The sequence below is a fragment of the Phoca vitulina genome, unplaced genomic scaffold (genome assembly GCF_004348235.1).
Source record: "Phoca vitulina isolate PV1807 unplaced genomic scaffold, GSC_HSeal_1.0 scaffold22, whole genome shotgun sequence".
NCBI lineage: Eukaryota > Metazoa > Chordata > Mammalia > Carnivora > Phocidae > Phoca > Phoca vitulina.
Window position 1 is genome coordinate 12596203 of NW_022589725.1, and position 72089 is coordinate 12668291.

General features: G+C 44.6%; 1 protein-coding gene across 4 annotated transcripts; it reads right to left on the reverse strand.

The window, feature by feature from the left end:
* Positions 1 to 236: 236 nt before the first annotated feature.
* On the reverse strand, positions 237 to 43880 carry PSMF1 (proteasome inhibitor subunit 1). Of its 4 annotated transcripts, none has more exons than XM_032419431.1 (9): positions 43818 to 43880; positions 43570 to 43713; positions 36972 to 37124; positions 34439 to 34521; positions 22843 to 23028; positions 3927 to 3980; positions 3091 to 3249; positions 1511 to 2564; positions 237 to 1407 (listed from the first exon to the last, which is right to left on the reverse strand). In XM_032419431.1, the coding sequence occupies exons 2-8, from the start codon at positions 43696 to 43698 to the stop codon at positions 2513 to 2515; spliced, it is 816 nt and encodes a 271-aa protein (XP_032275322.1). In that variant the 5' UTR covers positions 43699 to 43713; positions 43818 to 43880; the 3' UTR covers positions 237 to 1407; positions 1511 to 2512. The 4 variants fall into 4 exon arrangements, with proteins under 4 accessions (XP_032275322.1, XP_032275323.1, XP_032275324.1 ...); XM_032419432.1 differs by having other exon boundaries at positions 238 to 511; positions 1274 to 1407; positions 43570 to 43839; XM_032419433.1 differs by lacking the exon at positions 1511 to 2564 and having other exon boundaries at positions 238 to 1407; positions 43570 to 43839.
* Between the last annotated feature and the right edge of the window lie 28209 nt (positions 43881 to 72089).

The window sequence follows — 72089 nt, forward strand, 5'->3', positions numbered from 1 at the left end:
TATATATCCACACAATGGAATATTCTTCAGCCGTCAAAAGGAATGTATAGTACTTAACACCGGCTACAGCGTGGACATGAATCTTGAAAACGTGAAGTGGAAGAAGCCAGACACAAAAGGCCACATATTGTGTGATTCTACTTAGAAGAACCGTCCAGAACAGGCAAATCCTTAGAGAGAAAACAGACTAGTGGTTGCCTGGGGCTGGAGCGGGGCTGGGGCGGGGCTGACTGTTAATAGGTTACGGGGGTTTCTTTTTGAGGTGGTAAAAAATGTTCAGGAATTCAATGTGGTGATGGACGACTACACTGTGAATACGCTAAAAACCACAGAATCGCACACTTTAAAAGGGTAAACTTTATGGGTATGTGAAGTATATCTCAATAAAGCTGTTATTAAAAAAAAAGTAACAGGTTATTGAGTGCTGATTTTATTGTTAGGCTTCCACCTTTCGAGTTCCACAAGACATACCTGCAACCATTCCCGCTGGCTGCCTGGGGACTGCTCATGGCTGGAAGGAGGGAAGTGGCAGCATGATGTGGAAGCTGCTGAAGGCCCCGTTCACCTCCCCCCACACAACTAAGACATTGTCTGTGTCCTTGATACAAGGAGACCCACGCAAAAAATGGCTGATTCTGCAGATGAAAGTCATGAAGTTTCTGTTCTCAGAAAACAGAATTATGTCTAAGACCATCCTTTTGACCTTTGCTACTAGAAAACCTAAGAGGCAAATCTATTGTTCCAATCATCTTTTCCTCGAATCATGGTTCTACAAGTGATCTTTCCCTGCTTGTCTGATGGTTTCTAGTGTGATGTTTCTTTAAATGCTTCCTTTCATAATAAAGGATGCTTGTGTGACCAAAGTGCCCCAAGTCCTTTCCGTAGCAGGTATGAACCAATTCCAAAACAAAAACATTCCACCCATTTGCAGGCCCCTGAGGAAGAAGACTATGGTGATTCCATTTGTAGCTCTGCCCAATCTCTGAGTCTCTCTGCAGAGCAGAAATGTTCTCAAGGCTGTGAGGTGGTCTTTTACCAAATCAGTGCTTGAGATGGGGTCTGCCAGAAATGCCCAAGCCTGCTCATGCTAGCCTCCCCACCCAGGCCCCAGTTTAGTGTACCCCTAACCCACACACAGACAGGCAGTCCCAGGCTAGAGCATATTAGCACACACCTCAGGAAGGCTCTGGTAGCCTACCCTCTGCCCATAGATAAATAGTATGCCCTAATATCAGGGAAAGAACCCAAGGAGCTGAGAAGTAAAAGGACCCACCCATGGATGAAATGCTAGTTGTGGAGGGAAAGTGACTAGTGCCTTGATCTCTTGCCTCTGAGCCTGGTGCTCTATGGTGCTCTTTCCACTCCAGCACAGGGGTTCATCACTGACCACGTCTGTCAGGCCTCGGGCTGAAAAGGATCCGGAGAATACCAGAGGTCAGGCGAGCCTGGACAAAGGCCACAGGCTTCTAGAGGCTGGGCTCCCTGCTCCTGCCAGAGTTCAATACCATACCCAGATGGAGCCCATGCTCCTCGGCTCCTCTTGTCTGGGCCCCGAGGGGCACCGAGTTACTGTAGGTAAGTACCGGACAGAGCCTTGAAACTTCATTCCTTCCTTTGCCCCCGTTTCTACAGGTGGCCACACACAGCAGCAGACACCAGAATGTTTTAGAGTAGGAAGGGCCCCTCAGATTTCATAGGCAACAAGAAAGCCCTGGGAGGGGAAAGCCCTTTGGGTCAGCTCAGTAAGTCAGTGGCAGAAATGAGATCAGCCTTCAGGTCTGTTTATTCTTCTGCTTAGAGGCTGCCATCGTCCAGGCACAAACGGACTGGAGGATGTGTGCAGACAGGTGGGACTGGAGGATGCTGCCCTTCTCAGAATGACGCAGGCTTTCTGCAGTGTGCCTGCCCTTGTGAAAGTCATCCTTGTGGCCCTATGGGGTTTCCAGCCCCTCATTTTCGGCCTTGCAACCACACTGGGACCCACCTTAGTGATGTCAGGAGCAAGAAAGCAATTTATGACGGGAAGGGGCCTAAGAAGCAAGAACAGGCCGTGGGTAGAAGAGTCATTTAGCCCCACAAAGATTAAACTCTCGAGTCTCAGAAATGGAAGGAGCTGGGCAGTAAAGAACAGTGGGAGACTGGCAACATGATTTTTGTATTGACATTTGGTTCTTATAATAACATCCAAAATGCGTTCTGTTCTTATGGCGCTGCAGCTGGGACAGCATCGGGCCGAGGGGAGATGTTGCCGGAGTCTCCCTTGAGAAGTGTGGGGGAGCTGGTGGTGAGAGAGACACACTGATTTCTCTTTGGGACCTATATGCAGCCAGGTGGAGAGCTGCAGCAGGTGCTTTGGCTCTGATAGGGGGTGGGGAGGCGATCCCAGCCGGCCCGCAAACACATGGGCAGAGTCCCTTGCCCCCAGCCCGCAAGAACACGGTTGCTGATGGGGCCAGCGGTGGCAGCTCCAGGACAGTGGAGGGAAGGCTGGGATGTTACATTCTTGAGGCCTTCACAGGTACATGTCATCGAAGCCCGGCGGGGGGAGATGGTCTGGGTTAGGTCTGGAATGGAAAGAGGGGCTGGTGAGTTGGGAGTGATGGAGGGGCCGGGGCACACAGGCAGATGGGCCCTGAGGGCAGAGGGAGCCTGTCCTCCAGAACGATGCGGTACTTTGTGGGGCTGAAGAGCATGTGCTCTACAGCCAGGGCTTGAATCCTGATTCTCCCACCTGGGAGAAGTTAATTCATCTTTCAGGGCCTTGATTTCTATAGGATGTGAAGGGTAATATGCACCCAGGAGTGTTGCTATTAGGATCCAGCGAGTCCCCGACACAGACTAAACTTCAGTAAGTGTGAGAAGCTCTTCCTCCTCTGAGTGCTCCCTGAAGGGGGCTGGGGGAAGGGGGCACCGAGGAATGGGGAGCTCCAGGGAGCCGTCAGGCAGGGGCCCGGAGGTGGCCCCACTCCCTTGGCAGTGGCGGAGGCGGCCGCAGCACCTCTGCACCTGCAGTCACACCCCTCGTTCCTGCAACGCTGGGCGGAGCTGCCATCAGGCCCCACTTCCCAGCATGCCTGAGTGAGTACCTACCCAGATGGGCTGGTCCCAATGGGTCCAAAGGGGTCAAAGCGTGCTCCTGGGGGCACAGCTCCTGGAGGAAGACGGTTTGGGAGGCCCGAGGATGGGTCAATGAGTGCTCTTGGGAAGCCAGACCTCAGGGGATCCACAATCATGCCACCTCTCCGACACCTGAAGCAAGAAGAAAAGATGGGTGAGCAGGTGTGGCAAGGAGCTGCTGGAGAAGAGGCGAAGGAGGGGAGAGTGGACTAAGAATGCCTGGGCCAGCTACTGTGGGCAGCTCAAGCAGACACAGGTGGATGGTTACCTGAGCGCCAGCAGAAATGGGCAAGAACAAGAACAACAAGAGCACGCGGCCTGTCCTTGTAGCTCTCCAGGCTCCCTGAACCCACAAAACAGAGATTCCTGCCATGTCCTACACCCAAGGGGGACAATTTGATCAAGAACAGGTGCCAGAATGCCAAGGTCCATGAAGAACCATCACAAGGCTCCGCAGGGCACTACTTTAGGTCTACGGACTAGTAGTAGCATTGAGACAATTCATGATGCTGGCTTTCTTGCGGTTTTCTTAGAGGGCCTCAGGGTGATCTGTGACCCCCCACTGGGGCCAGCAGGTGACAGAGGAGCTGCCTGCTTGGCTTGCTCGGCCCTCCCCCACAGCAGAGCTCGCCGCAGGGCTCCAGGCACGGCAGAGTAGAACAGTGGGGGGACTTAGCAGCCGCTCAGCCACGGCGGCCTCCTTCACCCCAAAGGAAGACTGACGGAAAGCTCTAAGGTTAGAAGATGAGCAGGGGCTGAAAAGTCACAGGAGTAGGCTGTGTTGCTGACCCCTCCCCAGCAGTACTCACCCAAAGGGGTCCAGGTCCTCTCCCCCGACAGCAAACGGGCCCAGGGGATCACACCTGAAACAAACAAGGGGCAATTACCACAAGTCCCAGAGCAGTCGGGCGCCTGGGTTCCCAGGGGCTTGAACCCGACGCCCGTGGGGTCACAACTCCACTCCCAGGCAGGGGAGAGCCCTGCCTGAGACCATAACACAAGGGATACTTCAAAGTGGTCTTCGGCACAGACTAACGCTGATAATGTTACAGGGGCAATACTGAAAAGAGCTGACCACAAAGCAAACACAAGGAGGATCCCAATACTGTCAAAAATACAAATATTAACCATGGTATCCTCCAGATAAAATTTTATTTATTTACATTTTTCTCAAGTTCCTAAACTTTGTGTAAAGAACCAAGAACTTTTAGATCAGAAAATATCCGAACACTAAAACCAGAACGCCAAGACCAAGATTTAAAAGCTTCCAGGATGGAGTGAGATGGGTGCCCACACACAGCTAGAACAGGGTTCCGCAGCCTTTTTCCATGATGGCCTCTGCAGAGGCCACTTCATTCCCACAGACACTGCGTAGCTGTTTACGCACTGCAGCCCACCGGAAGGCCACAAACCACTGTCACCTCGAAGAGTTTTCCACCCCAACACCAAGAGCCCATTTTTACTCTCACTGGGAATGCGCAAGCCAGAAGCATTACGAGGGTGTGCTTTCTGGAGAGCAATTCCATACTGTCTGACATACATACCATAACAGGCGTCTTTCAGAAATCTTAGACTCTTTGACCCAATAGTTTCATATCTAAGTATCCATCTTAAAGAATACATCATTCAAATTAAAATAGCACCACAGAGACTTTAATCAAGGGAACTGGAGTTGGCCTAAATAGGGACCAGTTAGGCACGTTATGGTATATCCCTAAATGCAATTATGGAGACAATGTTCTTAGAGAGTTTCAAAGTGAGATGAAAAGATGCTTATGCTCCAGTGTTAACTGTGGGGGAAAAGGACAGCCTAGGAATAGCCTAGGAAATCAACGGTGAGAAATGTGTGTGTGGGTGTGTATGTATAAATAAAACTAGAAAGAAGCACACTGAAAATATAAACAGTGGTAACTTACTCCTGAAATGATTTTCTTTATACTTTCCTGCTTTTTTCTATTAAGGATATGGATATAATAAAACAAAAAATATTTAGAATTTGCAAAAGCGTGCTTTAGAGTCTGCCTGGAGTCCTAGCGAGCGATACGAACCTGGCAGTTGTGAGGTTGGGGGTGGGGTGGGGTGTTCCTGCCAGACCTCTGGAGCTAAACAGCAGCTAAAATATGCTTATAGGTAAGGAGCCATTAAGTAAAGAACTGGGAAAAAAATCCAGAAGAAGGTGTTTCTTCAGCCAGTTCTACCTAATATGCTGGAAAGGATACTGTGATTTAGGTGGATGTGGCTAGGTTTCCAAGGGAAGGAATTTTTCCTGACCTAGATGACTGTTCCCAAGTCATGGTTCATGGAGCTGGTGGTGGAAGTTTCTGGTGACCTCTGTTATCATCCTGCCACCCTGGATACACCAGGTGTGCCGGAGAGTTGCGAACACCTTACTTACTATCCCTATGACCTGCCCTGCTACAGATCAGCAAACAGAAGGGGCTTCTAATGGCTATAAGAACACCTGGGAGAACAGAGCCGTATTGTTCCTGAAACACGCAGCCTTCTCTCTTTCTCTCTCCCGGGCCACAGAGCGTGGGGCAGGGAGAACAATGGAGGCTGGAAAGGCAGCTGCCGGGCCCGCCCTGACCACTGGGTACTTGAAATTGTCACAGCATATCCTTTGACTCAACACTTAACACACCCTCACTGTAACACATGCACACTTCTGTGAACTCGTTAAGTGCACGCTCAGAAGCCACATTAAAATAGTCTCAGTCCAGAACGTGTTGAATGAGGCAGGCTACAGGGATTAAAAGAAAGGTAATTTTTGTATATGGTCTCTGGAATCAAGCCCCTACTACTTCATCTGGTAATCAACTGAAGGAGAGTGTTACACACTAACGCTACAGGCGAAAGAGCCTGGCTGGGCCCATGGGACCGTATGTCCCAGCCGCAATGGGGCCCCTCTAGGGAACGTGAGGGTGGTCCTGACCACACACAATTTCTTCCTTCTGTGCTCCCCTCTCCTCTTAGATAAAAACAACACTCACTCCTCATTTCAGGTCAGGTTTTGCTACCGAACAAGGTTTGGCACCAGTCTTATGGAAAAAAACCCCTTGGTTTCCAGAGCTCTTTTGATATCAGAATTGCACATAAAAGATTATGAGCCCAGAAAAGTAAAAATTCTCCTTCTCACCTCTGTTCCCCAGCCTCCTAGGTCTTCTATAGATGACTAAGATATCAGTTTCTCATATGTCCTTCCAAAGATACTCTACATATAGAGTGAGCAAATATGCATCTCTCCTACTTTTTTAACAGATGGATGTGCTGAGCTCCTTATATACATTATCTCCTTTTGTCTTTGCAGCAGCCCTCTGAATACATGATTTTTATTCTTATTTTACAGATGAGGAAACTGATGCTCAGAGAAGCAAGGCTTCTTATACAAGGCCACAAACGTAGTAAGTGGCCAATACAATAGTCATCCCAGGTCTGCCCAACTTCAAAACCCATGCTCTTTTAACTGATGTATTGAGATCATTTACATTTAATGTGATTTTATGTGAGATGTTTAGATTTATATCTATCATTTATTATTTGTTTTCCAACTGTTCCCTCTGTTTTTCATTCCTCTGTTTCTTTTTTTTTTTAATTAATTTTAGGGTCTCTGACTAGATCTCTTTGTAGAGTTTTTTCCCAAGTGGTTGCTCCAAGGATTGAATATACATACTTAACTTCTTCAGTCTACTTAGAAACAGTATTTTACCGTTTCAAGTAGAAGGCCAAGACTGTACCAGCATAGACAGGTCCACTTATTCTTCTCCCTTTATGCTAGAGTTGATCCGCATTACACCAACATACACCGAGATGCTGTGATTTTTGCTTTCAACTTTAACATATTTTGGAGAATTCAAGAGGAGAGCAGTCAATTATATTTACCCAGACATTTACCTTTTCTATTGCTCTTCTTTCATTCCTGATGTTCCAAGTCTCCATCTGGTATCATTTGCCTTCTGTCTGAAGAACTTCCTTTAGCAATTCCTTTTGAGAAGAGCTGTTGACAAAGAATTCTCTTAGTTTCCTTTCGCTAAGAATATCTTAATATCCTTCGGAAATAAAGCAAAATATTTGCTGGATACAGAATTCTGGGTTAACAATTCTTTTTTTCTCCACACTTTAAGAATATGGATCTACTTCTTCCTGGTGTCCATGATTTCTGATGAGAAATCGACATTCAAGTTCTTATTCTTCTGTAAGCAAGTCATTGTTTTTCCCTAGCTGCTTTCATGATTTTTTTCTTGATCTTTAGTTTTAAGCAGTTTGATTACATGTCCACACATGGACTTCCTTGGGTTTATCCTATTTAGGGTTTGCTGAGTTTTTTGAATTTGTGGGTTTATGTCTTTTGCCCGATCTGGGAAGTTTTCAGGCATTATTTTCTTCAAATAATTCTTCTGTACTGTACTCTTTCTCTTCTGAGACTCTGATCACCCCAATGTTAGACCTTTTATAATTTGCCCACAAATCCCTGAAACCTCATTTTTAAATCTTTTTTTCCCTCTGTCTTGAGACAGGATAATTTCTAGTGTTCTATCTTCAAGTTCACTCTTTCTTCTGTTATTTAACCATTCTGATGATACTCATTCATCCAGTGAGGTTATTTTGATTATTTTATTTTTCAATTCTAAAGTTTCCATTTGGTTCTTCTTGATGGCTTCTTATTTCTTTGCTGAGACCTATTATTCCCCTCATTTCAAGACTGTTTGCCCTCACTTCTTGGAGCATTTTTATAATAGCTGCTTTATATCTTTGCCAGATAATTCCAACATCTGTGTCATCTCGGTGCTGGCATCTGTTGTCTTTTTGTGAGTTGACATTTTCTTGGTTCTCTGCATGCCCAGTAATTTAGGATTGTATCCTGCAAAGTCTGAACATTTGTTATGAAGCTCTGGAGGAATCCTGCTATTTTTGTTTTAGAAGGCAATCAACATAGCTGGGTTCAGGATCCAAATTCTGGTTTCAATGTCAGTTCTGTTTTCAAAGCCTTTTGCAGTGCTCTTCAGTTCTGTACCACATATGTGCTGCACTGTCCGAACCACCTCGGCAGTTCTACTCAAACTGTTATGTGCAGATGAATCAATGCAGGATCTTGCTAAAGTACAGATTTTAATACAGAAGATCAAGAATGGGACTTGAGATTCTGCATTTTTCACAAGTTCTCAAGTGACCTGATTTTGCTAGTCTGGGGAACACAAATGGCTTGGCCTGTCAGAGTACAAGTTCAGGTGGGAAATTTTGGTGGTCTGGGATTATCTACTTTGTTCTGCTAAGTGTGGAAACCTAGGACTGAGGACATGGGGATGCTGAGAAGTGTACATGAAAGTGTGTATACATGGTCATGTGGAGCACCAGTTACAGTGCTCTGAGTAAGTGGGACACTAACCCTTTCCTTTTCCCCACCCTGAGGATATCCTGTGAGTTCAAGGGTGAACTGGGAACTGAGAATGGCTGGGAAGTATTGCATTTAGGCTAGGTGAACAAAGATTTTTAAAAGAAAAAAAAGAAAAAGATATGCATAAATTATACTAACAAATTGTAAGAAAAATGTCACCATAAACACGATTCTTTTTGCTATTCTTTTCTAGTCTTCTTTCATAAACATGCTTTTATAAAATTATAATATTATAATTTTAGATCCCGCTGCTTTCCTCCACTTATGTCCTGTATTTCCCAAGTTGTCTGTCTTTGCTATTGACATTTTTAATGACCAAGTAATACTCATTCAAGTGAAGCAAATTTTTAACATTTCATCTTCGACTGTAGGTACTGATATTGCTTCTGGTCTGTGTAACTATAAATAATGGTGCAATTAATAATTTTTGTGCACATGTTTTTTTCCTGTCAGAAATCAGTAACTGTTATCCTCTGCTTGTCCCACCACTGTATGATGGAGGCAAATCTGTTTCTCTGGTTAAAAGATAGGAGTTGTGTTCAGGAGCTTCAATTGCATCTGACTTAGACAATCTAGAAGGTGAGATTGGGTCCTGCTAGCTGAGGAGATTCAGGTAAGATTTGACACTGAGCTGATACAGTAATGGGTAAGACTCTTAAGAACCTTAGGGGAGGGAAGATGTATTTTGCATTTGGGAGGCCAGAGGGTAGACTGTGGTAGGTAACATTTCTTGAAATGGCCCTGCTCCGAATTCCATGCTGTCTAATCCCCAGAACCTGTGTATGTGATGAGAAATCACTCTTGTGATTGTTTTATGTAATATGGCACAGCTGACTTCACAAAGGGGCGATGATCTGAATAGGCTAATCTACTCATACAAGACCTTAAAAAAGTAGAAAACTTTCTCTAGTTGGCAGCAGAAGAGAAGGTGGAAGGGGAGAGTCAAAGCATGAGAAGGGCTTGACAAACTATTGCTGGCTTTGAAGATGGAGGAGGCCACATGAGAAGAGGTGTCGCAAGTCTTCAGAAGCTGAGAGAGAGGCCCTAAGCCAACAGCCAATGAGGAAAGGGGACCTCAAGTCATACAAAAACAAAGAACTGAATTTGGGTTCAATTAGTTTACAAATGTTATGGGGATGATGCTTTTCTAAATAATTTGAAAGGAAATGGAGACTAATTCCAGCAATATGGCAAGGATAGGGAAACATCAAAATATAGTGGGAATGCCCAGTAGTACAACTGTTCAGGAGGACAACTGGGCAACATCAAAATCTTAAAAACAGGCTTAGTCCTTAATGGAGTAATTCTACTTTCAGCAATGTATGCTAAGGAAATATTCAGAGATGTGCTCTAAGTTTGAAAGTATGTTCACTGAGGTGTTAGCTGTGGTAGCACCAAATTAGAAATGACTTTGGCTAAAAAACCTCATGTGCATCATCCTTGATTTGTCTCTCCTTTGTTAAGCTAACCCATCAGCAAGTCCTGTCAGGTATACTTCCAAATATACCCAAGATCATCTGCTTTGTCTACCATTTACTACCTACCACCACTGTTTCTTGCCTGGGTGCCTGTGTCAGTTCTTGACCTGGTCTTCCTGTTTCTACTCTTGTCCCTTTATGATCCATTCTCTACAAAGGAACCAGAGAGATTCAAAAATAAAATGTAAACAGTATGAAGTCCCTCCTTTGTTAAACACACCCAGGGGTTCCTACTGCTTCTGATCTTGCCCCCAAGGCTCTGCATGCCCTGGCCCATGCTTACCCCTACAGTGTCATCACCCACCTCTCTACCCCACCAGTTTACTGAGCTCCATCACGCTACTTTCTCTTTGTTCTCGGAACAATCTAAGTCAAGATTGTTTCTTTCAAAATGATTGCTGACATGTGTGTTACAAGGAGGAAATACTAAGGGCTGAATCCTGCTCCAGTGTTTATGAGCTGTGTTGGTTTGGGTAAGTTAATTAACCTCTCTGTGCCTCAGTTTTCTTTTCTCTAAAATGGAGATAACAATAGCACCTATCTCATTCTCGTTATGAGGAATAAGAGAGATTACAATTTACACTTAATGTAACTGCTTGGCACACAGTAAGGGCTTACTAAATATTAATAGCTGTCAGAACCTAACTGGGATTCCTCAAAAGAAAAGTCAGTGGTTCAAGGGGTCCCAACCAGACTGCTTTCTACCCCAAATGTTCTGATGGGTCCCATTACCCAGGATCAAATCTAGCTCCTTAGCACACAGCGCCCCTCATGATGTGCTCCTTACATTCCCCTACTCCTTCCGTATGCCAGTACAGGCGAAATATGATGCCCCCGTTCCCTCCCTTGTCCCCCCAACACACACACACACACACACGAGATGATTTCACAGCCTCATTTATACCCACTGTCCCCTCAGCCATACATGCCAATTACTCCCAATATCACACAATTTTTATTAGTCCTTAAAACTTCGCCCATCAGGTATTATCTCTGTGAGGCCTTTCCTTCTACCTTGTCCCACTCAATCCTTCAGAATAATCACCCTTCTCTCTGTGCTTCAGTAGACCTCAGAAATACATCATTGTTTTTAAAAGACTTATGATCTGGAATGAACAGGGCCATCAGCCTGGATCGACTGTGAACTCCTTGAAGGCTGGGTCCATACCTCGTCATGTATTCCCAGTGCCCAGTACAGTGCTTGACATACAAGCAACACTTGGACCTACTTGGGAATAACAGATTGTGAGAAGGTCAAAGGAAAGGTTTTAGAGTTAGACCCAAGTTCAAATTCTGGCTTCACCACCTAACAGCTGTGTGATTTAGGGCAGGCCCTGAAATCCCTAAGCCCTAGCTTTCTCTCCCGTGAAATGTGACAACACTATCTATTTCTCAAGATTGTTTTAAGTCTCAAATGAGAATGTTTACAAAAGTGTAACACCTCGTACATAACGAAGAGTTCAATAAGTGGTATCCAATATTCTATTATTATATCACAATTTCCGCTTTATACTGGTTGTGATCAAGTTACTTATTATAGATGAACCTCAGTTTCCTTACTTGTAATGGGGATAGCCCTTATCAAACTCATGGGGTTGAGAGGATTAAATAAGAACATATGGATGAAGGCCTAGCTTGTTGCTTGGAATAGCTGACACTCAACAAGCAGAGGCTGTATAATTATTATTTATTATTATTTTTTTTAAGATTTTATTTATTTATTCATGAGAGACAGAGAGAGAGAGAAGCAGAGGGAGAAGCAGGCTCCCAAGGAGCAGGGAGCCCGTTGCGGGACTCGATCCCAGGACCCTGGGATCATGACCTGAGCCGAAGGCAGACGCTTAACCGTCTGAGCCACCCAGGCGCCCAGAGGCTGTATAATTATTATTGAACTAACTTGGCCATCCATGGAAAAAACCGAAGAGATCAAGTTTATTTGGCTCCAAGAGGAAAAGCAATGAGGGCAAATTTTAAGAACAGGGAATAATAGCTTCATGATTAATAATTTAATGAAATTAAATGAAAATTTAATTATTAAGGTGACATAGGTAGAGGATAATTCTTTTCAAAATACGGTGCTGGATATCAATATAGTAAAATATCAACCTATCTTGTACCACACATAAAAATTAATTTCAAATGGATTACAGATCTAAATATAAAAGGTAAAACAACAAAGCTTCTAGAAGAAAATATATGAGAAATTCTCCATGACCTTAGGGTAGGGCAAAGATTTCTCAACAGATCAAAAAAACACCAAACATAAAGAGAAAGCATCGATAAACTAAATTACATACAAATTAAGAACATTTAAATTAAAAAAAACACCACCAACAGAGTGAAAAGGCAAACTATAGAGGGAAAATATTTGTAATACATTTATCTGACAAAGGACCTAAATCCAGAATATATAAACAATGCCTACAAATCATAAAAAGACAAGACAACGAAAGAGAAAAATGGGCAAGAGATTTGAAAGACTCTTCAACAAAAGGGGATATCTAAAAGGGCTTGTAAACATTTTTTAAAACGAAAAAGAAAGGATGCAAAATGTCCTCCATAGAATCCTGGGGGTCCCCTGAAACTCGTTTCAGGAGGTCCATGAGATCAAAGCTATTTCATCTTAGAAGCTATGTGCTTTTTTTCACTGTGCTGAATTTGCACTGATGGTACAAAAGCAGTGGTGAGCAAAACCACCGAAGCCTTAGCACGAATCCAAGCAGCGGCCCTGAACTAGCTGTCAGTGTGCCCTCCCTCACCCGCCACGCACTACACACATCTAGTGTCACTTGAGAATGTCCTTGATAAAGTAGCAAAAAATTACCAAGTGTTCTAAAACTGCCATCTTTGAACACACCTCTTTTTTACTGTTCTATGTGATGAACTGGGAAACAGGCATAAAGCGCTTCTGCCGCATACAGAAGTACAATGGTACTTATCAATACTTTTGCAGTTAAGTTGCTAGCTGAACTGGCCATTTTTTCATGGAAAACCATTTTTACTTAATGAATGACTTGACAGACAAACCACGGCTATTCAGACTTGGGCTACATAGTAGACTCAAAACAATGTGAGCCTGTTACTACAAGGAAAGCAACTGACATTGTTGCCAATGATAAAACTGAAGATTTCAAGTGAAAATTAGCAAGTTTTCCAAATTTCCAAAATTTGGAAGTTTGTATTCAAATTTGATGGCTTCCCAGTACTGATGGTGATGAGATTGGTAATATTAATAAATGTGATTTGATATTGGATAATCAAATGAGTCAGCATTTAGCAAATCTGCATAACTCAGTGAACCACTATTTCCCAAATGATCAATACACCTTCTTCCAATACCATACCTGGGTAAAAGATCCACTCAAAGGACATGACAGACCAGTGGATTTAATTTAATTTTTATTTTTTAAGATTTTATTTATTTACTTACTTACTTACAGCGTGGGTGAGCAGGGGGAGGGGCAGAGGGAGAAAGAGCGAGAATCTCAAGCAGACTCTGCACTGAGCACAGAGCCTGACGTGGGGCTCGATCCCATGATCCTGAGATCATGACCTGAGCCGAAATCCAGAGTCAGACGCCCAACCAACTGAGCCACCCAGGCGCCCCTCAAAACATTATTAAACTACTCTTCTCTTTTAACTAATAACTTGTCTTGGTAAGGCTTCAACAAAAACGTCACTGCCTGCAGACTAAATGCAGAAGCAGAAATGAGAATCTAATTGTCTTCCATGCCTGATGATAAATAGGTCTGCCACAATGTGAAACAAGTCATTCTTCTCGCAGAATTTTTGTGTTTGGGAAAAAAAATATTTTTGTAAAAATTTCTTATTTGTGTTAACATGTGATGGGTTTATTATTGTTGTTTTTAAGTGAATGAATAAAAGTGTATTTTTAAAATTTCAGCTGTAATTTTTAATATGGTAAATATTGATTGATAAGAACCCAAGCAAGAACTCTTCTTTTTAAAAAAAGATTTTGAGAGAGAGAGAGCAAGCGAGAGAGAGAGAGCATGAACAGGGGGTAGGAGAGTAGAGGCAGAGGGAGAAGCAGACTCCTCACTGAGCAGGAAGCCTGAGCGGGACTCGATCCCAGGACCCCGGGATCATGACCTGAGCCAAAGGCAGTCACTTAACCAACTGAGCCACTTAAGTGCCCCAAGAACTCTTTAATAATTCAAAATTTAATAATTCTTCCTCAATAATTCAGAGTTCAAGACGGTTTCTGAGACCAAAAATGTTGAGATCTGCCAGCGTGGAAAATTTAACTCAATGAATCAAAAGAAAAAAACTATATACAGATGCATACAGCTTTACTATTTAAGATGAGAAATTGAACATGCTTAAAATACCCCATGGAGGTTAGGCAAACTGTAGCGTATCGGCAAGATAAAATATCAGATACTAAAAAAGATATGTTTAGCACTTTAGTAAACAGATGATGAAATTTTAAAAAGAAAACGCAGAACACAAAATATTGGAAACATTAAAAATATGTAAAGACAGACTGGGACTGAAAATGAATTTTGAATGACAAGAGCTCTACATCTAAGGGTTTATTTTTAGTGAAGCCCGTTAAGCGTAGGAAAAACTGGTTTTTCAAAACAGCGAATAGGATTTGGGGCATACGGTCTGACTGAGGACAGATGGAGCAAAGGGAAATGGGTTAGAATCGTTAAGACAACAACAACAAAAGTTGGGCTTAGATTAAAAAAAAAATCCTTCCCTTAGAGATGGGCTGTTTCCAGTAATTCTTCCCTAGAGATCTCAGGAGTAGGACAGACCTACTTTTCACTACCAATTCTCCATCACAATGGAACGTCCTCTCTACGTGTACTCCTGGCCTAGAAGCCAGCATCAGACCCAGCAGCCCTTGACAAGGTCTGGATACACATCTCCACATACTTAGGGAAGCAAATCTCTTCCTGCACGACGACGGACACCCTTTGTGTTTGCTTTTGGAGGTTCCCAGGGGTGGGCTACACAAGATGGGGGTGTGGAAGGCGAGCGGTGAGACACAGGACCGTATCCTACGGAAGGAGGCAGAGGCTCTTTCCCACTCAGAGTACAAGCCGCGGCTGTTCGGTGATGGGCTAATGAACACCCTGCAGCAGCCAGATGGGCCGGCTCCCATGCTGCTCTTTTTCCCTCCTTCCTGCCCTCAGGCCCCACCCCCAAATCCTGCATTTGAGGAAAAAACAAAAAGGTGAAAGTGTGAGTGCTGGTTGCCTGGCAACTTGGTGGTGGTGGGGGCCCTAATAAAGGAATCGATGTCATTACAGACATCTGTGCTGACAGAGGAAGGGGCTGGCGAGGAGGGGGGGTGGAGGGGGGATGAGTGGCTGACAAAAAGCCTCCTAAACATTCGCCTCTTCTCCAACCATCTCATGTAGTTCAGTGTCCTAGTCCTGGGAGACAGACTGGCTTGAGAAAGACCTAACTGAGGGAGGGCAAGGAGATGGATTTTTCTCCACACTCCGTGTGCACTCACTATACTGAACTTGTACACAAACTGATTATTACATGAACTAACACTGAAGGGTGCAGTGGGGAGAGCATAGGCAGAGCATAGGGCCCAGTCCTCACCCTCACAGTTAGGTAACGCTGGGCAGTTACGCTACGTCCTTATGCACCGTCTCCTCCTGTGTAAAGCGGGGATGCTACTGATCTTCTCACAGGCCTGTCTGGAAGATGAGCCCCCATAAATGAAAGCACCTGGTTCAGCGATCAACCCAGCCACCAGCCAAGAAACGGCAGTTACTCCTCTCCTTGATAAGCGCAAACAATGTTGATGATAAATGGACAATGTTCATAAGGGGCTGGGCCTAAATGCAGTCACCCAACACAACCTCCAGGTCCACACTCTCACACCTAAGTGGCTCTACTGCATCCAATCCTTTTCTGGGGGAAGAGGCTAGTCTTGAAAAACATAATCAAAGGTTCTGTCTTTGGGAGGACCCTCCACTCATTTCACCTTCAGTCTGGTTTTGATCTCGACCTGCTACCTGAATGGGATCTTATCAAACATTTACTGTATTCTCAGCAATGAACTCGACACACCACATCCTGAGAGACCTCTGAGACAGGCGTAATAATTCTCAAGGTGCAGATGAGGAGACCAAGGTGCTCCCAGGCTAAATGTGTTCACTGAGGGACAGGTAAAGCTACAACGTCAGGGTTTGAATCTAGGCCTGTGCTCTAGACCGCCATATGATACTCTCTCCTCGATACAGCGGAGGTGGGTGGGCTGGTGGAAAAAAGGGACCAAGTCCCACGTGCTAAGACTGGTATGCTGAAACAACGAGGCTCAGCTTTCTGCCTTACTACTGCCCCCCTCCCCGCCCCCACCACTGCACTTGGCTCTAACCACTTCCTATCCTTCCGGGGCTCTGCACAGGTCAGGCCTTCAATGCTGGAACACCCTTCCTACCCTACTCTTCACTGACTGACACATCCTCCGCATTCTTTAGGAGCCTGCGGAGAGGTCAGCCCCTTCTTGGGGAAGCCTTCCCTGAACACCAAGCGTGGTTCAGGCTCCCCCTGCATGTGCTCCCTAGGACACTGGCCTTCCCTGATGAGATGGCAGCAGGAGAAGATGGCGTCACTGGTCTTCTCGAAAGCACCCAAGGCTGGATCTAGTGCCTCACACCTAGTGAGCTCAAGAAATACTGTGACCTTAAGAACCTAAGTGGCTCCTTAGCATCTACATTTTTAAATACTTTTTATTTTAAAATAGAGTCACAGGAAGTTGGAAAAACAGTGCAGAGAAATCCTGTGTACCCTTCACCCAGTTTTCTCCAAGTTATACCACCACAAAGCTCCCTCATGCTACCTCCCCCACCTTTATAATCACACCTACAGCCTGCCCCTTCCCTAACCTCTGGCAAACACTAATCTGTTTAGCACGTCTATTAATACTGTTATTTTGAAAGTTGTTGTGTAAGTGGAATCGTACAGTATGGGACCTTTTAGAATTGGCTTTTTTCACTCAGCACGATGACCCTGAGGTCCACCGTAACCGTGTGCATCAACAGTGTGCTCCTTTACACTGCTGAGTAGTATTCCACGGGGTAAGTGTGCTTACCCACTCACCGACTCAGGGACATCTGGATCGTCTCCAGTTTTTGGCTATTACAAATAAAGCTACTATGAACATCTGTCTACAGGCTTCTGCATGGGCATAATTTTTGTTTCTCTAAGATAAATGCAGAGGAGTGCAATTTCTAGATCTTACCAGGAAGTGTTTGCTTAGGAAACTGCCAATGTTCTTGAATGGCTGTACCATTTTACATTCCCACCAGCAATGGATAAGAGATTGAGTTTCTCTGCACCCTCTCAGCATTTGGTATCATTTCTATTTTTAATTTTAGCCAATGAAGGATTTCATTGTTTAATTTCCATTTCCCTAATGGCTAATGGTGCTGAATACCTTTTCATGTGCTATGTGTCATCTGTGTATCCCTTTAGTGTGCTATCTCTTCACATCCTCATCCCATTTTCTAATTGTTTTTTTTTTTAACCTGTAGAGTTTTGAGTGTTCTAGATCTTTCTAGATACGATTGCTCTGTCAGGTGTGTGGTTTGTAACATTTTCTCCCAGCCTGTAGTTTGTGTTCTCACTCTCCTAACAGGGTCTTTCACAGAGCAAAACATTTTTAATTTTGATGAAGTACAATTTAACCATGTCTTTCTGTTAAAGGTTGTGCTTTTAGTGTCCTGCGAACGCTTCAGCAAGCCCTAGATTCAGAAGATTTTCTCCTGTGAGTTCTAAAGTGTTGTAGCATTAAGTTTCACATTTAAATCTGTGATCCCGTTTGTGTTACCAGCTCACATTCGTTCTGAGCCCTGGGCTGGTACCGTTGCTGAACTCATTATTATTACTGTTGTTACTGCTATTATTTGGTAGATTCCTTGGGATTTCCTATCTTGACCATTATGTCATCTGCAAACATGAACTGTTTTATTTCTTCCTCTCTTATCTGTATCCCTTTTATTTTTTGTCTTAATGTGGTAGCAAAATGTTCGGTACTACGCTGAGTAAGAGTGGTGAAGAGTGGATACCTATACCTTGTTTCTAAGGGGGAAAGCATTCAGCAGCTAATTTTAAATAAATCACTTCTGCTGGTATGATGATGAACCCATAAAATACCACTTAGGTACTAACAAACTACTCTCTAGTTGAAGGAAAGACATCAAAGTCTCAATCATGAGCAATCTCTTATAGTCTGAACTCAGGGACCTCATTTCCTTTTTTTTTTTTTTTTTTTTAAAGATTTTATTTATTTATTTATTTGACAGAGAGAGAGAAATAGCGAGAGAGAGAACACAAGCAGGGGGAGTGGGAGAGGGAGAAGCAGGCTTCCTGCAGAGCAGGGAACCCGATGCAGGGCTCGATCCCAGGACCCTGGGATCATGACCTGAGCTGAAGGCAGATGCTTAACAACTGAGCCACCTAGGCGCCCCTCAGGGACCTCACCTCATTTCTATTGTTATATGTTCACATTTCCAATAAAGCCAAGGCTAGGACCTTTTTTTTTTTCTTTTACAGTTTATTGAGATATATTTCACATATTATAAAATTCATCCAATTAAAATATACAGTGCAATGGTCTTTAGATGTTCATAGAGTGTGCAAATATTCTAGTTAGAACATTTTCTCACCCCAAAAAGAAACCCTGTACCCATTAGCAGTCATTCCCTATTCATGCCCACCAATCCCTCCACCTCAGTTCCTGGCAATGACTAATCTACTTTCTGTCTCTATGGATTTGCCTATTCTGGACAATTCACATAAAATCATACAATACATATCTCCTCTCACTTAGTAAAATGTTTTCAAGGCTCACACAGGTTGTGACATCCATCAGTACTTCATCCTTTTTTTACTGCTGAATAACATACAACTGTATGCATGTGTCACTTTGTGTATTTGATCATCGGCTGATGGATATTTAGGTTGTTTCCACTTTTTGGCTAGTATGAATAATACCATGGACATTCACGTACAGAAGTTGTACGTGATTATGTACACAAACAAGTACTATTTCACTGTGGTTTGGAGTTCCATTTCCCTAATGATTAATGATGTTGAGCATCTTTTCACATGCTCATGGGCCAGTCGAACCATTTTTAAATTGGGTTGTCTTTTTATTACTGAGTTGTGAGGGTTATGCATTCTGGATACAAGTCTATTATCAACTATGATTTGTAAATGCTCTCTCCCATTCTGTGGGTTATCTTTTCACTTTCTTGACTGTCCTTTGATGCACAAAAGGTTTTAATTTTGACAAAGTCCAATTTGTGCTTTTGGTGTTGTATCTAAGAAACTACTGTCAAGGTCATGAAGATTTATTCCTGTTTTCTTCTAGGAGTGTTATAGTTCTCTTATGCCTAGGTCTATGATCCATTTTAAGTCAATTTCTGTGTGAGGAAGGGGTCCAACTGCATTCTTTTGCCTGTGGATATAGAGTTGTTCCAGCACCATTTGAAAAGACTATTGTTTCCCCATTGAATTGTCTTGGCACGCTTGTTGAAATCAATTGCCCATGGATGTACGGGTTTATTTCTGGATCTTAATTCTATTCCCTTGGCTTTATATGTCTATTCCCTTGGCTTTATATGTCCATCCTTATTCTAGTGCCACACTGTCTTGATTACTGTAGCTTTGTAGTAACTTTTGAAATTGGAAAGTGTGCGTCTTCTAACTTTTTTCTTTTTCAAAATTGCTTTAGTTATTCTGGTTCTCTTGCATTTCCATATGAATTTTAGGATCAGCTTGACAATTTCTGAAAACAAAAACAAAACCCCAGAAAACAAAAAACCTGCGAACAAGAAACTCTGGGATTGGGATTGCATTAAATATGTAGATCAATTTGGAGAATATTGCCAATATTAAATCTTCCTATCTATGAACACAGAATGTCTTTCCATTATTTAGATCTTAATTTCAAAAACGTTTTGTTGGTTTTCAGTGCACAAGTTAACTTCTGTTCAATTTACTCTTAAGTATTTTCTCTTTGGGGGGGGTTATTATAAATGGGATCATTTCCTTAATTTTCAGATTGTTCATTGCTAATGTACAGAAATACAACTGATTTTTGTTTTTTTTTTGATCACGTATCCTGTCACATTGCTGAACTTGTTTATTTTAAGAGCTTTTTTTAGAAGATTCCTTCAGATATCCTATATACGAGGATCTCATGTAATTGGCAAACAGTTTGTTTTACATCTTCCTTTTTAATCTAGATACTTTTCCTTTTTGTCGAGTGATTGTCCTGGCTAGAATCTCAAGTATGATGTTGTATGAAAGTAACAAGAGCAGACATTCTTGTCTTGTTCCTGATCTTAGGGGGAAAGCATTTGGTCTTTCTCCATTAAGTAGGATATTAGCTGTGGGCTTTCTGCAGATGCTATTTATTGAGTTAAGAAACTCCTATTGCTAAATCCTTTTATCATGAAAGGGTGTTGGATTTTGTCAAATGCTTTTTCTCTGTTGAAATGAACATGTGGTTTTTGTCCTTTGTTCTATTAATGTGGTATGTTACACTAACTTATTTTCAGATGTAAAACCAACCACTTCTGGGATAAATTTCTTTTGGTCATGGTATATAATCCTTTTTCTACGTTGCTGGATTTGTTTTGCCAGTATTTTGTTGAGGATTTTAAAATCTATATTCAAAAGGGATACTGGTTTGTAGTTTTCTTGTGAGGTCTTTGGTTTTGGTATCAGGGCTCCACAGATCCAAACAAGGTCCAACACTGTATTTAGTTGACGTAACTCTTTTAATAACAGCCCCACTCTCCCTTTTTTCCTCATGCCATTCATTTATTTGAAAATGAAAACAGGGTTAATTTATCCTGTAAAAAATTTTCATGTTCCAGTTTTGGCTGGAATACATGTATCCTCATGTGTCTATTTAACTCATTCTTCTATCCTTCATGCTTCTTTTAATCTGGGAGTTATATCTACATCCAGGCTGCTGTGTAATTACGACTGCATCATATTAGAAGACACTTAATGTCTGGCTACCCCATTTTTAGTGTTAAGATTGATCTATGGGCTCAGGTGCTAGCATAGCAGCCTGATCTATTCATTATAAAGTTCTCCATCAACCTATTACCTAAGGGTTTTAGCAAACATTGACGATTTGTGCCTAGGTACATTATTTCAGGAGAAGTTGCGACATGGTTATTTTTGATTCTTTCGGTTCTTCCAAGGCTAAGAATTTTAATCTTCATAATTATAAACTCCAGGTCTGATTCCCAGTTAGGGTGGCAGGGCCTCCAGGTGCCACTGTGGAAGCCCTGGGGGATTTTTGCTTGCCACCTGGTTGGAGGGTCCTCACAGCACTTGAGGCAGACGCCAGAGACTCGCACGTTCTACATAATGAATTCTACATTAGAAGAATGACCTGCATCCCACACAACTTTCAAAGTCTTGTTAGGTATTCAGGGAGGCGTAAAGCCTTCATAAATTACCCAAGTCTAATGAGACACTGTCCATCTAATATTTTGTTTGCCATTCTCCTAAGAACTGTTCATCATTTCTGAAAAGTCACGTTAGCAACAGCAATACAGTTTATACTATTTGAGTTTTGCTCCAATACATATGTATATGCCAGCTTTTGTTATTGTCAAATTCAACGTAATTCCATATACAAGCGCAAATGTCTGACTAAATTTTCCAGTGTAACTGTGCTCAGGCATCTACACAATCAAATAGACATTATCTTACTAATTACTCTCTATTTCTCATTTATATGATAGTTAGGACTTTATACTGATTCCTTTTGAAGTGTGCTTTCAATTCGATTATCTATGAATTTCATTTCAAGAGAAGTAAAGGAGATTTCACAGAATATTTGTTTTGACATGGGCAGTGAGTCTGAAAGAGCTGAGAATTACTATCTACTTAAAGTGTAAAAATCCACCCCAACCCCGATTGCTGTCCAGCGCTTGTTCTTCAGTCTTGCCACCATATCCTGGCTACATCACAGCCAGAACACTGCACTGGGATTTGACACGTGAACTGCAGCCCTGGCCCTGCCTCTTTATTAGTGGCTGGTGACCTCAGGCAGGTCATCTTACCTCTGTTCCTGTCTATAAAATAAGGAGGTTAGATCAGACAAGCTGTTCCCAACCCTTCAAGTACTTTTTATTATTCAACCTCCCCATAGGATTTCCAAAGAGTGCCAAAGAGACTTACCAATTGTTATTTATTGTAATAAATTAACTTCCCATTTTCTTTTAACTAATCAAAGATATAGAACTGCAAAACAGGATAAAATAACAATGGTAGTGAACACTTACTGAGTGCTTATTCTGGCCCCACAGTGAGCCCCCAGGCCCCAATTACTACCACACTGGGGACTCCAAATGGGGAAGCACTGTCTCAGCCACAGACTAAGGTCTTCCGCTGGTTCTTGTCTCTTTTCTCAGAGCACGAGAGTCTCCTGTCGTAGATGCTGCCACCCTAACCTGCTAAGATCCTGGATGAGACATGCTCATACCCCATGCTGTTTTGGAAAAGTTCTGAAGTTGTCAACGAGGTTAGGTGACTACCATGAATGAAATGAAACAGACAAGACAGTTGGCCTACATCCCCTCTGGGAAGGTACTTCTGCATCTGCATTTCCCTGAAATGCCTAGCCCTGGTCCCTGCAACCCGAAGAAGCTGGGTAGTCAGGGTGACTAGGAGTTGCACCAGAACTCACTGCTCCACTTACGTCTCCATCCACCAAGACTCTGACAATCTGTTGCAGACACATGGAGGCCAGAGAGGGGACCAGGTGGCAGGATGGCTATGGCTAGAATCCGGTAGAAGCACGGGCTGGCTGCCCGCTGGGGGCTCTGTACTCACCAGGGAGGCTGCCGGCTCGTGGGTGGGTGCTGTGGCTGAATCCGGAGGGGGTCCACCTCTCTGGCAGTGGCAGGCGGAAACTCCTGGTGGGGACTGCTGACACTAGCCTTGTCCCAGGGCTCATGGATAGGTGTGATGATTCCAGACACAATGCGAGACCGAAGTTCCTCACTGTTCTTGTAGGTCCTGTAGGAAGGAGACGAGGTGGCAACTGCTGGCACCTGGCTGGCAACCCCGTATACGCTATTGTGGTGGCGGCGGCGGCAACGGCGGCCCTGACAGCTCTTGGCTTTGCGCCTGGACTGTTTGCAAGGGTGGGAACGGGCCGCCCGGCGGACCTGTGTGAGGGGGGCAACAGCCCGGTGTCGTCTCCGAGATTTGGGCCTAAGCTTCTTAGGCATCTGAGTTGCCCCTCCTCGCTCACCACCCCATTAGAAAGAGGTGACGGTGCAGGGGCACAGGGCCTGGACTGGCTGCTCCTCCGTACCTGCCCAGCCCTAGCCTCAGCCTCATTGTGTGTTCATCACGTGTCATGGGAAGGGTCACGGATGGCCAAGGCTCTTGGGGAGATGAACCAGGTTCGCGGCCTAGGTAGGCAGGGTTCTGGGGGCTCAAGGTCCAGTTCTGTCACCAACTCAGAGCCGTCAGAAGGCTGCGCTGGGCCTCTTTTTGTCTGCCTGTGACAGCCAAGCATTGTGAGCTGTAGCTGAGGTGTTGAGGCAGGATGAGGTAGCGATGAGTGGGTAGCGCTCTAGAATTCCTAAAAATCTGGTGTTTTAAAATGAGCCATATCCTGGGCCAAAAAGCAAATCTTAAAAACTGAAACTATACAGAGTATGTTCTCTGACCATATGGAATGATACTAAACATCAAAATAGAAAGAAGTCTCTAAATACATGGAAATTAAGCAACCCAATTCCAGATAACCCTCAGGTCAAAGAAAAAGACATTAAAAAAAAAAATACAAAGCACTGACTAAAAATAAATACCTAACATATTAAAATATGTAGGATAGAGGTACCTGGGTGGATCAGTCGGTTGAGTGGCCGACTCTTGATTTCGGCTCAGGTCATGACCTCAGGGTTGTGAGATCGAGCCCTGTGTTGGGCTCCCGGCTCAGCAGGGCATCTGCCTCGGATTCTCCCCCTCTTCTTCTGTCCCTCCCCCAACCTGTGCACTCTCTCTCTAAAATAAATTTAAAAATCTTAGAAAAAAATATGTGAGGATATGGCTAAAATAGTGTTGAGAGGAAACTTCATAGCACTAAATGCTTATATTGGAAAAGAGGAAAGAAATCGATAATCAAAATTCTGACCTCAAGAACCTAGAAAAAGAGCAAATTAAACCAGAAGCAAGGCTGAAGTAAGGAAATAATAAAGATTAAAAATCAATAAAAGAGAAAAATAGGAAAATGAGAGAGAATTAAATTAAAATAGGAAAATAAGAGAGAATTAAATTAAAAAACTGGTTCTTTCAAAAAATGAATTAAAATTGACAAACTTCTAGCAAGACTGGCAAACACAAAAAGAGAGAAGACACAAATCACCAATATCAAGAATGACATGGGATATTACAACACATGTATTGCCACTGGAAGGATAATAAGAGAATGCTAACAATAACTTCAACAACTTAGAACAGACCAATTCTTCAAAAACCACAAACTAACAACTCAGCCAAAATAAAATAATCTAAAGAGTTCTATTACAGTAACAAAATTCATACCTAAGCACCCAATACAAGAAATCTCCAGAGCCAGATGATCTCAGTGGAGAATGCTACCAAACACTTAAAGAAGAATTAACATCAATTTACAGTTATTTCCAGAAAATAGAAGAGGAAGAAACATTTCCCAACTCACTTTATGAGGCCAGGATTGCCTCACATATATCAAAGCCAGACAAAAGAGAGCATAAAAAACAAAACTACAGACATGCATTTCCCATGAACTTGGATGCACAAATGCTCAACAAAGTACTAACAAGTTGAATTTAAAAATACATAAAAAGAATCATCACTGCTGGTGTGCAAGGCTGGTTCACGATTCACAAATCCCTACCATGTCAATAAGCTAAGAAAAATCGTATGATCCTATCAATTGATGCAGAAAATGCATCTGACAAAGTCCAACATGCAAATCCACTCATGATCAATCTCTCAACAAACTAGGAAAAGAAGGGAACCTCTTGAGCTTCATAAAGAACACCTACAAAAACCTACAGTTAACAAAATACTTAATAGGGGCGCCTGGGTGGCTCAGTTGGTTGTGTCTGCCTTCAGCTCGGGTCATGATCTCCAGGTCCTGGGATCGAGCCCCACATCGGGCTCTCTGCTCAGCAGGGAGCCTGCTTCTCCCTCTCCCTCTGTCAGCTGCTCCCCCTGCTTGTGAGCGCTCTCTCTGTGTCAAATAAATAAATAAAAACCTTAAAAAAAACCCCACGATAATATACTTAATAATGAAAGACCTGAGTTGACTAGAGGATATTTCTGAAGCTATGTGGGAGGGAGAGACCTGGGAGTAGGGAAGGAGGGAACAAAAGCTGAGCTATGACTTTCCCCCCCCTTTTAAGGTTTACTGGAATGGGAATAGAGGTAGAAGTCTTACAAATTAAGTTTGTTTCCCTTTAACTGGGAAGCCACTGAACAGGTAAAAGTGGCAAATATGGATTGTATTCCCCTATGGCTTAGGTAGTATGTTCTTGGGACCTTAAATACTGAGTTTTGGAACAAGGCTGCTCATATATATGGAGCAATAATAATACAATAACTAATATTTACTGAGCACTTACTATGTGACAGGCACTGTCCTAAGTCCTTTACAACCATTAACTAAGTAAGTTTTCAGAACACCTATTAGTTACAAATCCAGTAAATAAAGTCAGAATTTGAATGAAAATAACATTAAAAATAATGAAAGACTGGGTGCCTGGTTGGCTCAGTTGGTTAAGCAACTGCCTCCGGCTCAGGTCATGATCCCGGAGTCCTGGGATCGAGTCCCACATCCGGCTCCCGGCTCAGCGGGGAGCCTGCTTCTCCCTCTGACCCTCTCCCCTCTCATGCTGCTTCTCTGTCTCTCTCTTTCTCTCAAATAAATAAATAAATAAAATCTTTAAAAAAAAAAAAAAAATAATGAAAGACTGAATACTTTGCCTCAGACTGGGAACATGGCAATGATGTTCTTTCTCACCACTCTCAAATAACGTAACACTGAAGTTCTAGCCATTGCAATAAAGCAATAAATAAGTAAGAAGAAAAAATATACAGATTAGAAAGAAAAGAATAAAACTTCCCTTTTTGCAGATGACATGATAGTCTACCTTGAAATTCCCAAGAGATCTACAAAAAACCCTCCAAGAACAATGAGTTCAGCAAGGTGACCACATAAAAGATCAACACACAAAAATAAACTGCATTTCTATATACTAACAACGAATATTTGAAAATCAAAACTAAGAGCAGAACACAATTTATAATCACCCCCCTCCTCCAGAAAAGAAACAGCAAAAACATGTTCAGGATCTACATGTTGAAAATTACAAAATGATGATGAAAGAATTCAAGTAAGACTTAATAAATGGAGATATACCGTGTTCATAGTAAAAATGTCAATTTTCCCCATTACAGGTTTAATGATCTATAGGCTTAATGCAACTCCCAGCAAGTTTTTATTGACATAGACAAGCTTATCCTAAAGTTAGTACAGAAAGGCATGAGCCCTAGAATAGCTTAGACTATCCTGACAAGGTAAGTGGGAGGAATCATTCTACTCAATTTTAAGGTCTACTATGTAGCTACATTAATCAAAACTGTGTGATACTGGCAGAGGGACACACATAAAGATTAATGGGATAAAATAGAAAACCTAAAAACAGGCCCACATAAGTACAGACAACTGCTTTTTGAAAAAGTTGCAAAAGCCAGCTGAATGAAGGAAGAACAAATGGTGTTGGGAGCAACTGGACATCCATAGGCAAGAAAATGAACCTCTGTCTAAACCTCACACCTTATATATAAAAATTAACTTAAAATAGACCACAGACTTAAATGTAAAATATAAAACTATAAAAAGCTTAGGAAAAAACATAAGAGAAAATCTTGGGGCTCTAGAGCTAGGCAAAGCATTCTTGACACCAAAAGCATGATCCATAAAATTGATAAAACAAATATTATGAAAATTTAAAACTTTGTGAAAGACCCTGTTAAGAGAATGAAGAAACAAACTACAGGCTGGGAGAAAACATTTATAAGCCATCATCTAAGAAAGGACTTGCATCTAAAATATATAAAGAACTCTCAAATACACAACAGTAAAAAAAACTCAAACAATCCAATTAGAAAATGGGCAAAAGACACAGACACTTTGCCAAAGAAGATACACAGATGGCAAATACACACATGGAAAGATGCTCAACATCATTACCCATTAGGGAAATACAAATTAAAACCATGAGGAAATACTACTACATATCTATCAGAATAACTAAAATGAAAAAGAATGACAACACCAAATGTTGGTGATGATGCAGAGAAACGGTATCACTCATACACTGGTGGTGGACATGTAAAACAGTACAGACACTCTAGAAAATCATTTGGCAGTCTCTTAAAAAAACTAAACATGCAACTGCCATTGTGCTCTTGGGCATTTATCACAGAGAAATGAGAATTATGTCCACACTAAAGCCTGTACCTGAATGTCCATAGCACCTTTACTCGTAATAGCAAACAACTGGAAACAACTAGATATCCTTCAAGGAGTGGTACACCCATACCATGAACTACTACTCAACTTTACAAAGGAACAAACTATTGATGCATGCAACAACTCAGACGGATGACAACAGCATTATGCTGAGTGAGAAGAGCCAATCCCGTTAGCTTAAGCTTACATATTGTATGATTCCATTTACTTTTTTTTTTAAAGGCAGAGATTTTTTTTTTTTTTTAAGATTTTATTTGTCAGAAAGAGAGAGAGCATGAGAGAGAATGCACAAACAGGGGGAGTGGCAGGCAGAGGGTGAAGCAGGATCCCCTCGGAGCAGGGAGCTCAATGTGGGACTTGATCCTAGAGCCCTGGGATCATGACCTGAGCTGAAGGCAGACGCTTAACCGACTGAGCCACCCAGGTGTCCCTTAACATTCAGGAAATAAGAAAATTTTAGAGATGGAGAATAAGTGGTTGCCAGGGGGTTAGGGATGGGGAGGGACAGTGGGTGTGACAATAAGAGGGATCCTTATAGGGGCAGCTGGGTGTCTCAGTCAGGTTAAACGTCTGACTCTTGATTTTGACTCAGGTCATGATCACAGGGTTGTGAGATTGAGCCTTGCATCTGGCTCCATGCCTGCTTGAGATTCTCTCTCTCCCTGTCCCCTTGTCCCTCCCAACCCTCTCTAAAAAAGAAAAAAAAAAGAGGGATCCTTATGGTGTTAAAAAGGCTCTGTATCATTTTATCAATGTCAATATCCTGGCTGTAACATCTAGTACAGTTTTGTACAATGTAATCACTGAGGTAAAATGTATAAAGGATACAAAGAATCTCTGTATTATTTCTTACAACTGCATTTAAGACTACAATTATCTCAAAATAAAATTTTTTGTTTTAATTTTTAAATAGGCTCCACGCCCAGCATGGAGCCCAACATTGGGCTTGAACTCATGACCCTAAGATCAAGACCTGAGCTGAGATCAAGAGTTGGACCCTTAACCAACTGAGCCACCCAGATGGCCCTCAAAATAAAAAGTTTAATTAAAAAATACATTTTTATTATATAACCAAAAGATAAACTGAGAATACTAGATCAGTGCTTTCAAGTTTTCTCTCACATAGAAGGGGGCCCAAGGAGGGTAAGAGAGAAAGCCCAGGGACTTCAATTTCTTGCCCTTACCCTTTCCACCAGAGCAATTTTACTTTTACTAATTTAGTATGTCAATCCTAAAGAACACTGTGAAGAAAGAGTTCCCTGGTTCAGAAGTGTAACACGTGCAATGGCTTGGAAGATCTAAGGGCCTGTGGTCTCTACATCCCTACAACAATCAGGTTCTTGCTCAGAACACAGAACTCTGGGGACCCTGCTGCTTCCCTGACCAAGTTGGGTGGAAGGGGTAAATCTAAATCCTCTTTCCTCTCAATCAGATGAGCTGTGTGTGATACAGCTAGAAGGCCTCTGATCTCCTATGTAGGATGTGCGTTTACCTGCAGAATTCAAGTCTGAAGTTCTTGCACAATTTCTAAGCCTTAGTAGCACTGCCATTTTGGTAGCAGCAAAAGACAGCCTATAGCCTGTCATCCTGCAAGGGCGGAACCAGAAGGGGCACGGCAGAAAGCAACGGGTTTATACTCCTTAGCAAATCAGAGTTTGCTCACCAAGGGCCACAAATTCCCACCTAGTGTGGACGAGACATGCCATGATGACCTAACAAGGAGGGCTGGATGGGGGAAGGTGACTAGAGACAGGCAGTTCGGTGTCGCTGGCAGTACGACGGAGCAGGGAGGGAGGGCCCGATGATCAGGAGGCAGATCCATACCCCAGCTCTCAGAGCCTCAGTTTCCATGGAGATGGTGCCTGGCGATGAGATATTTTTCCCTCTGTATGTTTACTAAGAGCTGCTGCACCAGCCCTGAGCACTCTGGGCTGACATCTCATTTTGTTCTCAGAACACTCTGAGGTAGTACTGCTGGTTCCACATTTCAGTCATCAAAAAAACAAAATAAAACACTCCCCCAGCACAAAACCCCAACAAATGTACTAAAAAAATAAATAAATAAATGGAGACACTCACCGTTTCTCTCAGTACTGCTGAGGGAACTAAATGCTGTAATGAGCATGTAGAGCCTAGTACAGGACCTGGGTTCTTCCACAGGTTTCATCACCTTCTCTTGCAATACAATTCCAGAATGAAGAAGTCAAGAGAAAGGCTCCGTCCTTTCCTTACCCACTTTAGGGGTGCGGGGGTCTTGGAGTGGGCAGCACCCGAAACAGCAGCTTGGGCTGCTCCCTGGGCTGGCCTCACTGCACTCATTCCACTGTCCACCATATGCAGAACAGGCCCAGGCCCTGCCCTGCCCTCAAGGAGATCACAGGCCAGGGTGGGGAAAACCATCTCTAATCATAAAATACCCACTTATTAAATGCTTAAAACGGTGTTATGAAACCTCAAACGTGGTGGCGGGGGCAGGAGAGGCTTCTCTGAGGAACTGATGTTTCAATGGGAACTGAAGGAAGAACAGGAGTTGACTGTGTGAGGAGGTTGGGGAGAGAGCTCTAGGCAGGGGGGAGAGATCTCAAAGGGGCGGGGCATGGTGGCCCATGGCCCAGGCACAGCAACTAAGAGGGAAGTGGTACGGGACAGGGTTGCAGGGGTTAGGCTTTAGGCCTCATCAAGGATTTTGTTCTTTATCTTAAGAGCACACAACATTCACTGGAGGGTTCTGAATATTTTTCAGATTAAAAAGATTTTTTTAATTGTGGGAAAATACATATAAAATTTACCAACATAACCATTTGTTAAGTGTATAGCTCAGTGGTGTTAAATATGCAGATTACTGCATAATCACCGCCACCACCACCACCCATCTTCTGAACTCTCCATCTTGCAAAACTGAAACTCTGCACCCAGTAAATAATAACTCCCCATTCTCCATTTTCCCAGCCCCGGCATCCACTATTTTACTTTCTATCTCTATGAATCTGACTACTATAGGTATCTCATCTAAGTGGAATCATAAAGTGTTTGTCTGCTTGTGAGTGGTTTATTTTGCTTAGCATAATGTCCTCAAGGTTATTCCATGTGGAAGCATATGTCCAGCTTTTCCTTCCTTTTTAAAGCTGAATAATTGTAGGTATAGACCACATTGTATGTATACCACTGTACATATATACTACATTTTGTTTATCCATTCACCTGTTCTAGGTATTCATGGTTACCTACATGGCTTCCATCTTCTGGCTATTGTGAATAATGCTTCTATAAACGTGAATATACAAATATCTATTCTGGACCCTGCTTTCAATGCTACTGGGTGTATGCCCAGAAGCACAATTCTTGGATCATATGGTAATTTAATTTTGTGAAGAACCACAACACTATTTTCCATAGTGGCTGCACCATTTTATATTTTCACCAACCGTGCACAAGGATTCTAATCTGTCCACATCCTGGACAATACCTGTTATTTTCTGTTTTTTGTTTTTGTTTTTTTGATAGTAGCCATCCTAATGTATGTGAGGTAGTATCACTGAAGGATTTCAAGCCAGGGTTTTAACCATGACTACGTTTTAAAAAGGCTGGTCCAACTACTGTGTGGGAAATCAGCTGAAGGGTGGGGAGCTGGAGTAGAAGTAGGGATCTCCTCACATAAAGACTGCATGGAAGAGGGGCAGAGACAAAGGGGTGGCCTCAATCATGGAGGCAGATGGTTTGCAAGTCTGAGAGGAGTGGAGTGGGTTCAAAATGGTTATTCCCAATTAGATATAATAAAATGCAACAGGGTTTCTAGGCAGTTCTGGCTGTGAATTTATACCGATGCCAGGTTTCCTCTAAAATCAAGGAGGTCAATGAGGATGGCAAAAAAGTCTTATAATGGAATAAAGTGGAAATAATTGGGCCTAACCATGTAACAATTTCATTACACTTGTGGAAAAAGAAGCATTCACCTAAGTACCCTCTGAACATAATACCCTGACTATATACATCCTCCGTGGGACAGAGTTGAACAAAAAGAATTGGAAAGAAATTGTATGTGAAACTTTATTTGGTTGATTTATTCTTCGTTGATACTGATGTAGCAGGTCAGAAACTCTGTGTGTATTTTGGGATCAAACAAATGAGTACATATGTTGAAGAGAGCTCAAGTACAGAATAAAAGAGTAAGAATCCCATGGTGTTAGATTAAAAATGAAAGCATCAGTTTAAAATTTAAGAAAAGACTTTAAGGAAAAAGATTCCAAGCTCTATTCACTCACTGAAAGGGCCTAGAAGCAATGGCATCCTTAGTATTAATGAGCACATTCAGGGCCCAGATTTTGTTTTTTAAATATGATTCCCCACTAACAGAAATCATGGCTCCTTAGAAAACCAGCTGACTTCAAGGCAGGGGCAAAAAAAGTACAAGGTGAGGCTGGAACATCTTACTGTGTTAGAAAGTACGAAACACTCTACAAATGATGGGGACATGTCAAAAGGACAAAGGAGGCAGCCTAAAAGGGTTCCCACTGGTCAACTTTGGAACAAAGCATCCAAAGAACGATAGAAACGGACCATAACTTAGGATACAAAAGAATCTTTAAGTCTACACTGGTATTTTAAAAAATAAAAATAAAGGGGACAGGAAGAATAGAAAACTTTTTTTGTAAAAAAAAATGTTGATAAATGTAGAAAGAATGATTCAGATAGAAAGTTACTGTCTTACATTCATCTCTGTAATAACAGACTCAGGTGAGAATCATCGATAGATGCCAAGACTGCTGGATGAAAGACTGCTAGGAGCAGAGTACTCATGGGCTGCTGGTATAATCCCACAGATCACTATTAAACACAAAGGAAAATAGATGCCTTTACTAGAGAGAAAGCTGGCAGACACCACCAAGTGATCAAACTGAACAGAGCCAACGAGACAGACGTCTGCACCTGATGTGAGACACTGAAGAGAGCACAGCCTCACCTACGTAATGCTCTTGTCAAAAATGTTCAGGCTGAATCAAATGATGAGCAAATAACCTAATAAATCTGATCACTAGGAAACAATCTGAACATTCTACATGATAACTGACCTTCAAAAATACCAAAGCCATGGAAAACAAACATCTAGGAAACCGTTCTGGATTAAATGGAATTAAAGAGCCATGAAAATAAATGCGATATGGGATCTTTGGTTGGGTAAGAAAGAACCCGCAAACCAAAAACCCAAAACACTAGCTAAAAAGGACACTCCAGGATGACTGCAGAAATATCAAACATGGACTGTGTATTAAGTGATACTCCTGCATCTGCGCTACATTTCCGGAGTGTGAGAACTGTCTTAAGGTTATATAGGAGGATGCCCTCGTATGAACAAGGAGATACTGCTGAAATATTTAGGGGTGAAGGTTCACAAAGTCTGGAGATAATTCTCAGGTGGTTCAAAAACAGAATAGACACAGAAAAATTAAGCAAATGTGGCAAAATGTTCAAAAGTGGTAAACCTAAGTGATAGGTATATGGGTATTCACCTCCTATTTTTTGCAAACCATCTTTTCTGTGGGGTAGCAAATTTCAAAATAAAAAGTCAAGAGAATGAGAAAATAAGCCAGACTGGGAGAAAATCCTTGCAAAACACATATACGATAAAAGATTGTTACCCAAAATATACAGGGAACTCTTGAAACTCAACAGTAAGAGAACAAACCAACCATGGGCCAGAGACCTTGACAAACACCTCGCCTAAGAAGATATGCAGATGGCAAATAAGCATATGAAAAGATGCTCCAAGTTGTATGTCATTTGGGAACTGTAAATTAAAACAAGATACTACTACACTCTTATCAGAATGACCAAATCTGAAAAACTAACACCACCAAATGCTGACAAGGATGTGGAGCAACAGGAACTCTCATACGTTGCTGGTGGGAATGTAAAATGGTGCTGCCACTATGGAAGACAGTATGGCAGGTTCTTCCAAACATAAACATACTTGGGGCTCCTGGGTGGCTCAGTTGGTTAAGTGTCTGCCTTCAGCTCAGCTCATGATCCCAGAGTCCTGGGATTAAGCCTGGCATCGTTTTGGTCTTCCTGCTCAGTGGGGAGCCTGCTTCTCCCTCTCCATCTGCCCCCCCCCCCCCCCCCGCCGCTTATGCTCTCTTGCTCGCTCTATCTCAAATAAATAAATAAAATCTTAAAAAAAAAAAAAAGGTAAACATACTCCCACACTGCCAACAGTGAACCTGAACGTAAACTATGGAATCTGGGTGAGAATGTATATTGATGTAGGTACTTCCATTACAACCAATGTACAGGATGCTGATAGTGGAGGCTGCGTGGGGGTGGCTGGAGGGGAAGGTGTTCATGGGAACTCTCTGCGCTAGTTGTTTGATTTTGCTGTTAACCTAAAACTGCTCTAAAAACTGAAGTCCATTTAAAAGAAAAAGTTGAGGTGGAGACCCGATTAGGTACACCTTTTCTCCAGGAGCCTACTGGGACTGACCCCACCGGCCTGACCCCCCCCTCCCCTGGAGCCACTGCAGCACTTATGGACTCTTGCTTACATCATTCTACTTCATGTGGCATTTCCCATGTGAATCTTCTCTTAAAATAAATTAAGAACAGAAAAGAGAATTTAGACCTTGCAGAGAATCTAATCCCACTTCCTCATTTCACAGATGAGGACATGGAGGTCAAGAGAAAGAAAATGTCCAAGTTAGAGGTCTGGGACCTAGGGTCTGGACTCCAGCTCCAGTGCTCCCTCCTTTGTAGCTGACTGCCTTCATGACACAGTACTGGAAGTGACTATGCCCAGGAGACAAAGATCATTCTATTAACCTTTCTTGACTCTCTGGGCTTCTCCACCCCATTCCATTGTTTCTCTCTTCTTTTTCCCAGGGAAAAGTCATCACTTAGTACCTGTGGAAGTCAGCCAGGTGTTCTGAATCGATATAATCATCCAAATTCAGGGTCAAATCTGATACCTGCTGTGACCCACTTTCCTAGAAAAATGAAAACAGAAAACAAGAAACTGGGGATATTTCTGGACTAATGGGAGAATAACAATTAAATATTCAAGTTAAAGAACTATACATGCACAAAGAAACACACCAGGAATGTCTGTAATATGCGAAATACCCTTTTTTTTTTAAGATTTAGTTTTCTTATGTTAGTCACCATACATCATTACTTTTTGATGTAGTGTTCTGTGATTCATTGTTTGCGTAACACTCAGTGCTCCACGCAATACGTGCCCTCTTTAATACCCATCACCGGGCTAACCCATCCCCCCACCCCCCTCCCCTCTAATACCCTCAGTTTGTTTCTCAGAGTCCATAGTCTCTCATGGTTCGTCTCCCCCTCCGATTTCCCCCATTCATTTTTCCCTTCCTGCTATCTTCTTTTTTTTTTTTTTAAACATAAAATGTATTATTTGTTTCAGAGGTACAGGTCTGTGATTCATCAGTCTTATACAATTCACAGCGCTCACCATAGCACATACCCTCCCCAGTGTCCATCACCCAGCCACCCCATCCCTCCCACCCCCCACCGGTCCAGCAACCCTCAGTCTGTTTCCTGAGATTAAGAATTCCTCCTATCAGTGAGATCATATGATACTTGTCTTTCTCTAACTGACTTAGCAAAATAACCTTCTGATGCTTGGGGACTGCTCTGATTTAAAAATACTGCCTTTCTCAGGCAGAGCCCACTAAACCTATTTCCCAGGATCTTTTGTAGTCTGGGCACAGGCATGTCACTGAGGTGCCAATGGCCACATATCTCTGACTTGGAGGTGGGCAACATGGAAAAGCAGGCCCAGCAAGGGGCAGACATCTTGCTGACGAGGGTAGCAGCAGAGGCATCAACGGCTCATGAGAAGGGGCTCCAGGGCCTGCAGCCTAAGCCCGCACCTCACGCCTGGGCGGTGGCAGCAGCAGCGGTTTCCATGGTGTGGTTTTGAGGCACTGTCTTGAAAGCCCTGCCTTGAACCTGTTTCTCTAGCCCTTCCAACAATTCAATGGCTATCCCAGTTCTTTTAATAAACCAAATCTGTTTAACTAACTTGAGGTAATTTTATTATTTATAACTAAAAACTCTGATACAAGATGTAAATGTTCGTCAAAACGGAAAGGGGTAAGATGAACACAAGGAAAGAGAAGGAAAAATAAGATAAAAACAGAGTGGGAGGCAAACCATAAGAACTCTTAACTCTAGGGAACAAACTGAGGGTTGCTGGAGGGGAGGTCGGTGGGGGGATGGGGTAACGGGGTGATGGGCATTAAGGAGGGCACTTGATGTAATGAGCACTGAGTGTTATACACAACTGATAAATCACTTAATTCTACCCCTGAAACTAATAATACAGTATATGTTAACTAAACTGAATTTAAATAAAGGGAAAAAACCCAGAAAGGGATAAATAAATTACGGTATTACAGAATACTACATAGTAGTTAAAATGAATAAGATACATCTATATGCATTCCCATGTAAAGACCTCCAAAAGATATTGAGTGAAAACAGCCAGGTACAGTGCAATACAGACTGCATGCTACTTTTATATGAGCACACAGGGACAACCAGGACAAACTTAACAAGAGAGTCATTGCTCTTGGGGTGCTTATAGTCCAGTGGCAGAAGACAAACAACAAACCAAAGGACAACTAAGTACATAATTGTGGTAAGGACCAGCAAGGAAATAAAATGATGAAGTAGGGAGGCATAATTCAGATTTTTCTGGCAGGTGAGAGTAGGTAGTCAGGACTATACTTTTTTTTTTTTTTTTTTTTAAAGATTTTATTTATTTATTTGAGAGAGGATGAGAGGAGAGAGAGAGAGCACATGAGAGGGGGGAGGGTCAGAGGGAGAAGCAGACTCCCTGCTGAGCAGGGAGCCCGATGCGGGACTCGATCCCGGGACTCCAGGATCATGACCTGAGCCGAAGGCAGTCGCTTAACCAACTGAGCCACCCAGGCGCCCAGGACTATACTTTTTGAGGAAGTGAAAAATGAGAAGGAATTAGCAGGGGCTGAAGGGAGGAGGGTGTGTGTGAGGCAGTCCATGGTGTGGGGAAGAGTTTTCCATCCCTGGAAATGAGAACTGTAAGGGCGCCAGGATAGCAGGGAGCCAGGCTTATCTAAAGAACTAAAACAGCCCCTTGGCCTACAGTAAGCTTTTTTCCATCCCTGTTGTTACCGAAAGGATTTACCCTAAATTACGTAATTATTCCCCTGTGATGAAGTCCCCTCCTTGATAATACCGGAAGGTGAACATCTTTGAGCACAAAGCTTTTCTATATGGAGGACTCCTGTCTTGGTTCCACAAGTAGGGTCACTGGGTAAAGTCCTCATAAACATTTAAGGCTCTTGATCTGTACTGTTAAACGGGCTGCACAAAGGTGATCCCAATGTCCGCTCCCACCAGCAGATGCCAACATGTCCCTGAGACTCACCAGCACATTAATGATCATGCTGTTCTCCACGGTGACAGCCTTCACAAGGAGCTTTCTGGACCCATCCTTAGACTCATACCGGAGGACATACAGGTCTTTATTGTTATTCCATTCGGCCGGCAGCAGTTCTGATTTCTTATCATTGGGACCTGGCTGAGAAGACACCAGGGTTGAGAGAAGGAAGATCTTCATAGCTCAACACAGAGCTGTGAAGGACCTTGAGGACAATCTAATCCCACTTCCTCATTTCACAGATGGGGACATGGAGGTCAAGAGAAAGAAAATGTCCAAGTTAGAGGTCTGGGACCTAGTCTCTGGACTCCGGCTCCAGTGCTCCCTCCCTTGTAGCTGACTGCCTTCATGACACAGTACTGGAACCTGTCCAGAATCTGCAGCCTTGGTTTGATAAGAATCTCCTCGCAGTCACCTGAAGGGATACTGTGAAATTCTAGGATGGTGTTTTTCTAAGTTCAGAACCTGGACCATCTGCAAGAGGATCACCAAAGTGTTGACTAAAAATAAAGATTCTAGCGTACTCCCCTCCAGACTACTGTAGTGGTTTCACAAAAATGATGAACAATTTTCATACACACACGAAATGGAGCATACGTACAAGATAAAACATCAGCGGACACCTATGTGCCACCTGCTTAAGAGAACACCGCCACGGCCAAAGCCTCCAGCAGCGTACTCCTAATGAATCTCGCTTATTCCCCTCATGGGTAATCGCTTCTCTGTATTTTTTAAAATGTCTCTACTTTCCCTTATTGCTGTATTACTATACATACAACCCTAAAAATATATTGTTTCACATGTGTTTGAATTTATATAAATGGCATCACCTTTATCGCTTCCTTTTTTGTCAGTTATTGTAAGATTTCACTGCGTCAACACATTTCACCACGTATGGTGCACTCTACGGCGCTCCACGCAGCACAGTTCACAGCTGTACGGGGTGGTGGTGTTCGAGCACACTGCCAGGCACACGCTCACTTGCTGATGCCTATGTGGACTGTGTACAGGTCCGCTGTTACAAACGCTGCTGCTATGAACATTTGTGTATACATCTGCTAGTACACAGGTGGAGGCACTTCTGTAACGTATGTGTGGGAAAAGAACTTTTAATTTATAAGATGAAGTCAAACTGTCTTCCAAAGAGGTACAGATTTACACTTCCACCAACACTGTATGAGAGTCCTTGCAGTTTCATGTGGTCAGCAACATTGTCACTGTCCAATTTAAAAATTTTTGCCCTCCTGGTGGGTGTAAAAATGCATGACTGTGAGGTGTGAGGTCTTCTTTTTCCTTTTAAACAATCCTAGGGCTTTCCTTTTACACACTAAAGTTTGAGAAATCGTTTTTAAACTACAGGAAAAAGTAATAGAGTGATTTCTAGGTGGGGAAAGATTTCTTAAGATCCACAAAAGAAAAAAAGAACTGTCTTTGAGACTGTTCCAAATTGGAAGCTTCTGTTCAACAACAGACACGGCAACATTAACAGGCAGCCACAGGCTAGGACAAGTTGTTTGCCATGGCTACAGATGAAAAAGAACGAATAACTAGCACATTAAGGAAATGCCTGGAAAATGAACAATAAAAATTGGGAACCCACTTGGAAAACTGGCAAAAGATATGAACAAGCCAAAGAGCGAGCAGATAACAGTATATAGAGGGCCGTTCAACTTCACCAGCACTGACAAGTGCAGGCTGAAAGGATGAGGTTCCACGTTACACCCGTCACACCAGTATTACCCATTTCTCCATTTTTGTTCATGTGGGTGTGGGGACAGTGGGGACCCTCAGACACTGCGGGTGGCCACTTACACTGCTGCAAACCCTCTGGAAAGCAGTCTGGCAGCATGTGGTGCGCACTGAGGTAAGTGGACACCCTGTGACCCCAACCTCCATTCCTGGAGGAAACTCTGTGCACAAAGGCACAGGGGACATGACAAGGGATCTTCATCACAACCGTGTCAGGAACACCAACATGAAGGTGAAATGAAAAAATATGCTCACAGTGGGATACTACATAGGAGTTAGAAGGAACAAACTAGATCAAATTGTAGCATCACAGATAAAGGTAAAAAATAAAACTTAAAATATAACTTAAAAAATATAACTTAAGGGGCGCTTGCATGGCTTAGTCTATTGGGTGCCCAACTCTTGATTTCAGCTCAGGTCTTGATCTCTTGATCTCAGGGTCATGAGTTCAAGCCCCGAGTTGGGCTCCACGCTGGGCATGGAGCCTACTTAAAAAAAAAAATTTATATATACATAAAAAACTTAATAGAAGTTAAGAAAAAATGAAATTTACAGCCTGGTACTATTTATGTAAAAATTTTCTTAAAACACACAAAAGTAATGTATATATTTTTTCATAGATACCGATTTATATGGCTAAACACGGAGCAAGTGGATTGGGAAGCTCTGCACTCAGGAGAATATGGTGGAACTGGACCAAAGATGAAGAACAACAGCAAAAGACAGAAGTCCAGCACCACAGCCTTTACATACATCAAGGACAATGGGAGGCCAAGAGCAAAGAATCGTGGGTCTCTCCACTTTGGTCACCCGCTTGGTGCTCAGGAATCCAATGGGGGAAGTGGTCCCAAATACAATTCAAGATGTTGCAACTGCCATGGTTTAAAAGCTGGCTGGATGACAAGGAAACTCACAAGCCTGAAGCAAAGAAACGAGAGTGACGAAAAAGAAAAATGAAACGAATCAAACCAGTCTGCCAAGTGAGAAAGAGAAACAATCCCTCACTTCCAACTGGGTACCTTTCCTGTAACAGGTTTAGTGGATTTAAGGTTTACTTTGGAAGCTAAGATTTTGATAACGTGCCTTATCTTTGTTCTGTCAGAGGCCTTTGAACTTATATGTATATCCTCCACATACAGCATTTAACCCACCAGAATTTTTCCTTGGAATATGGTAATTTGGTCTGCTCACTCTTCCACAGACTCTGGCTTCTAGGGCAAGAGAGAACCCTGGGGTCAGATGAGGCTGATACCTCTTGTTGCAGGGGAACTGATGGTCCCAGCCCAAGGGCTACCCTGATATGGTGAAAAGAGGTGGGACCAAGAGGGACTGGCCCTGGTGATAACAGGCCAGATTTGGCATTTCAACTGTGTTCTAGGCCCTGACATCAAATATCAGGCCCCCCAGAAAGCTGCAACTGGAAAGTAGCCAAAGCATATGCTGTGTAGTTTAATACTCTCAGATGAAAAATTTAAGGGCTCAGAGGGGCTGAGAACTGCCTAAGGTCACAGTAAGTCAGATGCAGAGCTGGGTTTGGCATTCAGAGCTCCTGGCTGCTTGGTCTATGGCTGGAGATTTTTCCCAGCCAGATCCACTAGACTGGCCCCAAGAAAATAAGGATAGTTGTCCACTTAGGCAACATCCTGGGGCTGGAAGCATTCTTCAGTGGCCATGGGTTCATCCCTGGGTCTCTGGGCTAAAATGCACTCAAAGAAACATAAACAGATCATTTTGGGCATTTCCTCTCTTTTGTCATAACCTTTAGATTCCTACAAAAGGAAACAAAATTCTCGAACCTGTATCTATAGCCATCTCTAACCCCTTGCCACCTAACCCACTTGACACCTCTGTAAAGCTCTTAGGAGGAATGGTACTAACTCCAAAAAAGTAATCCAAATTCAAATATTGGATTTTTATTGAAGCCAGTGGCCTCATTGCTCTTCTAACCGAGTTTTACATACACAACTGCCCTGCACAACAGGAGATAAAACCAAAGAGAAAAACAGACTATTTAGCTTTCTATTTAACTGTCAATATACTATATGATGAAGCACACACTTTTGGGACCTTCCTCTCTCCTTATCACCCCTACAAGGAGGTGGCTGGAGAGGCAACATAAACATTCTCTGAGCGTGGCAAACACTCTTGGTCTCAGCGGAGTCTGCTGGTCCCAGGACAGAAAATTAAACCCTCTCTTAAATAAAATAGATGCCTCTCTAAAGGGCTTCTACTCCCATGAAAGTTGACTCAGCAGCGTAAGTCAGAGGAGGACAAGTGCAACCTGAGCTTGAGCAGTACTTCAGGGAAACGGCACAGAAGCAAAAAGGCACACCAGAGAGCAGTACAAACACCCAGCCCCAGAGGGCATGCATGATTTAGCGCTGGGGTGGACACATGGACAGTGGTTAGTGCCTTTCAAAACCCTCCTCCCCATTCTCCCTGGCCTCCTGCATGACATCTGAGGCCGGAATCTTTTTCTGGCCTGCATGATCTCAACAGGTGGCACCACGAACAGAGTGGAATTAGATGGACCTTTAGGAATCAGGCAAGGATCTTTTTTTTAAAACCTGTATTAAAACGAGATTGTATTCCTTCTGCACATTTCACCTGAAAACCTGGGGCCTAGAGTATTTGGCAAGGGGATGATGCCAAAGGAGGCAATGACCTATATGAACTGATGTCCCTAAGCTGTCAGAATTCAGAGCTGCGGAGAGGTGTGTGAAGGGACGAGTGGTGACAGATCTGTATGTAGTGTTGGTATGTCCTGTGAAGTGGGGAGAAGAGAGGGAGTCGCACAGGTCGTCAGTAAGAAGTTCCTGTTCTGGGGCGAGAGATTCCAACTGTGTCAGAGCAGAAATAGCAAGCTGGGAGTAAACAAGGTGAGGTCCATGAGGAGGGGCAGAGAACAGGGCAGACCCGTTATATCTGAAGGACAGGGCAAGGGGTGGGGGGAACTGAGGGCCCATGGACGAGACCCAAGGGCAGGACCAAGTAAGTCTTCCTCCCCTCTCCAATTCCACTGCACTCCACGCCATTCTACACATCAGCTTCCTGGACTTCCCAGGCAAAGCTGAAATGAAATGACAGGGGCAAGTGAAAGAGTCATTCAGGATTGGAAAGGTGAAGCGGGGCAAGTGAGGAAACATAAAGTTTCTGTTGGGAACACTGTACACTGGAGCAGGAGCCCAGTACTCGTGGGTGGAGACCCCATCTCTACCGGATTCCAAGGCCTGAGGTGTTGAAAGGCAGGGTAAGTGGAATGCAATGCAGGATGGACAGAAAGGCCAAGAACAGAGCTATCTGGGAGGAAAATGTGGTTCCTGCTTCCAGGTGTGTATGTGAGTCCCCTTCTTTTCCAGCCTTATATCCAGTCTTAGACTCCACATGAGGGAACAAGTATGTGTGAGCCTGGAGGGGGATGCTAAGGGTGTATCTGGGGTTCCTGTGAGGTACTTGAGGTCTGGGACGAGGAAAAAAAAAAGAGCCAGATATCCATGACAGTTCTTGTCCTTCTGATGTGACTCCTGTTGGTGGGCATTAAGCGTGAGAGGAGGTGGTGGTCTTGCTCACTGCTCTAAAGGACAAAGGAATGGGGCAGCAGGGACTGGAAGGGAGTGCCTGGCTCTCAGGGCTCGGGATGTGTAAACTGTGTTTGAGGAGGGATCCTTAAGGCTCTGTGTCAGGAGAGGAAAACTTAAGATGCTGGATGTACATCTGAGAAACTAAGAAAGGATTAGGGAGTTAGAACTGAAGCAGTTAGAAATGAGAGTAAGGTTAAAATCTCATCACAAGAGATGCAAGGGGTGAGATGCCCTACTCCCCAGAGCTGATGTAGGTTGAGGGTGAGAAGGCAACAGTGAGGGTCAGGCTGGGAATCCTGCGTGTATGTGGGGTGTGTGGCTGGGAGGATATTTTCTCTGATGAAGTAGAAGAGAACTGAAGGGGCAGAAAGGGAGCCAGGCCCAGTTCTCCCAGGAAGCTAATGTGCAGGATGATGTAAAGGGTGAAAGTCACAGGGAAGGGGCAGGGAAGATGAACAAAGGCTCCCCCAAAGAATTATGCAGTAGGCAGGGCCCAGCAGTCCTGGGGCTCTGTGGGTGTGACGACAAGGTCCCCAGCTCTAAGAGGCAGAGCCTGAGGATGGGAGAGCGGGAGGGGCTGACCCTGTAGGGGCAGCAGTTGGGGAGGTAACCTTACCTGGCTCTCACATCCAGGGTGCAGGGGTGTACCTGTGGGGGGTGGGGGTGCGGCACAGTGGCTGTTTCCCAGAACCTGAGCTGGGGATGACAGCGGTGAGTGGGCTGCACTGGGCCCTTCAGTAAAAGGTGAAAGGTGTGTGTGCTCTCTGGGCCCGTGCTGAGGAGTAAAGAAAGGGTCCCTGAGGGCGGCTGAACAGATCAAAGATCACCCGTATAAGCGTGCTTGGATTCAGATTATCCGGTGGAGGCCCGAATACAATATTGAGTACCGCCCCCGCCGCTGTGTGGGAAGGAGCTCGGCGGAGTTCAGGCAGGTGGAGTGCTCAAGGGGAGCTACGCCCCCGTCTCAGTGTCAGGTCCACACGATCCTGGCCTGGGAGACTGCCAGGCTGTGCCGAAGCGAGCTTCTGTTCTTGGGTTTCCAAATCATGTTGCCCCAGCTGTGCTGTGAGGGGCGCTGGGCCTGGCCAGTAGAGCAGCTCCCCGACCCGCACACCAAACCGAAGGTGCCAGAAGCCCCAGGGCCGGGACTCGGGCGGGGGAGCGTCAAGCGCTCCGGCCCAGAGCTCCGGTCCTTAGATCCCGGCATTAGACACCTCACCCCACCACCCTGGCCCCGGGCCGGCTCTCTGGAGTACCTGGTCGCCGACACCCAAGGCGTAGTAGCCGTGCGTCACCACCTCCCAGTGCAGAAAGCAGACGAAAGCGTCCTGCGCGCAGGTGATGGCCGGCGCCGCCGATGCGTACAGTACCTCCAAGCCCGCCATGGGCGCCCTCGGCTCCTGCGGGCGGAGGAAGGAAGGGAGACAGTGCCGTAAGCCGACTGGGTCCTGCGACTGCTGAGGACTACCCTCCGCTACTCCACCCGCCCAGGCCCAGTCCCCACCTGCGGCCAAAATGGAGACGCCCAGGGGCGGAGCGCGGCCGCCGGAAGTAGCTCCAAGCGCCGGCTCAGTAGCGCGAATGCGCCGGCTGGAAACTGGAGCGGGGCACTTAAAGGTTCCGCCAGGCAGCTCGCAGGCGCGGCGGGGCTCTTTAAAGCGGGAATCTCCTTTTTCCAGGTCGCTGGAGGGACCGCCACAGGCCGGATGTTAAATTAGGTCGCGAGGAGAGGCCACCTTGTCTGAGCCACAGACTTCCCATCCGCAGAACGGGATGACATAGGGGCACTTGGAGGTCCGTGCAAGCCCGGAGGTGGCATCTAATTCAGGCTAGGAGTCAGGGAGGGCTTCTTGGAGGAGGGGATGCCCGGTGACACTGAACCACAATGGAAGAGTGGGAGGGAATTGAGGCACAAAAGTATTCCCGTAGAAGGGACTGGCCCACACAAAGGCATGAAGGTGTGAAATGCGGCTAGTCCTGTGTGATGAAGGGATCAATGCTGCCTCCTGAGTGAGACCTTCCCCCATCTCCTCTGCCCACAATTTCTCTGTCCTCAGTGCAGTTGGCATCAGTGGGGTGCCAAGGAGCAGGCATGGGACAGCAAGAGCCATCAACCTCAACGGGGAGGAGAATTTTATAATTGAAGCTTAATAGAATGGCTGGTTTATAATAAAAAGCAGACTGGCCAGTTTTCTTACTGCTTTTAACTTTTTTACAGCCAAGACACCCCCATCATTGCCTGCACCTGGGCAGAGAGCTCCCCCACCGGTCCCTTGGTTCAGCCACTGCTTTGCATACAGTTATAGCTTGAGTCTCACAGAACTTTGGTTCCCTGTAATACATCATCATCCCTGCATTAGTCATCCCTCAGAAGCCAACATGAGACAGGGATTTGAGTGGTTTATTTGGGAGCTGATTCCAGGAAATAGCAAGATGGTGGGGAAGGGAGACTAGGAAGTGACCAATAGGTGTTATGTGATCAAGCCAGGTACCTCTGGGCACCTGAGCTCAGTCCTGTCCAGCAACTCTGGGAGACACATTTCCCAGACTTGTCCCAACTGAGGGTGAGAGAATTAAGGTGGTTTTTTGCACTCACTCCCTGGTTGAGGAGTGCTTCTGGGGGCATGAAAAGCCCTCAGGTAGAGAATTGCAGAGTTTAGAGGAAGTGGCCTTTGGTGCTTAGAAATGACTGCTAAAGGGGCGCCTGGGTGGCTCAGTTGGTTAAGCGACTGCCTTCAGCTCAGGTCATGATCCTGGAGTCCCTGGATCGAGTCCCGCATCGGGCTCCCTGCTCGGCAGGGAGTCTGCTTCTCCCTCTGACCCTCCCCCTTCTCATGTGCTCTCTCCCTCATTCTCTCTCTCAAATAAATAAATAAAATCTTTAAAAAAAAAAAAAAAGAAAAAGAAATGACTGCTAAAGAGTGAGGTGGACACCATGGCCTCTGCTATTCCCCAGCTCCCCCACCCCCACCCCCAAGGGTGAGCCGCGCCTTGCTAGTCTGTGGCCCAGCCGGCAGCATGGAGTAGTCACTAACATCTGTATATCACAAGAATGAGGTAAGCTCTGTCCCTTGCACTAGGCTGTGTGCCCTTTGGGCCAGTACTGTGTTCCGTCCACCCATGAACTCCAGGGTCCTCCATTGATGAGAACAAAAGAGAGGGTCCTCTGGGACCAGAGGGTTGTCTGTGTCCTGCCCCTGGTCCACCCAGCACTTTCTGGGCACTTACCACCATCGACAAGAGTCTCAGTTGTCCCCGTGAGGCCTGTGATTGGCTGAGAAAGGAAGCAGGTAGAAGGTGCTTCCCCAGCTGGGCCCTCGCTACCTGGGCAGTGCAGAGCCCATGCCAGGGATAAGGGCGAGGGCCCAGGATGTTTAAAGGAACATGGGAGGTGGCTGCAGCCACCAGCTCCTGGTTGCCAGGTGACAGCAATGTGAGGATTCCAAGCTCCCTGGAAACTGTCTCCCTGGAAACTGTGAAGAGGTGAGCAGAGGGGCAGGGCCCAAATGGGCACTGAGATGGAATTATTCAGCGCTGGAAGCCTTCTGCTTTTTTGGCCTAGCATCATTCTAACAACCTCACCTCCTCCAGGAAGCCCTCCATGATTAATAGTGTTCAGTACGGGAACCCACTGGATGGATTGGAATGTAAAGATTAGGGAAAGCTGCCTCTAGCTTTTAGAGAGTTGCAGGAACTGCAGGAGAGCACCAGCAATGATCACAGCTGCCTCTTGTCCTAAGGCAGTATTCAAGGGAAAATCTGCAGAGGTGGCTGCAAAACTGAAAAGAAACTCTGGATCCACAGCTATTGGAGAAGCAATAAGGTGCTTCTGCTGCCTCCCATTGCCTGGATCTAACCCGGGGAATCCTGCTGACAAGTCATTCTGGAAACGGGCAGGCAGGACGGGGATGGTATTGAGGCTTTGACAGACAAATTGACCAATACATCTTATTTAATTCCCATCACTCTTTAAGGTAGAAACTATTATGACCTTCATTTTTAAAGTGAGAAGAGTAAGGCACAGTAAGGTTGTACAATTGCTCCTAAGTGATGCAGTCAGGATTTGAACCAGATGGTATGTCTATACAGTAAATCGCCACATGGCTATGCCCCGAGATAGCATTGAAGGGGTTTGCTGGAGAACCTCAAGGTTCTGAGGTCTGCACAGGAGAAAGTGAGAGAGCTGTGACTGAGTTTTTCAGACTTCAGCTGGAGGCTGGGAAGGCTGGGAACAGGGGAAAGGGTATAGGCTGGGGACAGAGAAACGGTCTAAGCATGGGAAGCCTCTCCAACCACAGGGACACGAGGGCCCATGCAGAGACAAGAGAAGCCACAAGAGGGCGCCTGGGCCCACCCAAATGCCCACCTAGGGAAACCAGGCAGGGTGAGGTGCTTATCTCCCTTGTCCTCTTTCTAAGGGGAGGTTCAGGGGAGCCTTAGACTGGGGACCCCACAGCAGGCTGTGTCCTCAATGTGGTCAGAATTTTCACGCACGGAAATGCCTGCTTGCAGCTCTGTGCACTGTTGACCCCAAGGGGAGACTGTCCTCAGGGAACCCCAGTCCCAGCGGTCAGAGGGTCTGTTCTGCTCCTTTCTGAGGCCATTCTCCTTCGCGAAGACATCTTTGTATCCATCCTTTCTCAGACTTGGTCCTGATCCTCTCCCCTGCCCCCCTGCCTCAGCCACGTCTAGTCCCAGCCCCAAAGTCCCATCAGGCCCTTGCCCCACCTGGTGTGGCAGGTGGCAGGGGTGACCAGCCTCATCTTAAGAGGTCAGAAGCTTTGCCTATTGCTCCCCTAACTAGAGCATCAGCTTCATGAGTGCAGGGATGGCATCTGTTTGGTTCACTGCTGCCCCTCCAGCTCTTAGAACAGTGCTTGGTATACCTAGTGGTTCCCAATAAATATTTGTTGAATCAACAAATAAATGAACAAATGCACAGATTGGACAAGTGTCTAGATCTTGGAGTCAGGCAACCTGGGTTTACATCTCAGTCCCAGTGCTTATTCCCTGTGCAACTTGGGGCAGATGACTTATCAAATTGTCAAGTAGGGATTATAATGGTGTCTCTGGTGGGGTTGTCCAGAAGATTCCTGGGGATGATGTCACTAAAGTACCTCCCATGGCGCCTGACCCGTGGCGGGGGCTCCTAAGCAGTGGCTCATCATTTGAGCTAATGAGCCCTTAGAAAGCAGCTGCTATTTATTGAGGATTTACCATGTAACTGGCACTCAGCTTACATTCTCCAATTCCATTTTCTTAACTACTTGGTGAGAGGTTGAGGAGCTCAGAGGGGTTCAATAACGTGCCCAGGGTCACAAAGCTGAGAAGAACAAACTTGGGTTTCTGTCCAGATGTTGAAGACCACAGCGTGCAAGGTCAGACTTCTTGGGTTCAAGTCCTGGCTCTATCACTTACAAGTGGTTTGACTTTGGGCACGTTTCTTAGTAGGGAGATGTCAGAAGGGGCAGAGGCCTGGGCCATTCTTTCAGATTTGGAGGAGTCAAAGACACCACCAACTATAATGCTGCAGCTTCATTCCCTTGAGATTGAGCGACCTGCCAAGGCCTCTGGAACCTGCTTTTTAACCCAAGCACCACCTGGACCCCTAACACACACCGGGCAATTTCCAAATGTATTCTTTGGACTCCACCTGGAGCTGGAGTTACAATGTAGTCAAGTAGGCAGGACACACACACACAGAGCTTTGGAGGAAGAAAGGGTTGGCTTTAGCTGTGTAACCTGGGCTAAATTGCTCTGCCTCTCTGAGCCCTAATTTCCTCATTTGTAAAGTGAAGGGTAATAAGTAGTGTCCCGTAGGAGCATCATCTAGAAAATGCCCATGGCAGCACTGAATCCTGAGCACTGGAGGTAAGCAAGGGGCAATGGGAAGGTCGATTTACAGGGCTATTGCCAGAAGGATCTAGCATTGATTTCTACAGCCCTGTTAAAGGTCATTTTCAGAAAAAGGTAAAATCCTGATTTTCATACATATCTGGAAGGGAACATGTGTTAAAGACTTTATTTTACTTGTTAAACAATGAGGGAATCAGACAGATGTTAGAACCGGTTCAAAGAAAAAGTCAAAAAGACACGAATTCATATGGACTAAAAGAACTGAATTAGAAATGGAGGTAAAGCTAGTTTCTCCACAAAAGGGAGGGAAGTGAATTCTACCAGACAAGACAGAGTATGCATGCTGATGAGTTACTCACCAAAGAGGAGCAAAATAGCTCAAAGACAATGAACAGGGTGAGAATCAGACCACAGGAAGATGTTCTACTCCTTTCTCAGCGGCCCATTTTGGCCCAGACATTCCAGGCCCATTTTCTCATCCTAGCAAGTGCAGTGCTTCTCAGCTCTTCTGGGATCGGTGTCCTCATCTGTAAAATGGGGTCACTAACTGTCTGGCCTCCCAGGGTTGTCGTGTAGGTGACACAAGCTGGTGGAATCTAGTGTCTAGATGGGGCCTTGCGCATGGGGTGGATCGGACCCTCAGTTCATTCTCCTCACAGCTCGATACAGAACAGACCGCTATAACCTCTGATGAGGGGACCAAGGCTCACAAAGGTGGTCGCAATTGCCCAGTGAATGGAAACTGGGTTAAAACCCAGGTCAGTCTGGCCTCGCAAGCCCTGTGATGCTGTTGAACACCTGTGTGACCCAAGCCTCCCCTCGCTGACCTGTCTGTCCGTCTCCCCAGGAGGGTTGGATCCGCTGACTTCTGAATGCCACCTCCCAGTCCCTCCGCTCCGTGGGGTGCTCCGTGGCCAGAGCAACTGTGGGAACGGCCTGGTGAGCAGGTGGCGTGAGTATTCCGGTCAGGGACACTGATGGCCAGGGATGTGGCAGGGACGCAGTCCAGCCTCTGGCATGCAAACCTCAGCCTGGCCAGAACCACCATAGTTTCCACCTTGCTCACAAGCCTGGTAGAAAGGGCCAGCCCTGGCTGGACTTTAACAAGGAAAAAAAAAAAGATGTTTTCCAATTGCTGGGTCAAACTCCAGGTTGGCGAGGATGGGAAGGATGAGGCCCAGGCCAGCTCATCAGAATCAATGTTTTCCCTCTGCCTACCCACGGCCTAGCTGCTGTCCTGCACACAGCTGTCCTCTTGGAGCATCCCTGTGACAGCTGCAAGGCAGGTTGTTCTGCTTTGGGTCAGGGCCTCCCATGCACCCAGCTCTCTGCCAAGTCCTTTGGTGGAGCTAAGGGAGGGGCCCCTGTCTTCAGAGGGTTTCACTGTCACGTCTTCATCAGGGACGCGGTACTTAGGATGCTTGGTGTGCAAAGGAAGGAAAACCCAATGCAAACTGGTTTGGACAAAAAAAACCCCAATTTTTTGGCTTATGTAACAAAATTGTCTGTCCTAAGGAGACAAGTGAAATGAGGAGAAAAGGGGGATAGGAGTGAGGCAGGCATGGGAGGATGCAGAAGATCTCCCTGACAAGAGACATTTGAGCAAAGACCTGGAGGAGGTGAGCAAGTGAGCCAGGAGGAAATCCCAGACAGATGGGACAGTAAGTGCAAAGGCCCTGAGGTGGGAGTGTGCCCAACATGTGTGTCTGGAGCCTAGGAAGGGAGGGGGGAGGTCAGAGTTGAGGTCAGAAAGGGGTCACCTAAAATCCTGGCTTCACCAGTTGTTGGCTGTGTGCCCTTGAGCAAGTCCCTTCACCTCTCTGTGCCTCAGATTCCTCATACGTAAAATAAAAGTAATGATAATAACAATACTTACCTCATAGCTGTGGCCAAAATTAAATTAGGTGCTATGTGCAAAAGATTTGGAAAAGTAAAAGTGGTAGTGTTGGGCTTCTGAAAATTCTCTCTTCTATAAAAGCACTGACAACATGGGCAAAAATTGTCAGAATCAACATTTTCAGAATTCTTGAAATTAATCAAAGGCTCACAGCAATCAAGGAAGCATTTATTAAAGGAAAATGGCTAAATCTTATTAAGAAGTGACCTTTCTGCACCCTCTCCCCACCCCCAACTCCATGGTAAACTTAGAATCCAGCAGCCTGGCAGCCACCAGAGGTGACAAAATAGGGTTGCATCTCCTTCAAAGCCTCATTCCCAGAGGATTGTCATTATTTGTCCTGTCTGATGGTTCCCTGGAAGACCCCACTTGCAAGCTGTCTTTATCTGACCTGACTCTGAAAAAGCAAAAAAGCTTTTCCTCCTGGGGGCATTTGACAAAAACCATTTAGAGGCAATTGTTTAACTTCGGGGCAGCCTGAGGTGGTGGATAACATTTGGCAGGAAACAAAAGGCTTACCTGGGCTAACCAAAAGGCTTAAAAAGAAAAGCTGAGGAATGGAGTGTCCATAGAGGGCTGTGAAAAGCTCTGACATATTCCTGGGAATCTGGAAGGACGTGTATATGTATGTGTAGGGCTCTGTGCACCTAAGACTGTGCAGATGCGTAGGAAATATCTGAGAAGATCCTAAGCTCTCCCTTCTGGCTACCCTTAGGGCTGGGCACAAGCAGGAAGTGAAGGCGAAGGCAGAATTATCCAGCACTTGGCCTGAGCGCTGGGAGCATGCCCCAACATGCACAGACTGCCCCTCAGCAAAGACTGGGAGACTTACCCATTCCTGGCGCTTAAGGTCATCTCTGCCCAACAATTCACTGACCACTAAGGTAACTGAACAGGGATTTCAGTCCCGCATGCAAAAGAATACAGACCTTAGAGAATTCATTCAGAAGTCACTAGAACAAACAGCAGCAACAACAAACCTTGGGGATAGAGAGAATCTGACTTCCAGAGTCACCACATTACAGCACGTAAAATGTCCCATTTTTTCAACAAAAAAATTATGAGACATGAAAAGAAATAAGAAACCATGGTCCCTACCCAGGAGAAAAACAATCAATGGAAACTGTCCTCAACAAAGCCCAGACAACAGGCTTGAAGCCCAGACAAAGACTTTAAACACACTATTTTAAATACATTCGAAGAGCCAAAGGAAGCCATGTGGAAGGAAGTAAAGGAAAGTAAGAATGATGTCTCACCAAACAGAGAATTATAAGAGAGATAGAAATTATATAAATAGAGCCAAATGGAAATTTTGGAGTTGAAAAGTACAATAACAGAAATGAAAAATTCACAAGAGGGACTCAGCAAATGACAGCTGGTAGGAAAAGAATCACTGAACTTGGAGTCAGATCAACTGAGATGATCCAGACTGAAGAATGGAGAAAAATGAACAGAGCCTCAGAGACTTATGGCACATCATCAAGCATAACATTGTGTGCATAACACGCATCCAAGAAGGAAAGGAGAGAGAGAGTCAGAATATTTGAAGAAATAATTTGATGAAAAACATGAATCTAAGCATCCAAGGGGCTCAACAAATTCCAAGTAGGATGAACTCAGAGATCCACACCTAGACACATCATAATCAAACTGCTGAATGTCAAAGACAAAGCAAGAATCAAAACAGCTAGAGAGAAGTGACTCATCAGGTACAAGGATCCTCAACAAGTTCACAGCTGATTTCTCCTTAGAAACCAATGAGCTCAGAAGGCAATGAGATGAGATATTAAAAGCCTGGGAAAAAAAAAAAAAAGACTGTCAATCAAGCATTCTACATCCAGCAAAACTATCCTTAAAAAGTGAAAGAGAGGGGGTGCCTGGGTGGCTCAGTCCATTAAGTGTCCAACTCTTGATTTTGACTCAGGTCATGATCTCAGGGTCCCTGCCTTGGGCTCCTCACTCAACATGGAGTCTGCTTGAGATTCTCTCTCTCCCTTTCCCTCTGCCCCTCCCCACTCTCACTTTCTCTCTCTCTCTCTCAAATAAATAAATACAATCTTTTAAAAAAATGAAAGAGAAATTAAGACATTCCCAGATAAATGAAACCTGAGGGAATTTGTTGTTAGCAAACCTGACCTTCAAGAAATACTTGTACGCTGAAAATGAGAAGACATCATTAAAAGAAATTAAAGATCGAAATAAATGGAAGACATCCTGTGTTCATATATTAGAAGATATAATATTGGCAATACTCCCCCAATTGATCTACAGATTGCTTGCAGTCCCTATCAAAATTTTCCCAGCTGATGATTTTGAAGATATTGGTAAGCTGATCCTAAAATTATATGGAAATGCAAGGGACCCAGAATAGTAAAAATAATCTTGAAAGTAAGGACAATATTGGAGGGTCCACACTTCCCTGTTTCAAAATCTACTACAGTGCAATAAAAACTGTGTGGTACTGGTGTGAGGACAGGCATTTTGGATCACTAGAGTAGAATTGAGAGTCCAGAAATAAAGCCATATATTTATGGGCAATTGATTTTTGATATGGATGCCAAGATAATTCAATGGGGAAAAGAATAGTTTTTTTTAACAAATGGTACCGGGACAACAGAATATCCAGGTAGAATGGAGGTGGATCTCTATCTCGATCCATATATATTAATGAACTAAAAACAGATCAAAGGCTTAAATCTAAGAACTAGCACTAGAAGAGTCTTAGAAAAAATTTAGGAGTAAGTTGATTTCTTAGATGTGACATCTAAAGCACAAGAAACCAAAGCAAAAATTTAAAACTTTTGTAATTCAAAAATACTACCAAGAAAGTGAAAAGACCACTCACAAAATGGTAGAAAATATTCGCAAATCATTTATCTGGTATGGTTATAGTATCCAGAACATATACAGAACTTTTATAATTGAACAATAAAAAAAACCCCACATAGCTCAATTTAAAAATGGCCAAAGGACTTGCATAGACATTTTTCCAAAGAACATATACAAATAAACACATGAAAAGATGCTCAACATCCATCAGTCATTAGGGCAATGCAAATCAAAGCCATGATGAGATAGCACTTCACACCCATTAGAATGGGTCAAATAAAAAAGTGCACAGTAACAATTGATGGCAAAAAATGTAAAGAAATTAAAACTCTCATATATCGCTGGTGGGAATGTAAAATGATGTCGCCGCTTTACAAAATAATTTGGTAGTTCTTCAAAAAGTTAAATGTAGAGTTACCATGTAATCCATGAATTCCAATCCTAGGTATATACTCGAAGGAACCAAAAACATATTCACACTAAAACTTGTACATGAATGTCCATAGCAGTAATATTCACAATAACCCCAAAGTGGAAACAACCCAAATGTCTATCAACTGATAAATGGATAAACAAAATGTGTTATACCCATCCAACAGAATGTTACTCAGCCACCAAAAAAGAATGAAGTACTAATACATTAGATCACACGGATGAACCTTGAAAATGTTATGTTAAGTGAAAAAAGCCAGACTGAAAAGGCATATATTGTATTCTATTTATAGGAATTGTCCAGAATAGTCAAATCCTTAGAAACAGAGAGCAGACGAGTAGTTGCCAGAGGCTGGGAAGAGGGGCAATAGGGAGTGAGGGAGTGACCGCTAATGGGGATCGGGTTTCTTTTTTTCCCTTTTAAAAAATAGACTTTATTTTTTAGAGCAGTTTTAGGCTCACAGCAAAACTGCGCAGAAGGTGCAGAGATTGCCCATATACCCCATCCCCCGGCATAAACACGGGCTCCTCCTCTTTCAAAACCCCACACCAGAGCGGTACATTTGTCACAATCAGACCTACATCGACACAACATTATCACCCAAAGGCCAGAGTTCACATGAGGGTTCACTCATGGTGATGGGGTTTTTTAGGGTGATAAAAATGTTCTGGAATTAGGTTGTGCCAATAGTTGCATAAACCACTGAATTGTACACTTTTCAAAAAGGTGAATTTTATGTGATTATGTGAGTATCTTTTAATGTGAATTACCTCTTAATAAAAAAATGTTAGAACAGTGCCAGACACAGGGTAAGCTTATGAAACATTAGCTGTTTTTATCCTAAAAATTTTTTTTTTACCAAACGTAGTAGGTTGGGGGAATAAATTAACTATAATTTGTCTTATTTTGACCTCTACTTATTAGAGAAGAAGAAATGGGGGAGGGGAGCAGAATAAGAATGATTCTCAAGTGTGTGCCGCTCTTTTATAAAACATTCTCAAATCTTTTTCTAAAGCTGCTGCCCCACCCACCACAAGGCAATTATAACCCTTGGTCATTACTGTGATTATTTTTTTTATCACCTCATTATTTTGTCTCTTTCCCTCCTCTAGGTGAGTGGACAATTTGTCTAATTCACCTGGCACTTCTAACGTACAGTTGGAATTCAATATACCCATTTGTTGGGTGAGTGGATGAATGAAAGAATGAACACCCCCATGATCTCGCTTGAACTGCAAACCAACACTATGAGGTTAGACTACGTTCATTAGCTCCACAAAGTTAGAGAACTGAGCCTCAGTGGGGGCAGGTGATGAGCCAAAGGCGCTGCTTCCTCTCTGAGGAGGCACAGGGACCTGGAAAGTCCATCTTCCTCTGCCCTCGGGTTCCTTCCTCTGGCCAATGCTGTTTCTCTTCCCAAACTGAGTGTAGGACTACTCTTGCCAAGTTTCCAGTCACCCCCCCAAGAGTTATTCCTGACAGTATGTCCCCTCCAGGGCTTGTGATCATCCTTGTTTCAGAAATGCCTGGGTCACACTTCTTCGTTAATAAAATGAAATTCAATTTTCTCATTCCTAAAATGGGTAGAATCCATGTTCATGTGTGTTCAGCATGATCTACAAATGCAATGCAATCTCAATCAAAATTCCAAGAAATCTTTCTTTCCTTCCTTTATTATTATTATTATATTATTATTATTAGTGAAAAATGTCAAGCTCATACTAAAATTTACATGAAAATCCAAACAGCCATGAGTAACCAATAAAGTCTTGAAGAAGAAAGGAAAATTTACTCTAGCAGGTATCAGGATGTATTATGTTAATGTATTATGGGACCAGAAATCAGAACAACATAGTTTTAGTAGAAATGGAATGAGTAGAGGCTGGAAACAGATCCACACATACGTGATACTTGATTCAGGACAAAAGTGACAGTGGAATACAGGGTATACTATAAATACATGTACTTTTCTTTTCTTTTCTTTTTTTTTTTTAAGGTTTTATTTATTTGACAGCAAGAGACACAGCGAGAGAGGGAACACAAGCAGGGGGAGTGGGAGAGGGAGAAGCAGGCTTCCCGCGGAGCAGGGAGCCTGATGCGGGGCTCGATCCCAGGACCCCGGGATCATGACCTGAGCCGAAGGCAGACGCTTAACAACTGAGCCACCCAGGCGCCCCAAATACATGTACTTTTCAATAAATGGCGGTAGGTAAACTGAATATGGAGCTGGGGGAAAAAATGAAATATTGATTCTTAACATCATACAAAAAATTCCAAGTGGTTTATGAAATCAAATGTGAAAATTAAAATGATAAATAAAACAATAGGTAAATATCCTCATAAGCTTGGGTTAGGCTAGGTTTCCTCAAACACTTCAGAAAAATACTAACCATAATGAAAAATAGTGATAAATTGGGCCTTATTAAAATTAGGAATGTCTTTCATCCAAAGATACTACTAAGAAAGTGAGAAGGTAAGCCACAGAGCAAGAGAAGCTATATTTGCTTTATGAACAACCAACAAAAGACTTGCTCACTGGAACGTATAAAGAGTGCCTCCATTCGTGAAGAAAAAGATGAACCAGTTTCAAAAAGGACAACACACACAGACAAGCAGTTCACAGAACAGGGGAGCAGGAAGGGTTCATCTCAAGGCTACTACCACTCTCCTTCCAGGGCTTCTAGTTAGTGGTTGGCCGAATAAGCTCTTCCTAGAACTTGCTTCCCCTGATTTCTAATTGTAGCATCATCCACAATTTATTTGGGAGGAAGGACTGGAAAGGCAGTAACAATAGTATCTTCTAACAGGGTAGGGGCTCCCCTCGCAGGTGAAGGGGGAAGGGGGGGTGTGTGTAAGCACCATCCTGCCTTGCAGATAAGGAAACTGGGGGCCTCCAGCTGCTTGCCAGGTCGGTAAGAAGGTTTGTGATAGAGTCACTGCTCCGCCCTGGGCCTCAGTGTCCTCATCTGTAAAATGGGTTGGGCAGTTTCTAAATTCATGTGCCTGGTTGAAAAAAAGAGCAAGAAAGGAGGACCAAGAAAAGGAGAGGAAGAAAGGAGGATGAGATACAGAGTGTCAAAGCGGTGGCTTAGATTTCAGCTTTAGTTTTTTTTTTTTTTTTAGGTTGTAATGAGAAGAGATTCAAACCAGATGGGGTCCTGGTGGCTTGCAGGAGCTGGGGGTGGAACTGTGCGGTGATAATGCCACATTAGCTGGAAGCAGTATATCTATCAACAGCCTCAGCCAGCGCGAAGCCGATGGCATTTGCAGGAATTGTGTCCCCGCGCTGGAGTTCAGCCTTTGAAAGGGCCTCAGACCCCAACTGGCCTTCTAAACTCTTCCAGGAAGGGCCTGTTCTTCAGAGGTTGTCCAGCCCCCCCACTCCCACTCACACCCCTGCGGAGAACCTCACTGACAGGGCGAGGCCGGGACCCCAGTCACTCTCTTGGCGACACTGGTGAGGCCGAGTGGGAGGCAGGCGCAGCCCAGAAGAGCCAGGCTCAGTGGGGGCCTGTGGAGCGCGGCCCAAACAGCCCTCGGGATCACAGGCCACATTGTTATTATTTTTTAATTAAAATGGCGTCTTTCCCCCTTATTACAAAAGCCGTGTCTGTTTATTTTAGCAAAATTAGACAGGCCAGACCAGGAAAAAGGAAAAATTAAAAATGACCCATGACCCAGAGAGAGCCATTGTTAACGCCCCGGTGTGTTGGAGGGGGGTCCCGGATGGAATGCACAGGCGCCCAGACAGTTAATATAAATGTGAATTGGATGGCACTAAAATTAATAAAAATGTGTGACTTGAGTGACATTAAAATTAATATAAATGTGTGAGCAGGGTGAATTAAGTTATGTGAAAATTAATATAAATATGGGAATTATGATATTTAAAAATGTCAGGAAATGTTTGAATCTGTAGAGTAATACAGAGTACGCAGCCAGTGTAAAGACATTCAAAAGTCAAAGAGATTTTATTTTATTTATTTTTTGACAGAGAGAGAGAGACAGCGAGAGAGGGAACACAAGCAGGTGGAGTGGGAGAGGGAGAAGCAGGCTTCCCGCGGAGCAGGGAGCCTGATGCGGGGCTCGATCCCAGGACCCTGGGACCACAACCCAAGCCAAAGGCAGACGCTTAAACCACGCAGGCGCCCCATAAAGTCAAAGAGATTTTAAACACTGACTTGGGCTCTAGTGGTCACCAGTCTGCCACCTCCAGCCCTCTTAAGATCATACCATTGCTGGGTGCCTGGGTGGCTCGGTCGTTAAGCGTCTGCCTTCGGCTCAGGTCATGATCCCAGGGTCCTGGGATCGAGTCCCACATCGGGCTCCCTGCTCGGCAGGAAGCCTGCTTCTCCTTCTCCCCCCAACCCTGCTTGTGTTCCTGCTCTCGCTATCTCTCTCTGTCAAATAAATAAATTAAAAAAAAAAAAAAGATCATGCCGTTGCTATGTATCCTTCTAGATCTATCAATCTATCAATCAACCTATCCATCCATCTATCTAAATACTTATATATGCATACATAAAGATAAACACACATTTTTACATATACATACATATATACAGATAAACACACGTAGATACACATACATGGAGTAGAACTTTACGTGGATGCTCATATAATACTCAGATAAAATGGAAGCTCTTGGGTTGAAGGAAGATTTAGAGCTGCTTTCACCCCTTTTTGCCATGTTCTCACCCTAACAGCAGCCCCTAAGTAACTCTGGGCTGCAAAGGAATCTGGTTTTGAAAACCAGTCCTTTGTTCCAAAGGTTCCCAGTGTTCAGCATTTCGAGGACCAGTAAATTCCACTTTCCGAAAATGAGGGGGCACTGATCTAGGGCTGCCAACTCTCTTCCCAGCAAATGTGGCAGACATGGCTGAGCTGCCCTCTTATTACTTCTAGCCTGCCCCCCACCCCCTTCCTTCTTGGTTTTGTTTGAAGGGGCCATGTATTCAGTCCCAGGCAATTCATCAACATGGTAACCCCATTTCCTTTTGGCAGATTTCGTATTTCCCTTGCAGCTGAGAGCAGTCCCATGACCTAGTTTAGCCAATAAGACAGAAGTGGTCCTCCGGAGATGTCTAAGTAAGCTTTTGCTTTCCTGTAAAAGGCAAAATGTCGTTGGTGGTATCTCATCCCCACGCTTCCTACCGAGACCAGAGGCAGCCTTCTTGGCACCGTGAAGCGAAGGGTGAGAGAATCACAGAGACTCCTCCCTGCTTCGCACTGTGAGCACTGACACTTCCCCAGTGGCCTCTATCTCCAGACTTCTTCTGGTGTGAAAAAAAATAACCCCCATTTGTTTATGTCCCTGTTAATTAGACTTTCTGTGAAGTTTAGAAAAAAGAAAAAAGTGAACATTCATTATCATCCTCAAGCCAAAGAGGTAGAGAGGAGACAATGTTACAGAAAAAACAAAGCTTGATGGACATCTTGCTGTTGTCTCCGTGTTTCTGATTTTGCCATCCACCAGCAGCCACTTTTCACAGAGCCGCCTTGGCCCAGGGACAGGCATCTGGAAATTGTCGATTCTGACCACAGCAGCAGAGCAAATGACCAAAGCACAGCCCATCGTCAGACTTCCAGTCACTCAATAGGGCAGCTCTTGGTGTTGGACATTTGGATCATTTCCAGTTATTTCCCTATAAACAGTGTTGCAATGAACATCCTCGAAGCTAAATTTTTGCCCTCATCTTTACTGATTTTCTTAGGGAAAATTCCCAGAAGTGGAATTTCTAGGTTTTAAGCTTTAGTTCATATTGCCCAACTGTCTTGCAGAAAGAAAAAGCCACGTTACAACGGTCCCCTCCCCACAGATGTTTCACACAATTTGGACTGATAGTGTGAGTAGCTCCAAGATTCTTCCCAAACAGCACTTTGGGCCAAGATGGTTTGAGTTGACCACTCAACTCAAACCCTGCCCCCTCTCACCAGAAGTCCTCATTTATACACTTGTGCCACCCCCAGCCCTCCCAAGATCAAGGCCACTTGCATATTTACAAATGGTCACTGCCCATCTTACAATCCTCCCCTGCCCTCCTCTTTCCCCCCGCCCCCAGAGTGAAGGAATAATGTCGGGGCTCTGGTCAACATCTGAGCCTGCTGACATCCCAGCCTCATCACCTACATCTCTTTGGCACATCCAGCTATTTCTGTTCTACAACCGTATCACAAGCTATTGTGCTTCTGTGTTTTTGTCCATGATTTCATCACCACAAAACGCCTTCTCTCTCTTCCTAGCTCAACTTGCAAAATTCATCTCAAACATCACTGCCACCAGGAAGCCTCCTCCACCTCCCCACTCTGGCCAAGAGGCTGTGCTTGGACCCCCACCCTCCCCTACGGTGCTTTCTCCTACGATGTCCTGATCACACTCCGTGGCAACCACCATCCACCTGTCTTACTCCCCCACCTGACTGTTAGGTCCTCAAAGGGAGAATTGTTCCCTGTCCTCCTCCCTGCTCCTCCGAGAAACTCTGCCCACCCTTTGAGCCCTTGCTCAAAGACCTCCACAATCCCCCCACCCACCCTGGAAGTCTTCCCTGGTGGCCTTGGAACCCCATCAACTCCCTTGGGGTCTGGCTTCTCTGGCCTTGCCCCTCAGGAGGCAGTTGCCAGAGGGTAAGGCCAAGAACCATGCCCGGACTTTGTCACTGTCTCAGTCTGCTTGGGCTGCTGTCACAAAACAAAAACCCTAGTCCAGGGGGCTATAATAACAAACATTTATTTCTCACAGTTCTGGACGCTGGCAAGTCCAAGGTCAAGGTGCTGGCAGAGTCAGTATCTGGGGAGGACTCACTTCTTGGTTTGCAGGTGGCTGCCTTCTTTTTGTGTCCTCACATGGCAGAGACAGGACTCTGTTCTCCTCCTCTTCTGGCCAGAACACTAATCCCATCATGGGGGCTTCCCCCTCATGACTTCATCTGAACCTAATTACCACCTCCCCTCTCAAAAGCCCTGTTCCTAATACCATCACGTTAGGGGGTAGGGCTTCACATATGGATCTGGGGGGGGGGGACACAAACAGTCAGCCCATAAGACCCCTGACAAACTGCAATTACAGGTACATCTTTCCCCTCTCAGCCTGATCTCCCCTTTTGCACAAGGAAGGGATCAGAAAGTTTCGACTGTTCAGCAAACTCTAAGGGAGCATTTATCCTCCCAGGAGTCATTCCCCTTTCTTCTGGCAAACACCCTGATTCTCTTCACTCCAGCAGGGTTGGGCGTGGGGCTCTGGACCTACGCCAACCTGACTTAGGACCCCAGTGATTGGTTCGGGCATGTGGGCATGTGACATGAGAGCCAATTTGAGTGAGTCCCGAAACTGCAGCTGGGATTGCTGGAGACTGTCCCTCCTTTGTGTGGCTCTGGAACCCAAAAGCTGCCTAGGTTGCTGGAGAAGGGGATCCACACAAATGGATCAAGAGAGAGGCCAGAGTCTGATGACATTGTTTGACCTTTGTATCTAGCTTTTCCTAGATTTGATTCTCTCTTCCCTCCCCTTTTCTTCTCTTTCTCCTCTCTTCTTTATTTCTCTGTCCTTGATTCTCCCCCTCCCTGACTCCCAACCTGCACCAGCTCCTGAGCATCTCGCCCCCCCTGCTGCCCTATTCCATTCAGGTCAGGTCTCTCCCAGGCGGTGCCTGGCCCAGCTGCAACCTTACAACCCAGCAGGGCAGGAATTGGGTCTTCAGGGAGCTGTGAGAAACAGTCTGCTGAAGGCACATGGAAGGGACAGAGAGACTGGGTGACAGATAGTGCTCCTTGTCTTCACAGAGAGCTTCTTTATTTGGGGCTCATGGCACCATCGGCATCGGCATCCTTGTTACCAGCTTAGGAGCTTGCCCTCTGCTGGCTCTGCACGCTCCTCACAGCACTGGGGAGGACCCATTTGCTCATTTTTGAGCTAGTTCAAGGTCCGCACTAGACAGTACAGGGAGAATTAAAGGGAATGGTCTGCATTATGGCTTTAACATCTTCTTGCGATGTTGATTGGCAGGAAGAACAAAAGACATCTATGTTATCACGTGGTTGGACCCCCACGTGGGTCCATACATCTTCTCACCTAAGCCTGAGATCAGCATCTCTTCCTAGGACCATTGCTCCCCTGCCAGGAGCTTCTTTCTAATCCAGCCTCCAAATCACCAACACTGGGCTTTGCCTAAAATGTGAGGTATTCAGGTAATTCACAAATTCAGGGAATTGGTTAATTACATATTGTGGCACAACAAATCACAAAACTAATTGGCTTAAGACAGAGGTATGCAAACTATAGTCCTCAGGCCATATTTGGCCCATTGCTTGTTTTGGTAAATAAAGTTTTATCGGAACACAGCCACACTCATTCATTTACATACACTCTATGGCTGCTTCTGCAGAGTTGAATAGTTTACATAGAGACTATATGGGTCACACAGACTAAAATATTTACTCTCTGGCTTATTACAGAAAAAGTTTGTCAACCCCTGGATCAACACTACAGTAATCTTTTATTATCTCTTGTGGTTTCTATGGGTCAGGAATCTGGGAGCAGCTTGGCCACGTGATTCTGGCTCGTGGTTCTGGCTCAGGGTCTTTCTGGAGGTTCCAGTTAGGTATTGGCTGGGGCTGCACTCATCTGAAGCCTTGACTGGGGCTGAAGGATTCTCATCCAAGAAGGTTCACTCGTGTGGCTGGCCAATTGGTTCTGGTTATATGCCGGAGGACTCAGTTCTGCTTTACATGGGCAACCCAGGATAGCTTGAGTGTTTTAACGCATGATAGCTGCTATCCCCAAAGGGGAGAACAAGATCAAGAGAACAAGGTAGAATCTCAATGCCTTTATGGGCTAGGTTCAGAAGCCACAAACTGTGACCTCTGCCATTTTCTATGGATCAAACAGACTAGCCCTGATTCAATGTAGGAAAAGATGACACAAGAGAATAAATACCAGGAGGTGGGATCCCTGGGGCCATCTTGGAGGCTGGCTACTATATGGAAGATGCAAACTCATGCTTTCATGAGCATACTGATCTATAAATGTATTTTCTTAGGTTTGCACCATGCTTCATGTCAATATTTTTAAATTTGGAGATTTCACAAAATATCTAAATTGTCCCCCACATGCGTAACAACAGGATGGTGGTGAATAACAACTGCCTTCTTTGCGTGGGGCAGGATTCTTTCTAGTTTACCACATTTCTCACCATCCTTTATTGATCTCTGACAGGGAAACTGGATTTTAGTGATCATTAATAATAATCCTTGACCTGGGGTGCCTGGGTGGCTCAGTCGGTTAAGTGTCTGGCTCTTGATTTTGGCTCAGGTCATGATCTCAGGGTTGTGAGATCCAGCCGCACATCGGCTCTGCACTCAGCAGGGAGTCTGCTTGAGATTCTTTCCCTTCCCCTGCTCACACTCTTTCTTTCTCTCTCTCTCTCTCAAAAATAAATAAATAAATCTTTAAAAGAATAATAATCCTTGGCCTGTTTCCTTACTGTAGAGAAATACTTCACTGCAACCTCATCTATATTAAAAGAGGGCAAAGAGAAGATACCTTAAGAGAGCCTCTCATTTTAAGAAGAATCAAGGGGAGCACATTTCTTATTAGGAGAGAAGAATATTTCTGTATATTTAAAATGAACATAACATATATGTACTTTATTTTATTTTATTTTTTTGAGAGAGACAGACTGTGTGCACATGAGTGGGCAAGGGGTAGAAGGAGAGAGAGAATCTTAAGCAGGCTCCACGCCCAGCATGGAGCCCGACTCGATCTCACAACCCCGAGGTCATGACCTGAGAGTCGGACGCTCAACTGATTGAACCACCCAGGCCCCCCACATATATGTCTTTTAAACAGCTATGATCACTACACCATGTAAATGTTACTGCCTTGCCTGTGGAGACCAATTTCCTTAGTTTGGCATTGAAGATCTTTTGTAATCTAGCACTGCCTACCTTAAAGACAAGATGGTGGAGAGATGAAGCGTTCAGACCCTGGGATCAGACCAGCTGGTTTGTTTGTTTTTTTTAAGTTTTTTAAAAGATTTTTTAAAATTTTGTTTGAGTGAGAGAGAGCACAAGAGAAAGCAGGGGGAGGAGCAGAGGGAGAGGGAGGAGCAGAGGGAGAGGGACAAGCAGACTCTGAGCTAAGCACGATATGGGGCTCAATCCCAGAACACTGAGATCATGACCTGAGCCAAAACCAACAGTCAGATGCTTAACTGACTGAGCCACTCAGGCACCCCTGGACCAGCTGGTTTTAACTACCAACCCCACCACTCATCTGCTGTGTCCTCAATTCTCTCATCTCGAAACTGGAGACAATAACAATACTCATCACATAGGGTTTTGTGACCACGTTTCCTCCTCTATCCCCAGCCCTGCCAGTGCCCTAGCTACCTGAACACTCCAGATTATTTTAGGCCCCTGTGCCTTTGCACGTTCTGTTCCCTCTGTCTGCAGTCTGCATGTCCTGTTTCTCTGCCGCAAGGCTTAGTCCACAGCTACCCACTGAAGTTGTCCCTAACACTACTCACCAGACCTGTCTGGTTGTCCCGGATACGATGTGGGATGGTTCTTCTTGGCCTCCTTGTGATTGGGTTGGAGCCATGTGACAAGATCTGGTTAATGAGTTGTGGGTACAAATAGCACATGTCTTTTCCAGGCTGGAGCATTTAACAGCAGGTTCAAGACTTTCCAGAACTGTGTCTTCCCTCTGCCACAGCAACTAGACCCTGGAGTGAGGACGGTGGTGTGAGCAAAGCCGCAGGCATGCCATTTTTAGATGTGTTGAGCAAAAAACAAAAAATCCGCCTTGTGGTTTAGGACTCCAGAGTTGCGATAACAGCTCTACCTAGCCTGTACTGACTTCTTTCGTTAGGAAAGCTTCCGTAAGCTTTCCTCAGACAGAGCGGATCATGGGCCCATGGGTTGCCATGGCAACCAGCACGCACCTCTACCAATACATCATACCCTACGGCCCTGTATTACATAACTGGGTCCCTGGTGTCACGGTGCCCACTGGTACTGTTTTCTCCTCAGCATGGCCTGCCTGCCCTTATTACCCATCGTAAAGCCGCTCCCTCCGCTCTGCTCTCAATGAACACCCAGCTTATTTAGTTCTTGGTACTTTATTCTCATAGGCAATTATTTTTATTTACTGACTTGTTTATTGTCTGCCTCTCCCACTGGACAATAAGCGTATAGCCCCGGGCCGGAGCTCGGTGTCTGCCACAGAGATACTAGTAAATGAACCAAGGAAGGAAAACCGTGCATCCCGTGTTTAGCATGGTGCCTGGCACAGTGTGTGAGCCTGAATGAATGAATGAATGAATGAGTGAATGGCTCCTGGTACCACTCAACAACTCAGCCACCCTTGGCCATGTCTGCGAGTGTCCTCTCTCAGGCTGCTGGTGCGACATGGGACTCCAGAGGCAGCAGAAGGCCCGGCATCAGGGGCTCTTGCTGCTGCTTTTTTGTTTTCCCCCATGCTGCAAAATCTCCTGCGACTGTTTAAAGCCAGGAAGCAAAATCAAAGGGCCCTGGATTCAAAGGACACTAATTACCTTTCAAAGAGTTCCCCTTGGCTTTAGCCACACAATTCCCGTCAGAGGCTGTGGGAGTTTGTGGTTCCTGTGTGCCGGGCTTTGAAACTGGGAGGGATTAATGGGGCTTGATTAAACCACAAATGTCAGGAAGTGCGGAGGGCAGCTCCAGCTCGGAATGCTGGCCACCTCCGTCCTGAGAGGGAGGACAGCCACCGACCTCCCCTCCCCCACTAGGCTGGAGCTTCTGATAAAGGTGGGGGAGGCATTTTCCCCCCTACACTTCAGGGTATCGCTTCCAGGCTTCTATGAAGCTCCCTGACATGCGAATTGACTGACATGCTAATGAGAATTTAGTTTGGCATTTTGTCCAAGGAGGAGTAATCAGAGGACTGTCCACTAATTTTCCATGCCCTGATGTCTGAACAGCAACCTCTTCTACTCCACAACAGGCATGTGCTAAAATAATTGATAATGATCATAACAGGCACCAGTTCACTAAGCACCTACCTTAGTACCAGTCACTGAGCTTGTTGCTTTATATAGTTGACCTCATTTCATCCTCATAACCTCCCCAGAGGGAGGTAGGGGCTCTCATTAGCTCCATTTCACAGATATAGAAACTGAGGCTCAGAGAGGTGTAGTGACCTGCCCAAGGTCACACAGCATGGAAATGGCAGCCTGGAAGTGACAGACCAGTCTCCCTCACTGAACCTAAACGGCTCTACCCTTTCTCATCTTTTGGAACATTCTAAAGGACTCTCCCTCTGATACTCCAGTAGGAACGATTCTATAAAAAGCAAGAAGACAGTTAAGATAAGAGAAGAGGAAAGACATGTTGGAGAAATCCATACCAACTGTGGTGGAGCCTCATTTCGTTTGTGAGCTGACCCTGAACCATTTTATTAATCCCCCAACTACTGAGGAAGAAGCTGGTAATGCTTCCTATCAGGAAGCTAGAACTCAACTCAGCGAGAAGACAATGTGGATTTGCTTGTCCCCAACAAGCCTTCATTATAGAGCTTGGAAAAACCAAACACCTACTTTCCCAGCCTTCCTTGCTGCCAGAGGGGCCCATGTGGCCAGTTCTAGCCAATGAGACAAACACGGAAGCCTCCACTTTCCTGATAAGAGGGACATACATTGCTTCAACGGCCTTCCCCACTTCTTCCTCCTGCCTGAATATGCTGTGACACTTGAGTTGTGGCAGCCATTCTGTGTTCAGAGGAAAATGCCAAGAGAATAGCACACCTTGCTGAACCATCAAACCAATGCTAGCCCCCTGTCTACCTCTAGAATTTTTGAAAGTGAGAAGAATAAAACCCCTTTCATTTAAGCCCCTGTTAGCTGAATTTTCTATTGCTTGAAACCAAAAGCCTGTTAATGAGTACAACAGTTCATCCTATGTTTCTTATTAAGAATGAGGGTAGTTCCTAGAAACCCCATTCCTATAGATTCCCCTCATATCTCTGTCCAGAATTTTGTCCAGTGTCTTTTCCTAAACTAATTGTTTGTCAGAAGGAAAAAAAACCCAACATAGTCAGCTTAGACCAGTGGTTCTCAAACTTCAAAGTGAATCAGCAATCTTACCGGGATGGCTTGTTAAAACCCAGATAGCTGGGTCTTATCCCCAGAGTTTTTGATTCAGTAGGTCTGAGGGGGTGGCTGAGAATTTGCATCCCAGGGAAATGTTCTGCTTTACCACCTATTCGTATAAAGTTGGAGAGAATTCATTGTGGAGAAAAGTAGTCAAGGAAGCCTTCTTGGAGGAGGGGTCATGCACTAAACCTTAAAGAAAGCTTAAGGATGGAGAAGAGGTGTAAGGATGGTAGCAGGAAGGAAGGCCCTGAGTGAGAAAGGAATAGTCAGGCAGGAGGTACATAGAGCATGAGAAGGTGTGGTCAGGTCAAAATGAAGAATTAGATTGGATTGGGTAGGTATCAGAGCTGATAAGGGCCCTTCAGCATTAGCTTCAGAAGCCAGGAGGTGATTTTGGAGGCAAGAGAAAATCAGGTGGGTTGAGAGCTCAGTCTTTGTTGCCAGACTTGAATTCAAGCCCTGGTTTCCCTATTATTTTATTGTGTTTTCTCTGAGCAAGTCAGTTTATCTCTTTGAACCTTCATTTTGTCAGCTATAAAATGGGAATGATGATGTCTCTCTCACAGAGGTTAAGAGATGTAAATGATATAATGCATATAAAGCACCTAGTGTTAAATACATAACAGCAAAGAGAGAAAATTATTTTGAGAAAAACCTTATCCCAAACTCTCATGATATGTTAAAAGTCAGACTAAGGGTTCTATCACCAAATGATGTGGGGAAACACTGAGTTAGTAAAGTTTTCTCTCCTGCAGGATTTTGCAGTCTTTAATATGCTAATATGAAGGATGGATCTCATCTGGGAAGACAGTGGCTTACAGGATTTCCCCAAACTTGTTTTTAAAAATGCTTTTAACTATATACATCCTTGTGAATAATTTGAGGAATGCTCCTGTTTAGCAGAACAATGAGAAACCAACGTAAAGCATCAATGTACTAATTACAAAAATTGGCCATTTATACTCTGACAAAGGATAAAAATTGCAGTGTTTTATCGATCCATTAGGTTATATTTCTGTATTAGTCAGCTTCTCTAAATTATGCTGAGGTAACAAACAAACCTCAAATCTCTCTGGCTTACAACAATAAATGTCTATTTCTCCCCCATCCTACATTCCAGGATTGGCTGCAGTTCTGGCCACGTGGTCTTCCTTGTGGGACCCAGTGACCCTATTTGGGTTATGCTGCTTTGGTGGAAGAGGAAAATACCCACACCGGAAATATGGGATGGCTTTTAAAGCTTCTGCTCAGAAGTGGATTATGTCATTCAAGATCACATCTTATTGGCCAAAGTAAGTCACATGGCTAGGCCTGATGTCAATGGCACCAGAAGAATAATCGTCTTGCAGAGAGAGCTTTGGGAACAAAAAAAACCAGTGTCCACTCTGTCATTTTGGAAGTAGCCTCCCTATTTTAAAAGACTGCCTGATTTGGATTGTTCGCTAATCCAGAAAGACATTCAATGAACCTGTCTTTGGTGTTTCATGGTTTCATTACTGTAACCTTAGAGTGAATGCATCTTGATGTCTTAAAGGACAAGTCCTTCTTTTTTAGGCTTAGCATTTCTGGTCTTTTATTCCCCAACATGGATTTTACCATCTAATTGTCAAGTTTTGTGAAAAACTCTGTTGGGATTTTAACTAAAATTGCATTACACTTATAAATTAAATTGGGGAAGGAATCGCCATATTTATCACACTGAGCCTTCCCATCTGTGAATTTGGTACATTTCAGCACTTATATAGGCCACTGTGTATGTCCTTCTCTACAGATTTATAAGTTTCTCCATAGAGTTTTTGTACATCTCCTGTTAGATTTATTCCTGGCAATCTTAGAGATTTTTGTGGCTAGAGTGAATGAAGTCTTTTAAAAAATATATATTAGAAAATTTGTCACTGGGACACCTGGGTGGCTCAGTCGGTTAAGCATCTGCCTTCGGCTCAGGTCATGATCCCAGGGTCCTGGGATCGAGTCCCACATCGGGCTCCCTGCTCAGTGGGGAGTCTGCTTCTCCCTCTGCCTGATGCTCCCCCTGCTTGTGTTCCCTCTCTTGCTGTGTCTCTCTCTGTCAAATAAATAAATAAAATCTTAAAAAAACACGTAACATAAAATAAAATAAAATTTGTCACTGATTAAGGTATATCGAGACACTATCGATGTGTGAATCTTGATCAGCTATCCAGCAACTTCACTGAACTCTCTTATTCTGTGAGAATAATTATAGCATTTGCAGATGGCAGTAATTTTTATTCCTTTTCATCATAACTTTCCCTTGTCTTCTTGTCTCTTTTTCTTTCCTTTCCTTTTTTTTTTTTGCTCCCTCGTAGTTTATGAAGTATATTTAACTCTCCAGAAACTCGGTAAATTTGGTATTTTGATTATTCCCATTTCACAGGTGAAGAAACAGAGAAAGAGAACCCAAGTCTGTCTTACCCCTAAATTTGTGTGTCAGGGCTGCTTCGGGTGCAAGTGACAGAAGAGAAAATCAGAGTAGCTCTCACAATTGGGAGTCAGGCTTCACTGGATCTGGGGGCTCTCACTGGTGCCACAGGGGCGGTCTCCCTCCCTCTGCCTCTCAGCCCATCTGTCCTCTCTGCTGGCTTCATTCTCAGGTGGGAATTCCCCATATGCCAGTAAAGCCGGTTGCCTGAGGCTCTGGGCTTACATGAGCCCCTCCGTTGGCAACCTTCGAGAAAATACTGAGACTGTGTTTCCACTAGCATCCATGTTAATCCCTGAGAAGTACTCTGATTGGCCAGCCTGGCCTTGTGCTTACCCCCTAGAGGACAGTATAACTGACAGCCTACTAAAATCTCTTAGAGTTGGAGGCGGGAGAGAAAGATCCCACAAGGAAAAGATGGGGTGAGGGGGAGTGATGCTAGGGGGCCAGAATGGAAGCCGTCCCTTGTTATCAGGCAGTCCCCACTGCCCCACTGACTGGGGTGGCCTGCATTCCAGCTTGGCTTTGCTGCTAGTACTTTTGGCATATTGTAATTTCAGAGACCCTTACTTTGCTTACTTATTTGGCAAACAGAGAGCTTAACCACGTGGGTGGGAATCAAATGAGGAAATTCATGGAAAAGAAGATCTGCAAAATAAAACACTCTGTAAGGAATTACAGACAGGACAGTGCATCGTCACTGGCCTTAATTAGTATAGTCACCCCTCAACTCAAGAACCTTGAATGGCTCCCTACTGCCCAACTCATCAAGTTGAGGGTTCTTTGTGGGGCTCACAAGGCTCTTCAAAATCTGGCCCTACTTGGCCCACCCCCTTCCTCTCTAACCCTCCTCCTCCACTCTAAGCAGGCTGGTCTTCCTTTGCCCCACACTTCTTTGCTTCAGAGTCAACCCCATGGCTCCACCTAGTGTGAACACACTGACTTGCCTGAGTGACTCTGGGCAAGTTATGTCCTTTCTGCGCAACTCAGTTTGCTCATCTCTTAAATGGGAGCAGCTGCTTCGCAAGCTCATTGTGAGTATTACATGAAAGAATGGATGTAAAAAGGGGTGCCTGGGTGGCTCAGTTGGTTAACCGTCCGACTCTTGATTTCAGCTCAGGTTATCAGGGTTGTGAGATGGAGCTCCGCATTAGGTTCCATGCTCAGCGGAGAGTCTTGAGATTCCCTTGCTCTCTGCCCCTCCCCTCCAAAAATAAATAAATAAATAAAATCTTTTTTTTTTTTTTTTTTAAGAATGGCTATAAAGCGGCCAAGTGTACAGTGGTTGGCAGGAAGTCCATGTTTGCTCCTTCATTGCATACCCATTTCTGTGCAGTTCCCCTGGGATTACCTTTCAGAGGGTGATCAGAAAGGAAGATATTTCCCCCTTTGGAGCACTTGGGCCCACCAGAGGCTCTTATGTCATATTGCCTAGAAAAAGAGTAGGATCAGCCTTCTAGGTCCAAGGACTTAAAGAAAGACCTTCCAGAGAGGAAGAGAAAGGGCAAATGGCTGAGGCTTTGGGTCAGTGAGGAAGTAGATGCTTCAGCCATGCTGAGGATGTGTTCTGGGTCAGGCTGTGGTTTGGGATGGGCCTGAGCCTGTAGACAAGGGAAAGGATGGCCATGAGCAGGCTCTGTGATGGTGCATGAGTTGAGACCTGAACCAGTGGTCCCATGAGACTGTGTGTTCCAGGGAAAGCCCACCCAGGGAGACACGCTTCTGCTCTTGGCTCTACACTCGTATTTGTGCCCTGAGGACGTCACTTCTAGTCTTCACCTGACTGTGTGAGCTGGATCTTCATCCACTTCTGGCTTTGAAGATGCTGCTGACAACGTGCTGGTCAAATCCAGCCTGCAGACCCATCTGGCATGGCCACACAGTGCGTGGTGCTTTTATAAATGCTTGCGAACTCTTTGACTCTACTCCCACCTAGAGGTGGGGTCTATGTATCCTGCCCCTTGAATCTGGGTGGGTCTGTGGCTGCTTTGCCCAGTAGAGTATGGTAGAAGTGACCCTATGGGACTAGAGGCTGGATCCCTTCTGCCTGGTTCTCCTGCAATGCTCACTGTCTGGATTTGCAGTGCTCCCTCTCTGGATACTCGAACCAGCCACATGATGGGAGAAGCCCGGGCCACATGGAGAAGCCATGTGTAGGCGCTCCAGCTGAGCCCAGCCTCTGAATCATCCCAGCCCAAGCACCAGATATGTGAGCAGAGAAGCCCCCAGATGATTCTAGCCCCAGCCATGTGAGTCTTCCCAGCTGAAGCCCTGGACACCATGGAGCAGAGTAAGCTATCCCCACTGTGTCCTGTCCAGACGTCTGACACAGAGAACCCATTGACATAATAAAATGGTTGCTTTACGTCATGAAATTTGGAGTGGTTTTTTACGTGGAAATATTAACTAGAAAATAGTGCTTTAAAATTTTTTGATCCTGCCAACATTTAAAATTAGGAGATTTCCAATATAAATTTGGATTTCTGGTTTTTAATGAGAAATCAGAAAATCTGGTTACACTAGCATGTCTGTTGGGCAAAAACTGGTCGGAGCTGCCCTTTTGAGAAGGGATATGGATGTCCTGTCTGCCTCGGCTCCCATATGGCTGTCTTTGCTTGTTTAGGTTACCTGCCTGGTCCCTGTGGGCATATGGGTGTGCTGATCCTGCACCAGAACCATCCAACTGCTTTGTAGGGCCACCCAAGATCTCAGCATCTTTTCCCCTCCTGTGATGGCCTGGATATCCTTGACCTCTGTGGGTGCCCCCTTTTTGTCCCTGGAGCTACAGAAACCCACCAAACTAGGCAGGGTTCTACCCTTTTCTCTGCTCAGAAAACCACTTCTGTGAAATAAAAACCAGCCGGAGCTGGGGGTGGTGATGGCTGTGTCTGGAGCTTGCTTGTCCTGTAAACAATTTCCTGGTGATAATCTTTCCAATTATCCCTCCAAGCTGGAACTGCTGTGTGAAATCAGGCTGGGTGCCCTCAGCTTCTCCTGTACATCTTGCAGTCATTAAGATCTGGCCTTATATTTCAGGGTGAGCTGTCCAGAGCCGCCGAGGCCAGGATTTCCAGGATCATTGATGCAGACACAGAGAATCACAGATTATAGAAATTTGTAAACAAATACAGGGCAGATTATAAAATCGTACACACAGCAAGACTCTTAAAAAGCCAGTCTATCTTAGCACT

Bases quoted from the DNA above. Each gene is read 5' to 3' on its own strand.
- PSMF1 (XM_032419431.1), bottom strand. From the start codon at position 43,698: ATGGCGGGCTTGGAGGTACTGTACGCATCGGCGGCGCCGGCCATCACC. The intron at 37,125-43,569 runs GTACTCCAGAGA...GTGTCTTCTCAG, and splicing joins CCTTGGGTGTCGGCGACCAG to CCAGGTCCCAATGATAAGAA. The intron at 3,981-22,842 runs GTGAGTACAGAG...TGTTTGTTTCAG, and splicing joins ACGAGCCGGCAGCCTCCCTG to GTGTGATCCCCTGGGCCCGT.